Raw genomic sequence first — 70,829 nt, 5'->3', positions numbered from 1 at the left:
GGGTCCTTCTGCCCAGGGAGCGCCAGAGTCCTGTGCTCTGACCTGTGGTCGAGTCATTATGAAGTTTCTCCTCACAGGATGGTGGCAGGGAACCCTGCCAGGCAGGATCGGGCTGGCAGCTGGTGTCCTGCCCCTGTCATGACCCGCCCTGCCTGCGCCCCCGCAGGGCCCTGGCCAGCACAGCTGTGGATGTGACAGGAGGCTTGGCTCTGATTCACCCCGGCACATTCCTGGCTCAGCCACTGTTTTGGTTTTGTATGTGTGTGTGACTTTTTCTCCCACACCCCTCCCACCCCTTTCCTCAAAAATGCTGTGTCTTTCCCTAGAGGGCTCCTCTGGGCGGCGCCTCCAGGAGGGAAACTCAGTCTGAATTTCCTGGAACAAGTGGAGCTTATGGGAGGAGGGATGCTTCTGACAGCCAGGCCAACCCCACCCCAACATGACTGGGTCTCCTTGCAGAAAAAGGGACAGACAGGTGGATCCTAGATGTTCCTGGTTAGTGTATAGATTCTCCTGGTCTCAGAGCCCAGCCTTCTTTCTCTGAGCTTTGGTGAGAGTTAAGTAATATAATTACCAACTGCGCGTGAGAGGGTGTACTACCCTACCATGCAAAGGGCAGAGGAATGCCATCACTGATGGAGTGGGCTCCTTCCATGAAACAAATACTCGTCAAGTAGCCACCATTGTACCTTTGGAAGCTCCTAGACAGTCTGTGCTGGCCTCCGGTGCAGCTAGGCGGAGAGCAGAGTGTGGGAAAAAATAAAGCAGCTCTGGGCTTAGAGCTTCTGTAGGAGCTGCAGTCCCCAGCTCTGAACAACAGGGAAGGGATATGGGAAGGACAGGTCTATTTAGAACAGTGGTTCTCAACCTTCCTATCACTGTGGCCCTTTAATACAGTTCCTCATGTTGTGGTGACACCCCACCCCCCACCCCAATTACTGCTACTTCAAAACTGTACTTTTGCTACTGTTATGAGTCGAAATATAAATATCTGTGTTTTCTTTTTTTTTTTTTTTGGTTCTTTTTTTCGGAGCTGGGGAAAACCCAGGGCCTTGCGCTTCCTAGGCAAGCGCTCTACCACTGAGCTAAATCCCCAACCCCTGTGTTTTCTTTTCTGATGGTCATAGGTGAGCCCTGGGAAAGGGTCATTTGAGCCTCCCAAAGGGGTTGAGACCCACAGGTTGAGAACTGCTGATATAGAGAGGCAGGTACGGTGAAAAAGTCTGGGGGCCTTTTCTGGTGGGGGGAGGTGGATCAGAGAAGGACTCTGGCTCCTTTCATGGGACCCCGCCATAGAAAAGGCTCTGAGTCTGCAGATTAAAATGGCTGGTAATGGGGTGGGAAAGGGTTGGTATAGGGTATTCTATAAGAGACAGGTCCCATGGGTGGAGCAGGGACTTTGGGAACAGTCAGCAGGGAGCACAGTTGCAGCTCCTCCTGGTCTAGAAGTGACATGGAGGCACCGTATGGAAACGATTTTGTTTGTTTGTTTGGTTTATTGTTGGTTTGTTTTTCGAGGGTTTCTCTGTGTAACCTTGGCTGTTATGGAACTCACTTTGTAGACCAGGCTATCCCCAAACCCAGAGATCCACCTGCTACTCCCTACTGGGTGCTGGGATTAAAGACCTGCATCACCGCCACCCTGACCTTTTTTATTTCTTTTTCTTTTTTTAGCTCAGACTGGCCTCGAACTCACTGCATAGACAAGGACGCCCTTGGATAACTGATCCTGTCTCTACCTCCCAAACCCGAGACTACTCCACTTCGGTTTATGGGATCGAACTCAGGGCTTCCTGCACACCAAGCAAACACTTTACCAACTGAACTACATCCCTGCCCTGAGAGCTGCTCTAAGAGCCTTGGACAAGTGGAGCTATTCACTCAGGGGTGGCTTGTGTTGTGGAGAGAAGGGCAAAACAAGTCCCTATCCTGCCAGGGATGGAGTGGTACATCATTCACGATGTGTCCGAGTGGTCTTCTTCTTCCAGGGGTCAGCTGAAGGCCAGCACGGTCATGACCAGAACTTTTGATCTCTTTCCTTTGCTCTCAGATAAAGGGGGGGAGTTCTGTGGGGTGGAAGGTGATGGGGTAAATCGGAGAGGGTGGGGGTACATTTGGCAGGCCCGTCCCATGCCAAGGTGTGGAGCTAAGAAATTACACCATGAACAACAGATCTACAGCTAGTGTAAGAGGTTTGTTGAGAGAGTGGGGACATGAGGGAGAGATAGATACGGGCACACAGAGAAAGAAAAGTGAGAGAGGAGAGGCTGGGGGGGGGAGAGTTCGAGCACTGAAATGGCTCAGGGACCTTTTAAGCGTCACACCTGGCACACCTGGGGGCAGGTGATATAAACTGTTGCTAGGTCCCTGAGGGCAGACCAGTGAAAATGGCTGATTGCTAACAGAGGGTAAGGGACCCTCACAATTCTAACGGCTTGCACATTAGTTCATAGGTCACCTTGTCTTCCTCATTCATGACACTGACTTTGCTGTGGCCTCTGAGCCTTTGTATTGTGTGACCTTTCTCCTAGGCCTAGGAAACTCTCCCCGACCTGCACACACGGCCCTGACTCTTCTGAAATGATTTGCTACTTTGGTTCTTAGCAAAGTTTCCCGCAGTGCCCCACAGCAGGCTGCTGACTCACAATACCTCAGGACTAGGTGTCCCATGAGGTTGGGGACATTCCCCAGCATCCAGCACAGCGTCTGTCTGTAGCACATGCTTGATACAAGCCTGTTTGATGCAGGAATCTTCTTGGCAATCAATGGCTTCAACTTCAAGACCCTTCTGCCCTTCCCTTCCAAGTGCTGGGATTAAGGCACAAACCACGAACACCAGTCCAGCCGAGCCATAGAATCCCCTTTTGCAGATTAGGAACCGAAGGTACAGAGGTCTCTGCTCCAAGGTCAAATGGCAGAACACCATCAGAATCAGATGATCTTTGCCTGGGGAAATCTGGCAATTCTGGGTTCAGAGGTGGGCGGCTGGTGTTATTCAGGGAGGAGAGAGGAGCATCTGTGTATGTGGTGGTGGGGGGTGCCCCACCAGCCCTGTTTTCTCCAAGAAGGCTGTTTGCCGCTGTTTTTCTCAAGGGCGTCTCAGGTGACCTTCAGGTTGCGGCCTAAAGGGTCCCAGGGGCTAGCTGGGTGGAGGGCCTGGGCTGGCCCGTGGCTTCCATTGCCCCTTTGCCCGCCCGCTGGCTTCGGACACAGATTACAACTTCCCCTTCTCCTCAGTCTTACGCAGGCTACCTCCGGCCCGCCATTGTCTCATTGTTTGCCGAGGGAAGCTCCTGGAGGAAATTAACCTGCCGCTCACCCGGAGCTGGGAGTTTCTGTACCAATCCCCACTGGGAATGCCTGGGGCGGGGCGGGCAGGAGTACGTAGCAGACAATACAACAGGACTCGGAGACATAGCAAGTGTGCAAAACAGGGGCAAAGCAGGTGACAGAAATCTGAAGTCTGTGAGCTCCTTTCCAAGAGAGTCTCATGGTATAGCCCGGGCAGGCCTTGAAATCCTCCTCCTCCTGCCTCAGCCTCCCAAACACTGGGATTACAGGGCAAGTACCTGCTTCGGTATTTCTCAAGATGCACTACCATATCAGGCTTTCTGCATGTCCTTGACCCCTTGGGATCCGCTGGGAAGAGCCATGCTCATGTTTATACATTTTAAATTATATTTTATACATTCGATGTGTATGTACCGGCAATGTGTGTGCCCGGGCTATGGTGGGAATGGAGGACAGACTACAACTCCCAAGAGTCAATCCTTTCTATCATGTGGGTCCCAGGGATGGAGCTCAGGTCATCAGGCTTGGCAGCCAGTCCTTTTACCTGTTGTGCCTTTTCACTGCCACCCCCCCTTTTTTTTTTGCCCTCGTTCTAGCATGGAGCCTTGTGCATGCTAAGCTAGTGTTCTGCCACTGAGCTATATACCCTTAACCCTCATGCTGGTACTCTAAGTTTTTTTTTTATTTTGTGTGTATGGGTGTTTCCCCTGCCTGAGTGTTTGTGCACCACACGTGAGTAGAGTCCAGAGAGGGCATCAGATCTCCTAGGACTAGAGTTATAGATAGTTGCAAGCCACCATGTAGATGCTGGGGGAATTGAACTCCTGTCCTCTGGAAGAGCAACCTCTTAGCAGCCAAGCCATTTCTCCAGCCTCTTCATGATGTCACTTTGGCCTTGCTCCCCTGTAGTAAGTCATTTTACTCTCCTGAGAAAAGAGTTTAACTCTTGTTTTAGTTCAAGTCATGGGACCCTTAGATGAGTTCGTCATCCAGTTAAATGTTTTTATGAATACCTACTGTGTGCCTGCACTGGGCCATGCAGCAAGGATACAGAGATGAAGGACGAATGAGGGCCATGTCCTTTTGTTGTTTGTATGATGTTTAGAGGTTCATGACTTTTATATTGTGCTGTCTCTTATGGGCAGACAGAGTCTCTAAGGAGTTGTTTAAATGAAGCTGAAGGGCAGGAGGTGGCACCGGAGTCTTAGTTCTGTCCATGGTTGTTGGACATTTTGAAACTCCGAAGGCACCTACCACCTGTGTTTTTTCTTTCCCTTTCCCCTGCTGGTTAATCATCTGGCTTCTTTTTATTTGCTTGGAGGTAGGGTCTAGTGGTGCAATCCTGGCCAACCACGCCAATTAATGGCAGTCTGCCTCCTTGCCTCCCAAATGCTGGGATTTCAAGCTTATGCCACCACACCGGCTTCGAAGGCCAGTCTTTTGTTTTGTTTTGTTTTGTTTTGTTTTTCAAGAGCTATGGAGGTTTCATCAAAACTCTGAGAAATCGGAGGATATATGCTTTCTGCTATAAATGACTATGAATAGCTAGGGAGGCTGGAGATAGCCTGTAATCATACGCTTGGGAGATGAAGGCAAGAGGGTCAATTCTATGTTAGCCTTGAGGTAATATAGCTCAGGCCCAAGGTTCAATTCCTGGTATAACTACCCTCTAACACACACACACACACACACACACACACACACACACACACACACACACCAGCCTTACTTACATAGAGCATTCAAGATTAGCATGGGCTAGCCTCAAAAAACAGAATAAAAAGAAAGGGTGTGTGTGTGTGTGTGTGTGTGTGTGTGTGTGTGTGTAGAGATGGCTCATGGCTCAGAGATTAAGAGCACTATCTGTTCTTTCAGAGGACCCAAGTTTGATTCCCAGCAGTCACATGGTGGCTCATAGCCATCTGCAACTCCAGTCCCAGGGGACCTAGCACCATCTTCCGACTTCCTCGGGCATGCAGACATACGTGCAAGACAAAACATTCATACTTGTAAAATAAAAATAAAGAAAAGGACAGGCTGCTTAAGACTGTATAAAAGACCACACTGTCTCGAGGAAGTGGGAACAAGGTCAAAAGTCACCAAGTCCATTGCATGGCGGGTCTCGGTAAGTGTCAGATGTCTGGATGTGGACGAAGATGGGGAAGGAAGCTAAGAAGTCTCTAAAAGGGGAGAGAAAGATTCGTGAAGGCCTGGGAACATAGGGGATTCTTGGAAGAGGCCACCTGTGAGTAATCCTGGGTGTGCAGAAGAGCTAGCCCAGGGATGAGGGACCACACATCACAAGGGGGAAACAAACACCCAGACAAGGGGTATCATGATGGTTTGAGTAGTTTGACCTTTTTAGGTTCCTGTGTTTGAATGCTTGGCCCACAGGGACTGGAACTAATGGGGAGGGTGGCCTTGTTGGGGGTGGTGGGCTTTAAGGTCTCAGATGCTCAGGCCTGGCCAGCATGTCTAAGTTCTCTTCTTGCTGCCTGCTGATCCAGATGCAGAACTCTCAGCTCCTCTAGCACCAGGCTTGCCTGTACACTGCCACGCTTCCTACCTTCACTAAAAAGGACTAAACCTCCGAACTGCAAGCCAGCCCTCAATTAAAGTGTTTTCCTTTTGTAAGTGTTGCCGTGGTCATGGTGTCTCTTCACAGCAATAAAAACCCTAAGGCATGAGGCAAGCTTGGTAACATCATTCCTACTTGAGCCGTGTTTTCACTGTTCATGAAATGGGCATAGAAGTCTCTATGGCAACAGGCTCTTTCACCTGCTGAGCTACCCATCGCTGTGCTGCAAAGTCAAGCCTCCAGGACAGTTCCTGGTCAGGGCAGGCACCTCCAATAGCAGCCTTATTTCCCCTCCTCAGGAGATAGCACTCACAAAATATGAGAGCTGTAATGCCCCTGAAAGACTGTGATGGCATACATATCTATTCATGTACTGCTAAGACGTCATCCATCAGTCTTTAACTGGCATTTATCCATTTTCTCATACGTTGACAAGCGTCAACAATTCGTTCATCAGCAGTCTAGTCCAAAGCCCATTCACCCCTCGTGTCCCATCAGCCCTTGCTCAGCATCATGTGCACAGCATCTGTCTACCTGCCACCCGCACCCATCTGTCTCTCATCCGTAAACCCATTCAGACAAATCCCTAATCAGCTGTCAGCCTTCCATCTGTCTATCTGTCGTCCTCCGTTCATCACCCGTCTAGCTGCCACTCGCTAGCCCCCAATCTGCATCTCCCATGCAAACAATTGTACCTCATCCATCCACTCTTCATGTACCTACTGTCCATCCATCTCCCAACCATCCGTTTGTCCGTCATTCCATCCATTTGTCCATTCACTGTTTACATGTGTTTATATTTTACACTATCTGCTCTTTGTATCGTCTCTTTTAAAACAAGAATTTGAATTACATTTGTTTTATTTATTTATCATCTATTTATTCATTTACTCATTTACGTGTGTGTGTGTATGACGAATGCTAGCATGACTTGTGCTGAGGCTGAGGCCTGGCTCTCTCCTAGGTGGGGCCACTGCTGTGGATTTGGGTTAACTATCCCGGCTCTACTGAGCTGGGCTGCTGATTTATCTGTGAAGTGTTTGCCAGTGGATCGAGCCGCTGACTCCTGTGAACTGAACTGCTGATTTCCTGACAACACAGATGGGAGTTGCTCCAAAGAACCTTTCTAAACAAATCCACTTCCCCGTTTCCTTTCTTTTCCTCTACCTCTGGTAGGTGGTGGGCTAGAAGGGAAGTTAAGGCATTTTTTAAAAGATGTATGCATTTATTATATATAAGTACACTGTAGCTGTCTTATATCAAACCTCATTACAGATGGTTGTGAGCCACCACACGGTTGTTGGGATTTGAACCCAGGACTTCTGGAAGAACAGTCAGTGCTCTTAACCACTGAGCCATCTCTCCAGCCCAAGGTTAAAAGCATTTAAGAAACATCAGTAAAAGTAGGCCTTGAAAAAATTGAAGTTGCATATAGGAGTTGGTTCTCACCTTCCATCATCTGGGTTTCAGGAACTGAACTCAGGTCTTCAGCTTGGCAGCAATCACCTTCATCCACTAAGCCATCTTACCAGCCCTGAAAACAGACAGTTAACACCTCCTCGCTACCATCTCTCAGGTATTTACAGTGATGCTGCTGTTACAGTGGCAGCTCCATGTTACTGCTGAGCACAGGCTGTGCTGAACACAGCTTCAAATGCTCTGAGTCTAATCCCATTTCATGCTCCACCCTCAGAAATCCTAGGAAATCGTTATCTCTCTTATCCTCTGCCACGAATGAGGAAACTGTCCCTGAGAGGGGAAGCTGGGGTTCAAAGGTAGATCACGTGTGGATATGTGGCAGCTTCTCCTCGCTCTCTTTCACTGCCTCTAGGATAGAACCTGAACATGTTCTGATCATCGCTGACTGAGGACAAGCAGGGAAGCAGAGGGGGAGTGGAGGAAGGAGGCACAAGTGATTCAGCCACACTGTGCTCTTACTAAAATCCATGTTGTCTATTAGAGACATCTCCTGATACACAGCAAGGAGTGCATTGCTTTTGCTGAATTCTATTGCAAAGAAAATGACCATTTAGAAGACAGAGGATGCTGGGTTGTGTTTGGACACCACATAAGGCCATGCACTCCAAGGCGTTAGCATGTAAAGAAGATGGAATTTATTTCCTTCTTTTCTTTTCTGTTTCTCTCTCTCTCTCTCTCTCTCTCTCTCTCTCTCTCTCTCTCTGTGTGTGTGTGTGTGTGTGTGTGTGAATGTGTGTCTCTGTCTCTGTCTCTGTCTCTCTCTCTGTGTCTGTCTGTCTGTCTGTCTGTCTGTCTGTCTGTCTGTCTCTCTCTCTCTCTCTCTCTCTCTCGTCTGGGTAACTCCCATCTTGTAACCAATTTAGTCCCTAGGCTGTGTACACTTCTCTCTCTACCGTATCTACACCACAGCCACTGGCCAAGTGAGACACAAGAGGCAGCCTTGAGTTAGAGTGTACATACCATGGGTCAGGATTTAGTCATCCATGGGTAGTTTACTTACATGCTCTATCTGGCCACACAGGGGAGGCTGGGAAATGTGCTCTTCATTTTGTGTGCCCAAGTGTCCTAGATGGGGAAGGGAGGCTGGATATGAACTATAGGTAGGCCCTCTGACATGGCTGATAAGTAGCCATATGGGCACCTGTGTTCTCCACAGTGTGAAGACCCTTAGGCACATGGGCCATGTCTTCCAATCGACCGCAACTCCCTGAGAGAAAACTGGAGGATATTTTTACCACCCTCACGTCTTTGGCATAATAGATGGTGAGTTGACTAGGGTTTTGTTGTTGTTGTTGTGGTTTTTTTGTTTTTTTTTTTTTTAGTATATGTGTGTTGTCAGCTAACACAAGCTAGAATTATCTGGGAAGAGGAATCCTCAACTGGGAGAATGTCTCCATCACATCAGCCTGTAGGTGATGCCATCCCTGGGCAGGTGACCTTGGGTTGGATAAGAAAGCCGGCCGAGCAAGTCATCAGAAGCAAGCCAGTAAGCAGCGTTCCTCTGTGGTCTTTGCTTTAGTTCCTGCCTCCAGGATTCTGCCTTAAGTTCCTGATCTGATGAACCTGTAAGATAAATACCACCCCACCCCGCCCCCACCCAGGATGTTTTTAATCCTGGAGTTTATTACAGCAATAGAAATTGAACTAAGATAGATGAGGAACTGTTATCAGTGGCCAGGGTTTGGTCACGAGTAACCCAGTCTACCACTGGACTCCCTGTGTAGCAGAAGATGATGACCCTGGGCTGCCCCTCTGCCTCTATTTCCCAAGCGTGGAGCACCACCACACACCATTGCCTGGTTTATACATTGCTGGGGATTGAGGCTATGGCTTTATGCACGCTAGGCAAGAATTCAGCCATGGCTAGCCTGGAACTCACTCTGTAGACCAAGCTGGCGTAAAACTCAGAGCTCTGCCTGCTTCTGCTTCTGCTTCCTGAGTGCTGGGAATAAAATCATGGGTCACCCACCATGCCTGGTGTCCCAGCCTCCCTTTAAGAAAAAGGATTTCTGGGGTTGGGGATTTAGCTCAGCGGTAGAGCGCTTGCCTAGGAAGCGCAAGGCCCTGGGTTCGGTCCCCAGCTCCGGAAAAAAAAAAAAAGGATTTATTATTTAAGCACAGAGAGCGCTTGTAAGGGCTGAACCATCTCTCCAGTTCTTTCCCAGCATTCCTTTCGTATCCACCTCATTACAATTTCCATAAGTACACAGCCGCTCACAGAGGGCATCAGCCGCTGTACACTGTGGAATGGTGCAGAAAAATGCGTGAGGCTCCTTGGGACATCCTAGCATCCGGCAATCTTTGTAGAGATTCTACCTCTCCCACTCACTTTCTTAGTCTTTTGCAGTTTTCCCAAGATGAGTCAGGCCTCTGCGCTGAGCCCTGATCATAGAGCTGCAAACCGCACAGCCGCCATTTCGCCCCTGAGAGGAGGGAGCAAGGTTCATTCATGTCCTACCAGTGGGTGGAGCAAGGTTCATTCATGTCCTACCAGTGGGTGGAGAGCCAAGAGCAGGCAATTCTGGTTAACAAAGCTAAGGCCTTGCCATTTTTAGCTTATGGATTATGAAAGTACTTTGTATCAAAAAAGAAAAAGGCTACCTTGTGTAATTCTAACTCCTCTTCTAACAGAGAAGTGTTAAGCCTGCTATCCTCACTGACTCCCAATACATCCCTAATGGGATGCAATTGCTTCTTTCAGGCAGAGTCATCTCTTGGTGATTTTCTCCTTCTTTCTTTCTTTTAAATGTTTATTTAAAAATTTTTTAATTATTGATTTTTTAAATTTTATGTATGTTGAGTGTTTTGCTCGCATGTGTATGTGTACCCCGTGAGTGCCTGGTGACCTGGTGTCAGGCCCTCTATAACTGGAATTAGTGATGGCTGTGAGCCACCCTGTGGGTGATAGGAACTGAACCCGTGTCCTCTGTAAGAGTAACGAATGCTCTTAAACACTGAGCTATCTCTCCAGCCCCATCTTTCTTTTCGAGACAGGACCTCATCCGGTTCAGGCTGGCCTGAAATGCAATACAGTCAGGATGGCTTTGCATTTCTGCTTCTCCTGACTCAATCCTCCACAGGTTGGGATTCCAGGATCCTCCCGAGCCCTGTCTATGTGGAACTAGGGATGGATCGTACCAATTTGTGCATGCAGTGGTGAGCACCCAAATGGAGCCACATCCCCAGCCCCTGATCGCTTCCAGCAGTAGTAAGTCCTTGACAACCGTGATTCGCTCCTTCCTGTTTGCTTGATGCCCCGCTTGCTTTTGTGAAACAGGTAGTAGCCAAGGCTAGCCTCAAATGCAGCAGAGCCTGACCTGGAGCTAGTGATTTGAAGTTTCTGTCTCACCTTCTCAAGAAGTGGAATTTCGGGTGTGTGACACTGCACCTAGCTACCAGATACTCTTCCAACTCACGAACATAGGATGCTATTCTACCCACTCCTGTCCTCTTCCTTCTTTGTTACTATAGTCACTGTTGTCTTTCCTACCCCTCACCCCCTCTGCAGTGCTGGGAAACTGAACCCAGATGTGTCAGACAAGGTCTCCATCACGGAGCCTCTAAGCTTCTTTCTTTTAACTTTGTGGGTTTTTTTTTTCTAGGATACAAGTCTTTCACCTTCATGGTAAAGTTTATTTCTACCTATTTTGTCCTTTTAACGCTTTTGCAAATGGAACTAACTTCCTTTTTCTCTTGATGCCTCTTGTTAATGTACAGATCCGCAAGCTGAGTGTGGTGATGCACGCCTGTCCTCCTAGAATTCGGGGAGCTGAGCCAAAAGAAGCACAAGCTTACATAGTGAGACCTGTGTCAAAAATAAACAGAGAGGGGCGGAGAGGTGGCTCAGTGGTTAAGAGCACTGACTGCGCTTCCAGAGGTCCTGAGTTCAAATCCCAGCAACCACATGGTGGCTCACAACCATCTGTCCATCTGTAATGGGATCCGATGCCCTCTTCTGGTGTGTCTGAAGACAACGACAGCATACTCACATAAATAAGATAGATAGATGGATAGATAGATAGATAGATAATAGGGGAGAGACAGAGAGAGAGAGAGAGAGAGAGAGAGAGAGAGAGAGAGAGAGAGAGAGAGAGATCTAGGATATCTTAGGATAACTTAGAACCAGGAGACTTCTTCTTATTGGTAACTTTCACACATCACTTGCCCCATTGCTTTTGGGTCTGTAGAGAGGCAGAGCATCGAGGTGAGGAGGGAACAGTGGAACAAACTCACTTTATGGTGTCTAAGGGGTAAGGGGAGAAAAGGGACCAGAGTCTTACTATCTGTTCTGAGGGCATCCCCAAATGGCCCAACTCCCAATAATCCTAGAATGGGACCAGTCCATTAATGCATGGCCCGTGAAGGACCGTGAATGTCCCAACTGCCGTGGTCAGAATTCTGACAGGGCACACGGCTGCACACCTGACTGACTGGAGCCCTCGGCTCAGCCTGAGCTGACCTCTGGCCTGCCCAGTGTGCAAGAGAGGCCCAGCCTTCCACAGGAAGGGAGAACAGAACCACCGGCTCCTGAGAGGGCGGGGCATAGCAGGACACACCTGGGCCTGCTGGGAGCCACACGAATCAAAAAGCAGCAGCGGACCCAGAGGGGAGCTTTTTTCCCTCTGCAGTTCCCTTCAGTTTGTTACTACGGAGACTGTCTCCCTGACTGCTGGCGTGCTTTCCACGCTCTCTGAACACTTCCTGTTTCAATAGAGAAAAGGCCCCCAGAGCCCTGTGCCGGCCACCAGATCCGGCTGGAGTTTAGTGACATTGTTTTGTTTTCACTATGCTTATTTTTAAGATAACTTTCTATTTATGGCACGAGAGGCTGGCTTTCCATTTATGGGGGAATCCAGGGTGTCCTTTTGAAATAATAAATTTATGTTTTTTTGCCTTTTATTGAAAATAGATTTTTTTCACACATGATATATCCTGATTATGGTTTCCCCTCCCCGTACTCCTCCCAGTTCCTCCCTACTTCCCCTCCCATCCTGATCCCTTTCTGTCTCTCATTAGAAAACAAGCAGGCTTCTAAGGGATGATAATAAAACAAAACAAAATAAAATGTAAAAGGATAAAACAACAACAACAACAAAAACCTGTCACTTCAGAGTTGGGGAAGAAAAACAAACAGGAAAAGAGCCCAAGAGAAGGCATAAGAATCAGAGACCCACTTGTTTACACACTCAGAAATCCCATGAAAACACTAGACAGGAAGCCATAATGTATATGGAGACCCATGCAGGCCCTGTGTCTGCTGCCCCAGTCTCTGCGGCTTCACCCGACCTTTGCTCTGTTGATTCAGAGGGCCTTGTTTTCTTGGTGTCCTCCATCCCTTCTGGCTTATATACTCAGCCTGCATCTTCTGCAGGGTTCCCTCAGCCCTAAGAGGAGGGATTTGAGGGAGACATTCCCTTTAGAGCTCACTGTTCCAAGGTCTCTGTATAATTTTGGGCTGTGGGCCTCTTTGTTCCCATCTGCTGCAGGAGGAAGCTTCTCTGATACTGATTGATCAGGGCACTGATCTAGGACAACGTCGTTAGGAGTAATATTTTGTTACTACATTAAAGCAAAGTTCTATCTGCACTCCCTAGTTCCTTACTCTATACCTACGGCTGTGGCTCATATAGTATAGCTTGCTTATCACAGACTCCACTAATACCCACATATAAGTGAGCGTGTGCCATATTTATCTTTCTAGGTCTGGAGTAATTCTCACCCAGTTCCAGCCATATTCTAGTTCCATCCATTTACCTTCAAATTCCATGATTTTTTTCCCCCTCTGAGACAGGGTTTCTCTGTGTAGCCCTGGCTGTCCCAGAACCCACTCTGTAGACCAGGCTGGCCTTGAACTCAGAGATCCACCTGGCTCTGCCTCCCAAGTGCTGGGATTAAAGTTGAGCCATCACTGCCTGGCTATGATGTCATTCTTTTAAATGGTTGGGTCGTCCTCCATTGTATAAATGAACACTTTCTTTATCCATTTGTCTGTTGAGGGACACCTAGGTCGTTTTTAATTTCTAACTATTATGAATAGAGCAGCAATGAGCATGGTCGAGCAAGGTCTCTGTGGTGGGATGAAGCATTCTATTCTTTGAGTGGATGCCCAAGAGTGGTACAGCTGGCTCTTGAGGTAGATGGATTCCCATCCTCCTAAGGAACGGCCACACTGTTTTCCAGAGTGGTTATACCAAGTTTGCACTCCCACCAGCAATGGACGTGATTCTCTTACTCCATACCCTCGCCAGCAGGAGTGGTCATTTGTTTTGCTGGTCTGACAGGGGTAAGATGAAATCTCAAAGTCGTTTTGACTTGCATTTCCCTGATGGCTAAGGCTGTTGAGCATTTCTTTAAGCGTTTCTCACCCATTTGAGTTTCCTCTTTTGAGAGTTCTCTGTTTAATTGGTTTATTCTCTTGAGTTCTTTTTTATTGTTTGTTGGTTGGTTGGTTGTTTTGTGTTGTGTTGTGTTGTGTTGTGTTGTGCTGTTGTGGCAGGGTTTCTCTGAGTAGCCCTGGCTGTCCTGGAACTCACTCAATATAACAGGCTGGCCTCAAACTCAGAGATCCTCCTACCTCTGCCCCTGAGTGCAGGGCTTGAAGGTGTGCATCACCACTATCCGCCTCCTTATCTGTTTTGGATATTAGCCTTCTATTGGATGTATAGTTGGTGAAATAACTTCCCATTCTGAGGGTTGCCACTTTATCCAAGTGATGGTGTCCTTGGCCATGCAGAAGCCTAGGGTCAGTTTCATGAGGTCCCATTTATTGATTGTTGTTCTTAGTGCTTCCACTCCTGATACTCTGTTCAGAAAGTCTTCTCATGTGCCAGTGAGTTCAAGGGTGTTATCTATTTTCTCTTCTATCAGATTCAGTGTATCTGGTTTTATGCTGAGGTCTCTGATCCATTTGGAGTTGAGTTTTGTGCAGGGACCTAAGTATGGATCTACTTGGATTCTTCTTCATGCAGCCATCCAGTTAAACCAGCACCATTTGTTGAAGATGCTGTCTTTTTTTTTTCCCAGCGTGTATTTCTGGCTTCTTAATAAAAAACCAGGTGTCTATAGAGGTATGGAATAATTTCTAGGTCTTCAGTTAGACTCCACTGATTAATGTGTGTCTGTTTTTGTGCTGATACCATGCTGTTTTTATTACCATTGCTTTGTAGTATAGTTTAAGATTGGGGATAGGGCATAGTGGTATCTCCTACTGTTCTTTTTTTGTTCAGTATTGTTTTAGCGTGCGCACACGTGTGTGTGTGTGTGTGTGTGTGTGTGCGCGCGCGCGCGCGGTGTATGTGTGTGTTTTCATATGAAGCTGAACATTGTTCTTTCAAGATCTGTGAAGAATTGTATTAGAATTTTGATGGGGTATCAATTGAATTTGGAGACTGCTTTTGGTAAGATGGCCATTTTTATTATATTAATCCTACCAATCCATGAACATGAGATTTCCATCTTCTGATCTCTTCTTCAATTTCTTTCTTCAGAGGCTTGAAGTTTTAATAATATAAGGCCTGGCTTGCTTGGTTAGAGTTACTCTAAGATATCTTATATCACTTGAAGCTATCGTGAAAGTTGTTTTTCCCTCATTTCTTTCTGAGTCCAATTGTCATTTGTATATAGGAGGGTTACTGATTTTTGTGAGTTAGTTTTATATCACTACTTTGCTGAAAGTGTTTATCAGCTGTAGGAGATTTTTAGGGTTACTTATGTATTCTATCATATCATCTGCAAATAAAGATACTTTGATGTCTTCCTTTCCAATTTGTATTCACTTGATCTCTTTGAGTTGTCTTATAGGTCTAGCTAAGTCTTCAAGTGCTATATGGAATAGTTACTGAGAGAGCGAACAACCTTGTCTTGTTGCTGAATTTAGTGGAATTGCTTTGAGTTTCTTTCCATTTAAGTAGATGTTAGCTATGGGCCTGATGTTAACTGCCTTTACTATGTTGAGGTTTGTCCCTGGTATCCCTAATATCTCCAGGTTTTATCATGAATGGATGTTGGATTTTGTCAAAGGCCTTATCTGCTTCAAATCAGATGATCTTGTGGTTTTTGTCTTTTAGTTTATGTGGTAGATTATATTTATTGATTTATGTATGTTAAACTATCCTTGCAACTCTGGAATGAAGCCTGCTAGATCATGGTGGATGATTTTTCTTATGTGTTCTTGAGTTCAGTTTGCAAGTATTTTCTTGAGAATTTTTGTATCTATGTCCATAAAAGAAATTGATCTATAATTCTTTCTTTGTTGAATTTGTATGTTGTTTGGGCATTGCGATAATTGTGGCCTCATAAAATGAATTTGGCAATGTTCTCTCTAATTCTGTTTTATGAAATAATTTGAGGAGTAATGGAGTTAATTCTTCTTTGAGAGTCTGGTAGAATTCTGTTCTAAAATCGTCTGGCCCTAGGTTTGGTTGGTAGTCATTTAATGACTTTAATGCTTCTATTTCACTAGGGGTTATAGGCTATAGGTCTGTTTAAATTCTATATCTAATCTTGATTTAACTTTGGCAAGTGGTACGTATTGAGAAAATTATCCATTTCTTTTAGATTTTCCCATTTGAAGGAGTACAGTCTTTAAAAATATGTTCTTATGACTCTCAGGATTTATTCCAGGGTCTGTTGTTAGACAATGTTCTGTTCATTTCTAATTTTGTTAATTTGGACATTTTCTCTCGGCCTTTAGTTAATTTGTGTAAGTGTTTGTCAATCTTACTGGTTTTCTCAAAGAACAACTCTTTGTTTCATCGATTCTTTGTAATTTTGTTTGTTTTGTTTTATTCAAACGAGTTTGATTATTTCTTGCCATCTACTCCTTTTGGGTGTGCTTCTTCTTCTTCTTCTTCTTTTTTTCTTTTTGTTCTAGAGCTTTCCGTTGTGATTTTAGTTATCAGTATGAGATATCTCTCTGTCTCCTCCCCCCCCATCAAATGTAGGAACTTAATGCTATGAACTTGCCTCTTAGAAGCAGCTTCATTGTGCCCCGTAAGTTTGGGTATGTTGTGTATTTTGTGTATTTCTTTTCATCCAATACTAAGGGGACTTTCTTTTCTTTTCTTTTTCTTTTTTCTTTTTTTTCTTTTTTTTTTTCTGGAGCTGGGGACCGAACCCAGGGCCTCGCACTTGCTAGGCAAGCGCTCTACCACTGAGCTAAATCCCCAACCCCCGGAACTTTCTTTTCTGGTGCAGTTTGTGTGTGTGTGTGTGTGTGTGTGTGTGTGTGTGTGTGTGTGTGTGTTCTGTATGCTTTTTGTACCTTTATAGGCACCTTCTTCTTTAGGTTAGGAAAATTTTCTTCCATGACTTTGTTGAAAATATTCTCTGAGCCTTTGACCTGGGTTTCTTCTCCTTCCTCTATTCCCGTTATTCTTAGCTTTGGTCTTTTCATAGTGTCCCGGACCTCCTGGATGTATTGTGGCAGGAATTTTCTTAGATTTAACATTTTTTTTTACAGCTGTATCTGTTTCTTCTTGAACCCCTCCCATTCCCCTCCTACCCCAAAAAAGAAAAAGAAAAGTAGGTAGAGGTATATTTGATGAAATATAAAGAAGTTTATGGGGATTGAGGTTGTAACTTTGTTGGTAAAGTCCTTGCCCGGCATGCATGGCTGTCTGGATTCAACCTACCACACAGTGTAAACCAGGTTTGATATTATAAGATTAGTTCAAGGTCATTTTAAATACATAGTGAATTCAAGGTCAACCTGGGCTGCATAATTCCCTGTCTCCCGGGGCCTCAACCACAAAGTACTAAATTCAAGGATTGCTGAGAACAAGAAAAATAATCTTCCCCAGGAAAGAGTCCCAGATTGAGTATCCAATATCAAGCAGTCAGCCGTGAAATCTGACAACTGATATTATATGGGCTAAACAGATTGAATGCATATATTTAGGGAAAATATGTATGTGTGTGTGTATGTATGTATGTATGTTTGTATGCATGTATGCAACAACTGAAGGACTAGAGGCCTTGAATTTGAGAGTGAGCAAGGTGGGGGTGTTTGGGAAGGGCTGGAGGGAGGAAAGAGATTGGGGTTCCTCCTTATACCTTCACATAATATGCTGGTTTAAATGAAAATGGCCCCCATAGGCTCATAAATTTGAATCTTAGTTATCAGGAACTGCTTCGAAAGAATTAGGAGGTGTGGCCTTGTGGAGGAGGTGTGGCCTTGTGGAGGAGGTGTGGCTTTGTTGAGATCTGTCTCTAGGAGTGGGCTTTGAAGTTTCTAAAGCCCTACCTGCTGCCTTTGGATCAGGATGTAAAGGGAAGGGGGAAAAGATGGAATTATATTCTAGTTTTTAAAAGTGTTTTAAAAAGATTTGTGATGAGAGAGCACAGGCAGCTGAGAGTGCATTGGTCTGGGATTCACTGTGAAGACTTGGCTACCTGGCCCATGAGTGTTAGGGATCTGCAGGTCTCTACTTGCCCAAAGGTGGGATTATAAGTGCATGCCATGGTGCTCAGTTTCCTTTACAGGGCTTCTGGAGGAACCAAGCTCAGGTTCTCATGTATGCAAGGCAGGTGAGTTACTGGCTGAGCTCTCACTTCCGGCCTAGGTCACCAGCTTTTGCAAGGTTGATAAAAATGGCCTCCACCTAGCCTCCCTGCTTCCTGCTGAGGCAGCCTCTACTTTAGTCACCAGATTTTTGTTTTGGTTTCCCATCTGTCACTATGACTGGCTATTGCTTTGGTGAAGCCTAAGTGTCCTATGTCTCAGCCTATTCCTGTCCAGCTCTCCAGTCCCTTCCCTCCCCTCAAGATTCCCACCCTTGGCAGCTCTCACAGGAATCCCTGTTGTCTGCAGCCATCTTCCTCCTCATGGTAGATTCTGTTTTGTTTGGATTCCCTTTCCCACCCTCCCTGGTTCCCCCAGCATCACTCCCATGCAAAGCCTTCCCTGACCATGCTCATGCCAAGCTAGCTTAATTCTCTATTCTTATCCTACCTCAGCCCCTCTTGTGCTTTCCCTGCTGGGACCACACCAGGCTGTGGTTTGCTTCTTCACAAGCATCTCCCTCTCTCAGACCCTCTGATTCCCTACTTTTCTGCAAGTGATATTTTCACTACATTCATCAAAGAAACGAGTCAGTTCAAGGCTGGGGATATGGCTCAGTCAGTAAAGTGTTAAAAGCATGAGATATCTGAGTTTGAACCTTCACATCCACATAAAAAAGTGTGGTGTGGTCACATGCTTAGAATCCTAGAGCCGAGGAGGCAGTCTACAAGATTCCTGGGGTTTGGTGGCTAGACAAGCTTCATGTAGCTGGTCTGTTCCAGGCCAGTGAGAGATCCTGCTTCAAAAAATAAGGTGAGTAGTACTTAACAAACAAAATCTAGAATGACTTCCAGATGCATAGCCAGGAGTTGGGGAGAGTGCTCCCAGATCTTAAAGTCCTAGTCTGCTGCAACTTTATGGGAGGAAGCACGGGCATCACTTTCTCCTGTGTGCCTGTGCACCTGCTGGAAACCGGACAGAGGGATTTATGTGCACTCAGCCACTTACTCCAAGCGCCAAAAGCTAGCAATCTCCTTTCTCTTCTTCCTTTCTTTTCTTTTGTTTGTTCTTTTGTTCTTTCATTCTCTCTCACACCCTTTCTTTTAAAATAAGAAACAATGGGCTGGAGGTACGGTTAGGAGCAGTTCAGAGAATCTGCTGTTCTCACAGAGGACCAGGTTCCCTGCATCCACATGGCAGCTCACAGCCATCCATAACTCCAGTCCCAGGGTTTCCAGTGCTCTCTTCTGACCTCTGTGGGTAAAAGGCACCTATGTGTCCCACAGATACACATAAGGGCAAAACACTCATTCACACAAAATAAAACAAATAATAACACTGCTGTGTTTGCCTGCATATGTTATCTCTCCAGCACGTGCACACGCTCACACACACACATATATACATACATAACTATAATATATAATATATAACTATAATAAAAGACAAGGTCTCATTTTGTTTCCCAGACTGTTCCTGAACTCCTGGCTCAAGAGAACCTTGTACCTCAATTAGAATATCTGGCATAACCACGCCCTAAAGATCTGTCTGTCTGTCTGTTTGTATGTTTATTTTTAGAGACAGGGTTTCTCTGTGTAACAGCTCTGGTTGTCCTGGAACTTACTCTGTACACAAAAGTGGCCTTCAACTCACAGAGAACAGCCTGCTTCTGCCTCCCCAGTGCTGGCATTTAAGGGTGTGCACCACCACTTCCCCAGCTAAGTCTGTTATTTTTATGAGTCTGGTGGGTTCTCTTTTCTAAAGAAATTTACTTATTCTTTTACAATTCCACACACATACATACTCTGATCACATTCTACCTCATTATCTTCTCACGCCCTTCATCTTGTCTGTGAACATACTAACCATGGATACCTCCATGCATCAATATACCATCTACATACATACACACACATATACACGCACATGCACACGCATATGCATACATACATGTGGGTATTTCCTCCTCTCCAATATAGGGTTTCTCTGTGTAGTTCTGGCTGTCCTGGAACTCATTCTGTAGACCAATGTGGCCTCAAACTCAGAGATTCTCCTGCATCTGCCTCCCGAGGGCTGAGATTAGAGGTGTGTACAACTACAGCCCGGCTCCAAGATATTTCTAAGTAAACAGAGCCAAATCAGAGCAGAGCAAGCCGCAACACTCTATCTGTGGCTTTATAAAAGGAGGGGGAGCCAGGGAAGCCATTAGTACAAGCACTTAGGCTCAGGAGGGAGGATTGCCGTCAGATACAGAGACCACACCTCAACTCCTTCCCCTCAATAGGAAGGGGAGACTGTGGGCGCGGCTGTATCTTCCGCAATGTTTACAAGGTCATGGCCACTGGAAACCCTTGCTCATAAAGTTTTATGATACTTTTGGGCAGAGGGCAGGCACACAGCAAGCACTACAGATGATTTTACTGATGAAAAGAAACGGGGACTCCACTAGAGGTGGGGATGAGTGACTCGGGAGCACTAACTTTCACTCTATCTCATTAGGGATTTTTGAGTTTGTACATGGGTGAACATTAGTAATTTTTTTTTTTTTGAGGTTTCTGTCGAGCGAATCGAGATAGACAAAAGCTAACCAGGGACAGATAGGGCTTGGAGGGCTTGGAGGGTGATCCCACTGGATTCCCGGGAAATAGCTGTGTGTTCGGAAGGCTGCCCGGTGCCGTGTGAGAAACCAGAACTGTGAGGACAAACGGGAGGGGATTGAATCGCCCACACCCCAGGGCCCACTATATAAAGCACATTTAAAAACACCAGACTGGAAAAGTTTTTTTAGTATTATTATTATTTTTTAAATAGCAGAAGCATCCCCCCAGGAGGCGGGCTGCAGCTGCAGAGGCAGTGGTTCCCAGGTGATGTCAGCCCTGGCCCGGAGCCAGCCCCAGCCCCTTGGAGACGGTCTTGGGTTCAGCTTGACTGTTTTTCCTTCCTGAGACTTGAGGACACCTTCCTGTCTCAAAGAAAGCTGCCTTTCCAAGGGCTTTCTGGGAGCAGGGGCTAGGGGAGTAGTGGGCCTGGGCAGAGAGAGAGAAAAGCGGGGCGGGGCGGAGGGGGGTGTGCGGGGAGGGGAGGAGTAAGGAGAGAGGGAAAGTAGGAGAGGAAATTGGAGGGGTGCAGAAGGGGGGAGGGCGAAAGGGAGGGAGAAGGGGCGAGAGGGCTGGGAAGGAGATAGGAGGAGGGAAGAGAGAAAGAGAAGAGAGGACTCCTCAAGTGCGAGTGAGGGAGGAGGGGCAGGAGGGGACTTGAGGGTGCTCCTGGCCTGATTCCTGCCTCCCTCTCCACATCCTTCCTGCATCCTTTCTCTTCTGGGTTGGGCTAGGGAGACCCTGGGGCTCTGGGCTTGGGTGATAAGAGGTTTTCTTATCCCTTCTCCCCTTCGCCAAAGCCCGGGCCTACTGCTATTGGCTACAAGCCCGTCAACATCTTCCGGTCTTGGTTTCTAGCAGAGATAAGCATGGAGCTCCCTTTGAGGGTCTTACTAGGCACTCCTGCCTGTGGGACCTCAGGATTGTCCCTAAGCCTTTTGGTTTGGGTAAAGTCTGCCTGGCTGCACGTCTATACCGATAGCATGAGGTGACTCTGTGTCACCCACAGGTATCGGCCAAGCCAGTTGGGAGGAAAGTTCTGGAGGTTTCAGCAATGGTGGCTGTCAGGTATGGCCTCTGCACTTAACATGAAGATGGTAGAGTCAGGAGGTGAAAGGCCTAGGCCCTGGGTTCAGAGGACCTGACCATAGTCTGCTTCTGTTACTTGGTGGCTTGGCCTTGGAGACCCACGGCAGTGCCTGGGAGAGAGCCAGTGAGTTATTAGTCTGACATTTAGAGTCAGGCAGGGTGTGTGTGTTGGTGATTACCACCTCCTGTCTAGCAGGGTACCTGGTTTTCTTGCCCTCCACAGTGAAAAGTAGGGGTGAAAGGACACAAATCCCAAGACCCAGATTCTGTTTAGGGGATGCCAGGAGCCCTGTGGTGCATTCTCTTGCCTTGGTAGTGCCGTGCCAGATGATGACTCTGGTCTCCTGGGCACAAGGTCCCACATGCCTCATTTTGTGTGTGGTGGGGATGCTGGGAATTTGAACTAGGGCTCTGTGATGCAGGCAAGCACTCTGCCACTGGTAACACTCCTAGCCCCAGAGTTTTATTCTTCGCTAAGTGTATCTTTTCCCTATAAGCTATGACAACCAAGGTCAGGTGACACATCTGCTCTAGTCTCATCATCCCTACTTCCTACAGTGACCCAGGCTGCAGGAGTCAGACTCCTTAGGTTTGAACGTTGCCTTTGGAATCGTCTAGCTGAATAATCCTGGGCGTGGCTGGCAACAATACCTACCCGTGAATGTTTCAAGGGCAAGTGAAGCTCTCTGTGTAAGGCATTCAAAGCAGGGCCTTGGTCTAGTGAGCCTTGTATCTAGAGATGCTAAGGCCGGTGGGAGGTGAGAGCTGACAGGTCTATGCCGCCAGAACACCTGGCTCAGGCTCACTTAGGCAAACGTTTCAACCTCCTGGTGTCTCAGTTCCTCATCTATAAAATGAGGTAACAATATATGCCATGCAAGCTTGTTAAACCTACAGTATGTATTGTTTAATGGTGAGTGCATAGACTGAGGGCAGAGACAGTCGTCCCTAAAGTACAGTACAGTACAATGAAAGAGAAAAACCAACCAACCAAACAAAAACAAAACAACAAATAAGACAGGTAATGCGACTGTTCAAAACAAAGGGAACTCTTAGGGGATGTAGTTTAGTTGGTAGAAGGCATGCGTGAAGCCCGGGGTTCGATTCCCAGCACTATGTGAACATTTGGGAAGTAGAAGCAAAAGGAACCCTGTATTGCCAGCTCAAACTCAGAGGCGTAGTCAGTTCTGAGCCAGCATGGGCTATATGAACTATTTAACCTTGACATAAGAGAAAAACGAATATTTTACCACTCTAAGGTAGATCTATCCCAGTTGATAAAGCCCTTCTATTTCACTGTGTGCAGGCTGGGCTAGTGAGGCATAGTTAGGATCAGAGAGGGCAGACACCCACTCTGGATCACACAGAAGTGGTAAGCAACCACAATCAGACCAGGGCTCTTGCTTCTAGCTTGTGACTCCTAGTTTCCAGGCCCTGCTGGCCTATCCTCTGACCCTGGCCCCCTGGGAGCCTGACCCCAGACCCATGGGGTCTGTAAGTCTGGTCTGGATTAGATACGCTGAGAAGCAAAAACTGCTCCCCCCAGGCCGGCTGCCCTGTGGGACCTGAGCTCACAGCTGCTGAAGCTCACAGGGACATAAATCACAGTGGCAGGAGGCCCCAAGGGCCAGGACCACCTCAACATCCTGAGGGCATGGGGGCCTGAGAGTCGTTGGCAGGGACACCTGAGTCCACTGGGGGGTTCTGTCCTCCATTGGCCTATCTGGAACGGAGTGAATTAGAGGGGCTAAGAAACCACTGGGTCAGCGTGGGAGCCGCTGTCTCTCCTTCAGTTTTGTAATTGTTACACACATATGGATGAGATAAGGGATGCAGAAGTGATGCAAAGGACCCCATGCCTTTACTCACTTTATGACAAAATGCTTTACTGCAAGACCCTGTGCTTTATCATGAGACCCCATGCTTTTACCACCCAGGCAGTATCAACCTCGATTTTCTGCCCTGTGATTTACTGATTCACCCTTGCTTTACCCTGCTCTTTCACCGGCATCTATCTTCCTTCCTTCTTTCCTTCCTTCCTTCCTTCCTTCCTTTTTCTTTCTTTTCCTTCTTTCCTTTTTTCTTTCTTTCCTTTCTTCCTCTCTTTCTTCCTTCCTTCCTTCCTTTCCTTTTTTTATTGATGCATTTGAGGATACAGTGTTGCCTGTACCCTGCTCCTTGAACCCAGAGGAACACTTGTTTATTTTTGGTTGTGAGCCTGGCCTTTAACAGCTGAGCCATCTCTCCAGCCCGGAACACTTGTTTATTGTTTTTTAATTAGATGATTTGTTTCTTCGGTTAAGTGCACACTTATAGGCCATGGTTACTTTTAGTTTATTTTAGTTCTTGCTTTTTCTTTTCAGATACATTTATTTTACATGTATGTGTGTTTGTGTACCATGTATGTGCCTAGTGCTCAGAGAGGTCCAGAGAGGGCATCAGATTCCCTGATCCTGGAGTTACAGAAGGTTGTAAGCCATCAGGTGGGTGCTGGGAATTGAACCCAGGTCCTCTGGAAGAGCAGCTAGTGCTCTAAACCACTGAGTCATCTGTCCAGCCCCCTAGAAGACTTAGTACTTAACCAGAAGGATGTTCTCTTACATAACTAGCAAACTCAAATTACCTTTAAATTTCTTTTCTTTTCTGTCTTTCTCTCTTTTTTAAAAAACTTGAATCATGCACTGCCTATCCATGCTGGTCTTAATTTGTAACCTTCCTCCTTGTGACTGTTGGGAACTCTTTTGCAAGGTTGGTTTTTCTTTTTTATTAATTTTGGGGTGCTGGAGATTAAACCCAGGGCCACGTGCATGGGAAGCATGTGCTTTACCACTGAGCTTTACTTTCAGATCTATTTTTACTTAATCTACTAAGAGCTGATCGAAGAACCATATATGGGCAAGCGTTCTAAGCCTTGCTCCGTCTCAAATGCTGTGTGATCCTGGCCCATCACCGTTCCTGTCTAGGCTTTAGTTTCCTATGACTTTGGGTGTTTTTGAGTTTTTCCAGAAACAACTTGTGGCATGGCAGGGAGAGAGTCCTGGGCTACTAGGGACAGGTCTCTCTGGGGCTTCTGGGAAAACTTGGGCTAGTTACTTGTCTGTCTTCTGTTTTCCTCTTTGTGAACTCCTAGAGCATTCTCACGCTAATGTGTCTAGGAAGGTTGGGGTGGGGTGCGTGGTGCTCACTGCCTGCCTGAGGGTCTAGGTGTTAGCTGTTGGGGTAGCCCATCCTGGAGTCAGAAAGGGCAAATTTGCGTGGAGGTGTCAGCCCCAGTAAGAAAATGACCCTCACAGGTCTTGGCCCACACCTACGCTTTGCCTGAGTCGTGCACTGAGCTAGCCTTGCAGTTTACAATGACACAAAGTCCATTGCCCAGAAAAAACAAGCCACAAGTGGCACAAGAGTTTGCAGCTGCAAAAGGTCTGACAGCTCCTAGAACATCAAGGGTTGTGAAGAATCATAAGGACTATACTGTGAGGAGAAAAACCCAGAATGTGCAAAATGATGTCACTGCTATGTAAAATAAGGCAAGTCACAGGCACACACACACAACTCCTCCCCCCCACATACACACAAGCCCATCCCCATCCCCCCACACACACTTGTGCATAACTTGGTAACTTGCCTTCTATACTCATACATCCCTTTGGTGGGAATTCCTAAGACCTAGCTTAGCAGTCACTGAGTTGGAACCAGCTTCCGGGAGGGAAGGTTCTAGATCGTCAGGTTTTGGAGCCATGTTGTTTGAACTGTGTGCTCTGAAGTTGGTTATCTCTCTGTCTCCAGCACTTGCTGTGCCCACGGGTGCAGGTGGGTGGTGGGAATCCACTGAGTTGACTGTAAGGCGCTTCACGTTTGGATGAAGAGGTTGAACTTAGTGGTTGTGGGTAACTGTACACGCTGTGTCCGGACTGTCTGGGACTGCAGGGTCTGTGTGCTTGCCATAGTCTTTGGAATAGCTGCTGTTGCTAGAGCTATGAAGAACTTGAACTCTTACGATAAAGACACAAGCAGAGGAACCAATACACACTGGTTTTTGCAGAGAGAGAAACCAGGACAGGGCCTTTCAGGAAGAACCCGCAGGGAGATTCCTAGGCATGGCCTTGTGGGGATTCAGGGCTGAGAGAGGTGTGTGCCTTTCCTTGCTAACCATTGACTACACTGTGGAGATAATTTCTCATTGCTCAGAACTCTTTTAAAAACCATTTCACCAAGGAAAACACTCTTCTTCCTGTTCTTGCTGCTCTGGTCTGTTAGAGACTGGGCTGGGAAGGTCCAGATGGGTCAAGAAATGTTTCCCAGGTCACCCTGCAAATCTGGTGGCAGAAGTGGGCTTCCAGCCCAGAGCACCCAAGTGTCTGCTCTGCCCCCCTCCTAGGTTTCCTGCCATTGACAAGGTCACAGTCCTCTTCCTGTGACTTTGCCAGAGGCTATGGTACCTGGAGCAGGGTAGGCGCAGGGAGAGCAATGTGCTTTCCTAATTAGCTCCCGGAGGGGAAGTGTGGGCGCTCTGGGACATAGGACAGGCAAGACCAGTGTCCCTGGACACCGGGAATTGAGGGAGAGGGCGGGAGTGGAGGGGTGGGTCTCCTAGGCAGTGTGGCCTCTGGGGACCCTTCTTTGTGTCCCACGCTAATGGGCTGTGGGCTATACCACTGGCTCCAGCCTAGGTGACAAGGGAGACAGACATTTCTGGTCTTCCTTCTGTTTTGTCTGTTGAGAGGACTAACACAGTTGACATTAGGCAACTGTCTACTCATATGCAAAATAGGCAGCCTCACAGAGCCTCTGCCAGAGGGTGGGATGCTCCCTGGGAGCACCGGGCATGGGAACCAGCAGCAGTCAGTAAATAAGAAAGGAAAGGGCTTGCTAACAATGGTGTGTGAACGTTCCTTGCTGAGATTAGGGCAGCCGCCTTCCTCCTAGCTTTCTGAACTTTCTCTGAGCATCTCTGATCCTGGCCTCACCGGCACCTAGGCTGAGTCAGAGAACCCAGGTCCTCCTGCTTCTCTAAGCTCTAGGCTGTGCCCTGTTCTCAGATGAATCTGCACAGTGGAAACATGGGTGCTGACTCTCAAGGCTTCCGATACACCACCCAGACCAAGGGAAGGACTGCTCTGTCACTCCCTTTGGTCACATTTTACTTTTGTGTGTGCATGTGGGGACCCATGTGGGAGTTAGAGGACAATTTGCGAGCATCTCTTCTCTCCTTCCTGTATGTGCCAACGGCTGAGCCATCTCAAGGGCTCCTGCTTTGAGTTTCAAAGGTAGACAGACTCAGGGTCAATCACCTGTCATATATCAGTCTCCCAAAACTAAGCTAAGGTGGATGCAAACTTCTGGCTTCATCACCTGAGGTAAATCATGCAGGCTAGGTGGCGATGTTATGGTGAGAGAGAGGTCAAAGACAGACACATTCACAGAAGGCGGCATGAGCAGCTAAGGGAAGAATGGGGCTGTTTCCAGACGGACTCCGGACAGCAGCAGGCGCCACTGATGGGCAAGAAGGTACCATAAAAACCCGTGATAGGTAACCTGAATGAAGAATTGCTGTGGGGATGTGGTGGAAGCGGACTCCATGCCACATGCCCTCTAGGAGCTTTTGAATTTGAACCATGGGTCTCTTCCTTATCCAAAAATAAATATAATGTGGATTTCATTGGCCACCACCCAATGCTGTTCATAACACTTGAGCCAAAAGAGAGCCCGCCTAGAGCTCCAATGCGATGTGCAGAGCCTTTGCCACAGCTATGACAATCCAAGTCCTAAAGAGGAGTCTGTCTGCAACTGTCATTATCCACTGTCCCCTCTTACTTAGCTGGGATACACACCATTTATTTAAAAATACCTTTATTTCGATCCCACTGATTCGCTCACATATCACATTCACACAGACACATACAGACACACACACACACACACACACACACACACACACACACACACACACACACAGCTTTCAAAAACAGTCTTTGGTTTTCTAAAATTTCTGCCTTGTCCTTGGCCACCTTGGCCTAGATGGCTAGATTGGTCCTTGTGGCTCTCGAGGGTGAGCCCTGTATCCAGGCCATTGTCCTCTGGTCCCTACACGAAGCAGGAGTGGTTTGGGCTTCTGGAATCTTCTCCCCTCTCCAGCTAGGGACTGGCTCGAGGTCTCTTTCTCTGGAGTCCTTCTTGGAGAAAACACTGTGGGGACCCCAGGTTCATCTCCGAGGCCCTCGGAGGGGGGCTACACCCCTCACTTTCAAGCAGCTGCCCCCCAGGTCACGACGGCTGCCCTGCAGGAGAGAAAGAGGTGTCAGGAGGGTGAGTCAGGAAGTTTGTGCGGAGCAACAGAGGTTTAGTGAGTTCAGCCACACAGCAAACTTTCTGTTGAAAAGGCAGAGGAGACTCTGGACTAACAGGGAGCAGCATGGAGTGACACTGTTTAGGGACAACAGCAAGGTCAGAGGGGAGCAAATGCCACTTGGGGAGGAAGTGTGTGTACGCATGTGAGCCATTGCTATGGGTACCTCTCTCCAGAGGGGATGTCAGGGGCACCTTCCTTTGCAACAGTTTACACTGCTCGCTCCTTCCCCACCTGACAGGCTGTTCCTTAAGGAATCTAATGCATGCCGGGTGTGCTGGCACCCTCCCGGAAGCCTAGAATCTCAGAGACAGGTTTATCCATGAGTTTGAGGCCAGTCTCGTCCACATAGTGAGTTCCAAACTAGACAGAGCTACACAAAGAGACATTGTCTCACAAAACAAAACAAAACAAATTCTACATATTTAATATGCATATTTTGGGCAGCAGGTGCTGGGGATTGAACTCAGAACCTCCTTGGACATGCTAAATACATGTTCTACCACTGATCTATATCCCAAGGCCACACAATTTTCAAAATACACCAGAAAGTGTATTTATAGCAAAGGGCAAGTTCCTAGCACTTCCAGCGGCTGCTTGGGAAGTGTTTGTGTGTGCGTGCATCTGTGTGTGCAGATGCACGCACACACACACACACACACACACACAGACGCGCATGCACATTCACACATGCACCCATACGTGCACGCGTTCATAGCCTCTGCCTAGGCTACCCAGAAAGCAGGTTTCTGGCTGCCTTGCCTTCACTCAGGGTCTCTCCGGTGCAGGAAGAGTATACCCTCAGCTCCGGTCTGCAGAGGAAGATTTCTGTATGAATGATACTACCTCCACTTGTTAGGGACATCCCTGGAGTAAACCAAGGAGGAAGGCATCCCTGTCAGACTGGGAGCCCAGGCAGTGTCTGGGAAGGGCTTTCTTCCAGCCTGCGGCCAGAGCCCTGCAGGTGCCAGTCAGTGAGGTTTCAAGCTAATGGTAGCAATCCCTGAAGCTACCTATCCTTCAGCCTTGCCCCTCTCACCAATATGCTTAGATTGGACATAGACCTTCACTGAGTGCCAGAGAGCTCCCAGCCCTGCCACTGTCTTCTTCCTTTCCTTCTGACAGTACATAGCTATGTAGCCTAGGTTGACTTTGAACTCCATATCCTCTGGCTTCAGCCTTCCTTTGTCTCAGGGCTGGGTTACAAGCCTATGCCCCATGCCCGGCTTGGTACTTCCCCTTTTGAGGACTCCAGTGTTGAGTAACTGACAATAGCTGTTTAGTAAGAGTTGGGGAGAACCCCACGGCCTGTCAAGCCACCCCACTTTCAGGCCCCATATAGAATGAAATAGCACAGTAAGTGCTCAGTCTACTGGGAGTGGCTGATCTGGTGGTGACCTCAGTGGACTATCTGGGAGCCCGGCCTCTGCTGCCTCCTGCCTCTGCCCCAGCCCAGGTTGGGGCAGATCCATCCAGATGTGATCCCAGCCTCCCTGGGGGCTCTCTGGGCCCAGGGACAGTCTGTTCATTCACAGGCAGGGCTATTTTGAGGGCCGAGGCCATGGTCCCAGCAGAGCCTGGGGCTTGGGCTTCTCAGACAGACTCTGGCAGGAGTAGCTAAGAAGGGTGGATGGGGCGGGGAGAGGGGGGATAGGGGACAGAATACTACTTCCCGACTTCACTCTTAGGTTCTCAGAGGCAAGAACATCACCTTCTAACCTAAGTCTGGAGGTCTTTCAGGGAATTGGCTTCTGTGGGAAATGCTGGGGCAGTTTATTTTCATGAGCCTCAGTTTCTTCATCTATGGAATGGACACCCTCTCGGGTGCGCAGTGGAATGTGAATACAGCTATGCCCACTGCCAAGAACCCTGAAAAGAGGTTCTAACCAGGTCCAGCGTGAGACACTCCTGCTCTAAGGGAGCTGGCTCCCTGCTGGACGGAGCCTCAGTTTCCCCACCTGTTAACATGGTAGGTATTACTTTACAGGCTAAAGAAGCTAACACGGGTGGCACACACTAACAGTAAAACTCTTCCTGGGTGCTACTGGGAACAGAAGCCACAACCTCATTTGTGGTGCCAAGTGTCCTACTGCTGACCTATAGGTCCTGCCCTCATTTTACTTTTCAAGACAGGATTTCACGAAGTTGCCCCGCAGGCCTTACTCGTGGGATCCTTCTGCCTCAGCCTTCTGGCTCGTTAGGATTTCAGGCCTGAGCCACCATACTCTCCAAGATGAGCTTAGTCAATAAACTTTCATAGTACGATTTCCAACATCCTCCAATGGCACCCTGTCAGCTCCCTTCTGTTGAGCTGGGCACACCAATAGCGAAGAGCTTCACAAAAGGGTCCTGTTCAGCTCTACTCCCAGGTAACAGAGGAAAAACAGGCAGAGACAAGAGTCCACGTTCCTCTCAGTACTGCTACCAAAGAGGTAACCTTATCTCATCCCTGAGCTGTAGGAAGGAGCTGTAGGGGACGCGTCCGCCCATGGCAACCCCAACCCCAGATCATTAAGGATCAGAGGGAAGGCATGGCCTGGGACACATGGAGTGGGGTCTGGGACCTTGGAACTTCTTGACCTCAGAGCTCAGAAGTGTGTAGGGGCTCCCCAAAACATCTGGCATCTTCCAGATAAGTCCTGGAGGGGCCAGCACTGGCGAGGATCACCCCCCTGGCCTATTCCCAGAGGAGCCTGTGTGACTGAGCATGGCTTCTATAACCAAATTTGGTTGGGTTCTTAATCCCACAGACAGATTCCAAGGCAGCAGTCAGCCTCAGGCCAGGCCCTATGAACTATGGGACGGTCCCCCGGCCCACAAAGGAGCCCCCATTCTGACTGCTGAGGTGGAGGGCACAGATGCACTTGTCTGCAGGCGCAGGGCCCTCCTTATGCCGCCTTTCCCACTTTCCAGTTAGCCAGGCCAGAGTACCAAAGTCTTCTCTGTCCAATCAGGTTGGGGGTGGCGGGGCACAGGGCTTCTTCTCGGACTGCTAAGGGGCCTTAACGAAGAGTGAGAGCTCAGATCAGTACTTGGAAGACTCCTGTCACTCCGGTGGTCTACCTCTGTCTCTAAGATCTTCCTGCTTCTTTGTCTAGACCAGCAGCTCTCAACCCGAGTCTCTCGACCCACCCCTTTGAGGGTGGAACAACCCTTTCACAGGGGTCACATATCAAATATCGACATTAGGATTCATAACTAACAAAATTACAGTTATGAAGTAGCAAGGGAACAATTCTATGCTTGGAGGTCACCACAGCATGAGGAACTGTATTAAAGGGTGGCAGCATTAGGACAGTTAAGAGCCACTGCTCCAGACCAAGACTGCAATCCCCAGGTCCTCCTACCATGCATGTTCTAAATCACCCTTTCCCACCCCTTCCCACATGCCTGCCTCTGTTTCCACATCTTTTAGGAATTTAATACACAAGCTTCTCAGTCTCAAATCTGGGACTGGGCTTTGCCTGGGCTCTCAAAGTCCTATCGAACCACGGTATCTTTTTCTTCATCCTCCTGGCTCTGATGCTATACTGGGGGCGCCTGACTGGCTTGTGAGTAGGGCCATACCTGCTTATCTGGGCACATTCTCAGAGCCAACAAAAGCCAGGGGCTGGGTGGTTAGGGACAGATAATCTGGATGAACGCTAACAGGCCTTAAAGTAGTACTGTGATCTGCCCAGTGAGCCTTTGTGTCCCAGATGTAGACCTGAAGGCCCACCTCTGACATCCTGCCCCAGTCTGGGGCATTGACAGGGACCCTCAAATGCATACCAGTCATGAGGTTAGAAGACTAACTCAGAGAAATTGAGGCGATGGAGGGCTGGAAGATAGCCTGGGTGTTTGAGCCAGAGGACTGGTCTGAGGCCAAGCCACTGAGGCCTTCCCAGGATGGAGCTATGGGAACCAGTGAGCAGAGCTGAAGGGGACTGGATACAGTCCCCATGATCTTTCCCTCGCTGGCTATGGAAAGCAAGTCTAGATTCTCTGAGCTTCAGTTTCTCCAGGTGTAAACATTAGCTGCTGATTTAACTCAGGCAGGCTTCCTTAATGCAAGGCAAGCTCAGGTTGGAAAGGGTGAGAGCCTCGGGCCAAGCAGGCCTATGTGAAGTTTTGTCTAAGAGGGCCCCAGAGACTTCTGCTGCTCCCTAGTGCCCAGCCAGCCTCTTAACTTAGACACAAGCAGACAATGGTGTCCCCTCCTAACCCCTGGGGGCTGGGCACTCTTCAGGAACCCCTTTTTGCACATAGGTAGGGTACCCAGGCTCTAGAGTACAGGTATTTGTACTGATGCTCTTGGTCAGGTCTTAGGACCTGGAACAATTTATTAAAGATGTTAGCTCAGAGTGATACCTACCTAGTAACCCCAGACCCTGCTTCCTGTAAATGTGGACAGTGCTTTACCTGAAGTGCCACAGGGATAATTGAGGGGACAACAGAATACCTGCCCAGAGGGCGAGCATCAGGCATCGAGGAAGGTCCCAGAGTTTAGACACCTCTTAAAACGCAATTAAGTCAGACCGGAGCTTCTAGGCTCCCCTCTACCCTTTCTGTTTGGGAGTTAAGCAAGAGATTCTGCTCCACTTTAATCCTAGGGTAGGAGACACTGTCCCCGCGAGGTCTCTTCCCTTAGCTTCCACGGGGGTCCCTGACTCCCAGGAGGCCGGCTCTGAAAGACGGTTTGCCGGGTTGCAGCAAGCGCCGTGCACTCACCCCCTTGCGCTGGTTGCTGAGACAGAAGGTGCAGATGGAGCGCGGCTGACGGCCGTCGGCGGCAGGGACCGCGCTCTTGCCACCGCCCGCCGCGCGGAAACACGGCTGCCCATCGTCTGCCGCGTCGCCCAGCAGCAGCACGTTGGCCAGGTGGGCGATGTAGCTGGACGCCAGACGCAGCGTCTCGATCTTGGACAGCTTTCGGTCCACGGGCTCGGTGGGGATGAGCGTGCGCAGGGCGGTGAAGGCCGTGTTCACGCTCTGCGTGCGGTCTCGCTCGCGCGCGTTGGCCGCCTGTCGCTGCCGCACTACCACCACGGGGCCCGCGCCGCCGCTCGCCCGCCGCCCGCTCCCGGGACCCGGACCACGCCGTGCCGCCTCCAGCCCTTCGCAGCAGCCGAACGACTGGTCCGACGCGTCGCTCTCGCTGCGATTCTCCTCGTCCTCGCTCAGCAGCCGCACGTCCGGGTACAGCACGTGCGCGCCGACCGGGCGCAGCAGCGCGAACGCCATGGGCGCCCGGCCGCGGGCCTCCGCTCGCCTGGTCCCCGAGCCGCCGCCCCCGGTGTGCGCTCCCGCGCGCTCCCACGGCCGCGCTGGTCGTCGCCTTATAGCCCGGGGAGGAGCCAATCACGAGACGGCCCCGGCGGGACCAATAGAACTCCCCCCTGCTCCGCCCCGCCCTGGCTGATAACTATGCTCCTGCCTCTGGGTCCCCCAAATTGAGAGTGGCCCCCGGAGCTCCTGGCCCTCACCTAAAGTTCTGAATTTGAGCTGTCCAGGCGTGCAGATCTGGATTCCTAAGAGACCGCTTGCAGGTCCCTGTTAGCATGGCCTGTTTCCTCCGTCCCATTGTGAGCATATCCCCGCGATCAAAAGTCTAATCCAGTGTCCCGGTAGCTTCGGTGTAGCGTCAGAACCGCGGCCAGTGCTTTGGACTAAGAGTTTCTCAGACTAGACTGCCCAAGTTCCATTCTGCAATTCTGAGTGTGGCGTTTTGTACGAGTTCACCATGATGCTGGAGTGTCCGAGGGGAGCGAAGACAATCTTTTTTTCTTTTCTCTCCTCTTTCCTAGCAAAACAAAACTCAAGTCCCATTCAGTCACTTAATGACTATTTGACAGGGCTCTCTCTACTATATAGTTTTCGTTGATGGGCCGGAGGGATGGCAGATAAAAATCAAAACAAAATGAACTTTTCCTTCTCAGACCCTGGAGCCTGGTGGTGCCAACGGGACAGTTTTGTGTCGGTTGAGGTTGTAAGGCAGTGCCACGATATGCAGATCTACACCACTCTGGGAATCCCCACAGGCTTCCTTCACCTCCTGTCGCCCCACCCCACCCAACGGCCACTGACACAGTTTTTTCAAAAATTTCAGACTGAGGTCTGGGTGTTCTTTGTAAAAGACCTGGGAAAAATAGCTGAGCAGATGGTGGCCACTGGGGTCCTCCAGTCACAAATACCTGATTCTCAGGGTCATCCCACAACGGATCAAAGCAGCATCCACTTGGCCTTGAAAATAACATGGTGTGAGTTGTTTGTTTGTGTGTGTGTGTTTTCAATCTCAAATGGTAGCCAGAAGTGCATAGAGCTGAAAGCTTGTAGGAACTTATTGGTTTTTCTGGAAGACATCTTCCAGCTCCAAGGACTGTGTTTCCCCAGCCCCCAATCTAGTCCAGAAACGGGCCTAGGACAGAGCCAATGGGAGAGGAAACCCTAAAGTCTTCAGAGTCCGAGGTCTGTAGGGACAGCCTGTCCCCACACCTGGATCCCCCACCCCCATACCATTTGACCGTGACCCAGCCAGGCAGGGCTTTAGTGAGTAGCCTCCTCAGGCCCCTCCCCACAGGGCCAGCCGTGTACACAGCTCCTGCGCTCCAGCCGGGGCTGCTTCCTGAACCCATGAATTATTACTGACCGGGAGATTTCCTTCCCTGTCTGCGCCTCCTCACAGGGGCTCCCAGCTCCCTTCACTTTCGCTTTCTCCCGGTTTCCCCCTCCCCTCTGCTCCTGACCCTCTGGAGGCTTGGAATTCCTGTCCAGCCCCCTCCCAATCCCACATCCAAATGAGATGCCTGGGAGGCTGAAGGGCCCTCCCCCGAAGGTTCATTCATTCAGCTGCTCTTTGGGCAGGTTTGGACACAAGGGACCTTGGAAGTAAAATAAAACCATGAATGAGACCCAGTGGCTGGCTGCAGCAGAGGAAAGGGAGCTGTAAACAAAGAATTTTAGGACAATGTGGTCAGAGCCAGCCAGGGTCTGGCATCAAAGAGATCTGGCTCCAGTTCAAGGCCAGAGGCTTATTGGGGGGTCTCATTTTTGCTGCTCTGGAAAATGGGGTTAAGAATATCTCCCATTCTTAGAGCCAGTGACAGTCCCTAGATTCTCTGCCAAGAAATGGGGGCCTGGCATACAGCAAGAGTTCAATACCAGAAGTGGAGTTTGTATTATTTTGTCCACAGCTTGGGGAAGGACCAAGTAGTCTCTTCCAAGACTTGTCACAAGGAGTGGACCAGAGCTTCTGAAGTGTTCTTGGCCCATCCATGTGACAAGCTCAATTCCTTTCAGTTCATGCCCCTTACTCTCCAGCTACACTGGACTCTCTATCCCCAGAGCCCACGTCTTCGAATACCACCGTTCCCAGACATACCTATAGTGGATTCCATCACTTCTTCCACATCTCATCTCTGTCAGGGCCTTTCCTGACAGCTGGGGCTAGAGCAGTGACTGTTCCTCTTACCTGGCAGTACCCCAACTCTTCCTACCTATCTTAGTTTCGGGTGCTAGGAATGCAGTTGTAAACCCATTCTCCCCCTCTCCCCACACCATCTATCTCCACTGGAATAAAAACTCCATAGGAGGTTTTGCTCATTTTATCCTTCCCGCCCATGGCTGCCTCAGTAGTACCACTCTTCCTATTTTGTAGATAGAGACACTGAGGTTCATTAGGGAGGAAAACCAGCCAGCTAGAGTAGGAGCTCAGATTGCCCTGACTCCAGAGCCCTCCTTCCTCATCAGCTGGCATCTGAGGTGGTCCAGCGGATGTGAGAGCTGGTTGGAGACCACTCAGCTAGTGAAGGAAGGTTCCAGGCCAGGGGAGCAGCAGCTGGCTCGTTTCCCTGCATAGCCTGGCTTTCTGTGCTACGGAAGCTTCCACATTCAATCAGAGGCATCCACGATGGAGCCTCTAGGCCTTTCTCCGTCATCCTTCTGGTTAGAGGGTCTGTCCCTTTGGATAGGACCAGCTTGAGCTTGTGCCTGCATTTCCTGTGGTTTCTCACTATAGTCTGGTCTGTGGCTCCATCCCCCGGCCCTTGGTGTAGCATCTTCTGGTCCCTCATGAGTTCTCTTTCTTCATCCTGATCCTCACCTAGACGGCCACTTGACTATATTTATTAAATCAATTTTATATTATTTAAGACTTTCATACATGCATCCAATGTTTTCTGAGACTAAGTACTCTCCAGTCTAAACACAGTTCCTCCCAGACCCACACCAACCCAATCCAAGCTGTTTCTCCCTCCTCTCCCTCTCCCTCCCTCCCTCTCCTCTCCCTCTCCCCCTCCCCTGCCCCCCTTCTCTCCCTCTCCCTCTCTCTCTCCCTCTCTCCCTCCCTCTCATAAGCCACTGAGTCCCACAGTGATATTTTTGAATCGTACTCTGGATGCACATGTGTCCTTATTAATTACCTGTGGTGCTGCTTTGTGTGAGTGGGTCAAACTGCAGATGGTACTTTCCATAGACCAGCTTCTTGGAGGATTTCCTTTTGTTTAGTTTTGTTTCCTTGCCACTATTATGTGTGCGGAATCTCACACATGTTCGCTGCTGCTTGGCACGTGTGGTAAGCATTCATCACCCGGCCTCCATCCTTGGTAGTGGACCCTGATGGCTTCCTCTGGCTTCTCGTGAAGCAAATGGAATTGAACTTCTGGCACATGACTCAGCGACTCCTCTGTGTGTGTGTGTGTGTGTGTGTGTGTGTGTGTGTGTGTACGTGTATACATATGTGCTTGCACGCATGTATTTGTTCATGCAGATGTTTGACTGTGTTCATGTGTGTGACTCTATGATGCTCACACCGTGTAAGCTTAGAGATCTGCATTTCAATCTGTCCATTTGCAGAAGCTCAGCAAAGCCAGCTCATGGGTGTGAGGGTTTTGTGAGGTTAGAGATGCACTGCAATGGCTGGGCACCCAGCAACCTCCTGAGCATTCGTTGTTCTATTCCCACCAAGGGTTTCCTGAAAACCAGAAAGTTGTCAAGTGCAGAATCTGGACAGACAGCAATGTTCTCTTACTTTGTCCCGTTGAGATCCAAGAGAACAAAGTCGAGGCCCACGTCAGCACTCTGCACGTTGTGAGCCCGTGAGCTGGGGGAGTGTGCTGAGTAAACTGTCCTCATGGGGATGTGGGCTTCGCCTTGCTGTTTTGTGTCATAGGGACAAGGCTTCTCCTTCCACTAGTAGCACATGATTTTCCCACCATGGATGACACCTGTGATTTCACCAATAGAATTCCGTTCTCCACACCACTTTTGAGGGTGAATTTCTGGAATCAGTTGCTCTGGAAGATACTTAGGGCTCCAAGCTGAAAGGAAAAGTTGCCGGTTCTAGAGAGCTGCAACATATCAAAGGCTCTGAAAAGTCTTGCAGCAAATGAACTCCCAGGGCTCCTGTTTTCACCCTGTGGCTTTTGATTTGTCTGCCTTTTTATTTTCTTCCTTTGGCTTCATTATTTTTCTTCCCTTTTGTTCTTTCTTCCTTGAGAGATGGTCTTCTTGTCATCCAGTATAACTTAGAACTTGTTGTGTAGCCCAGGCTGGCCTGATCCTCCTGCCTCAGCCTTCTGAGTGGCTGGGATTATATATAAGCCTGCAGATCAGGCTTGGCTTCTCTTTCCTGAGAGCACAGTGTGATCAGAGCAAGGCAGGAGTAGGTAGGTAAGCGAGGGCTAACCAGGAGGCAGAAGAAGGTTAACATGGACAGACTGACACGGCCAGAGCTCTACTCTTTAAGGGACACTAAAATGTAAAATGTTGGAGAAAAATGTGCTTCCTGGCACTTTCCTCACTGAACACCCAGTGTGTATTAGATTAACATATATACTCCACACAGGGTCATATAACCAAAGCTGGCCTCAAACTTTCTATGTAGGCAAGGTGACCTTGAAGTTCTGATCCTCTATCACACCTTAGAGCCAAGATTCAGGCATGTGGTGCCCCATTTTATATGGTGGTGCGGAGCATTCATTCCAGGCAAGTATACTACAAACTGAGCCCCATCCTCAGTCCTTAAATAATGCCGTGAGGAGCTTGCTACATGCTGAGTCCTTTCCTTAACACTGATGTTCCCTCCTTCAACCCTCAGAGCAGCCTTGGGAGCTAAATACTAACATGCTACCTTGCAAATGGGTAGACTAGAGAACCAGGAGGCCGTGTAACTTGCTGGAGTCATATATCTAACAGTGACTAGAGTAATCATCTGCATGTTGTTCGCACAGGGGATTCAAACTCAGATGCTCACATGCCCCAGGGGAGTGTGCTTCACGGTGGTCTGCAATGATTTGATTTTGTCTGGCAGAAGATGCACGGCTAGGGACAGAATGAAACTTTTCAGGAATAGAGAGGAAGCTGGTGCCCCCATGCGTGCCCGTCTGCAGACCAAGCCTCTAAGGGCATGCCAGGCTGTTGCTAAAGGCTATCCAGGAAACGCATGCACCCAATGGTTCAGTGCCCCCACCCCCCAGATGCCTACCTGGCCAGGGTTGGCCTTGACACCAGTTCCAAATGAGAAGGAGCCAGATGATGTGGAAGTCAAGGGGATGGTAAAGGATGGTAAATGGTGTGGCTTGGTGGTAGAGCCAGGGTGTGCCCAGCGTGGACAGGAGGATTTCATCGAGGGTTACAGTTTCGATGTCCCCTGAAAGTTCCTATATAAAGACTTTTTTTTTTCTTGCCAGCCAGTAGGCTTTGGGGGACTGGTTAGTTCGTGAGGACCCTGACCCCGTGACAGATCTGTAACTTGATGGCATTGGTGGAAACTAACAGGTGGGGCCAGGTTGGAGGAAGCGGCTGACTTCACACATGCCTTTGAAGGGTACCTGATGGCCATGTCCCTTTCTGCTCTTAGTTTCTTGGCTGTCACGAAGTGAGTGATTCTGAGTCCCCACGATAGTCCACCCTCATCCCAGGTCCAAAGAAATGATAGATCCAGGGGACACAGACAGAAAATGAGGGTCCAGATAAATCCTTTATCCTTCCCGGTTGTCTATTTCAGGCATTTTGTCCTAGTAACATGGGTGAGATGTGAGACCAGGGAAAACGGGGAAGACTTCCTGAGAGAAGTGTCTCATCACCGTTTAGAAATTTATATTAAGTAACAGTGCGTAGTAATGATAGAAGAGTGTTTCAGCCCACCCCATGTGGTCCATGGTGGTCCTGTCGTAAGAGATACGTCTGTGGGCTGTGGTCAGGTTGGACACAGTGGTGCTGTTCTCTGTCACACCTTAGCCACACCTCCTCGACAGAATCCCAGGGTGCCCTGGGTGACAGTCAGCCTAGCTGAAAATACTCCCCTCTCAGCCTATCTCAAAGCTAGAGTTGACTGTGTGGTTCAGTGCGACCGATGAGGAGAGGATTGAGATTCCTAGGGAGGGCCACTTACCCAAATGAAATGACAGAGACTCCAGAGATGGCCTCTGGCATTTACCCTTACTGGAATGGAAATGAATTCCTGGAGACACACAGCCAACTTGATCCTGGGAGGACAGAAGTCCCATGCCCAGGATGGCAGAATGGAAAGATGGGACGGTTGGGTCTCTGATGACTCTTTAAAGAGCCACAGTAGCCTCTGTACAAAGTCTTCTAAGCCTGATGTGGCCACTACACTCCTAAATCCACAGCAGCTGTGATCGCTTGAATAAACACAACACATACAAGATTGGGCCAGCCGACAGTCTATCATGGAGTGGGGAGGGGCTCATGAGACCTCATCCGTCCGGGCAACTAATGGTTGTTGGGGAAGGGAGAGACGTTTCCCCTCTGTGGTGTAGTTGCTCATAGTTGCTGTGCTTGGGTAGATAGCCTCTTACATAAGCTCCTGTAAGCAATCTGATGAAACCATTGCATGTACATCCAAGTGTACATACACACACACACACACACACACACACACTGTTATGTGACAAAACTTCCTGGGGAAATGCAGCACAAGTCTATTCATCCCAGATAGGGAAGCCATGACAGACCAAAGTACAGACACAACCAAAGTTCAACTTGGTGAGCCAATGAGTTTTATTGGGGTTACTTACACAAATATGGGTGAGGGGTTACTTGCAGGAACAGAAACAACCCAAAGACTGCTTCATCAGAAAAGCCCACCCCAGCACTGGTGACAGATGACAGAGCTGGGAACTTGGAGCACACTACACAGCCTGCAGACAACAGACTGGACAGTGTCCTTGCCAAGTGACTCTGGTATAAACCTCTTTCAGACAGCTTGGCTAGTTTTTCACCTCGGCTTGTAGCTCAGCCCAGCAACATTGAGAGGGACTCTCAGCTTTTATTGCTTGCTCTAGCAGGGGTGGGGTAGGGGTCTAGGCCTAGTGAATCTGGTCAGTTTCAGGGACTTCCTGAAGCTATTTTGAGTTGCTTAGCTTCCTGCTTAAGGAGCTTTCCTGCAGGATGGAAGCTGTGTTTAGAAGGACTAGTTGGGAAGGGAAAGGGCAGTGGGAGTGGGACAAGAGAAGGGAACGGATGACTATAATAAAATTATAGACATAAGTGAAAATAATGAAAACCATTATGTGGGCAGGCAAAGGGACAGCTCTGGTCACTTGGTGCAGGCAATCTTCTGTGACCTTAGACACTGGGTTGAGGTGCTGTAGCATCTGTAGTCTTCTCTTGCTTTTGAGACTCAAAGTTGCTGCTGAAAAAATGTCGGTGCCCTGAGGCCACTGTGCTGAAAGCAAAGGCTGCAGGAGTCCAGATGAAGTTCTTCTGATTGGTCTCTTCTCACTGTTGGCCAGGTCCAGGGAGCAGAAGTCTCAGACGAGTCCTCCAACTGGAACACTGCCTGACACATTAAGCTTCCCAAGTGAAACTGTAGGCATCACAGAACAAGCCCTCGCTGTGGCGTCCATGATGTACAGCACCAGCTTGTGGTGGGCAGACCAGCTGGTGACACTGATTGTACTTTGGCTCATGGCAATGCCCGCAGATCCCCCGAGCCTGTCAGTACGATGAGCTTCACTATGCTCTGTGACTCTAGGATAATGGTTGCAGCATGTGCATCTCCTTGGTAGAAATCATGTTGGTCTTTCCAGTTCATCACTTAATCCCATGAGTCCTCTAATCACATTTTCATCGATAATCAATTCCTTGGTGATGGGGGCCTCTGCTGAGGGACCCCTTTTGTGATGTGCATCCTTGAGTCACCTGCTTTGAATTCACTTTTACATTGTGCCTCAGACTTGAACGAAACTGATTTAAAACACACATATCTATCTTCTTGTGGTTAGGGACATTAGACCTGGTTCCATGATACACACAGGGACATTTTAAACAGTGAAGTCACCACCCAAAAGCACAAGAGGTAGGGAAATGTGGCCTGAAATGGACATTGTGATAAGCTGAAAGCTGATTGGGAGGCAGCGTGAGTGCTGATCTGTCTGCCCTTAGCTGGGACTCAACTCAGGTGACACATTCACACCAGTGCCACCCCTCACCTGTCCGCTCCATCTATAGGCCTGTTGATTTGAAATTCTGATACACTTCACTTGCACAGAACCTGACAGGGCGGACTGGAATTTAATATGCTCAGTGCTCCAAAACCTGGTTGATATGCCGGGAAAGTGGAGCCCGGGGCAGGTAAGGGAGCTTGCACCATTTATGAAATACGGGTGCTGAGGTGTCTTGCCAGGTTTGAGGAAGGACGTCTGAGAGACAGCAATCAAGCAATGGCTGTTATGTGTTGAGTGCCAGCAGCGTGCACGCCTGGCAGCCTTCCCTGCTCCGTCTACCAATGGCACACATTCTCTCAGGAAGCCAGTTTCAGAGAGGGAGCTCTCTCTGCAAAGCCAGGATTAAGATCGTTCCAACCAGACAGGCCCAGCTGGATCTCCAGCTCCTTCTGTGGAGCGCAAACCTGTGCCAACCCACGGTACTGACTGTCCTATTTCCTACACTGGCCCTGGACTCAGTCTCATAGAACACTTGGCTGCCTGTTTGGCACACTGAACTTCCGGTAAGTAGATGTGCTGTGATCGTCCATAGGCAACTGGGGCCTTTAATGCTTGTTTGTTTGTTTGTTTGTTTGTTTGTTATGTTATGGGGGTTGATGTATGCCTGCCACCATGCCTGTGTGGAGGTCAGAAGGCAACTTACAAGAAGAGTCAGTTCTCGCCTTCCTGCACGTACATTCCAAGGATCGAACTCAGGCTATCAGGCTCCGCGGCAGACTTCCTCATCCTCCGAGCCATCTCACTCACCGGCCTGGGATCTGAGACCTTTGAAACAGCTTTGTTGAAAGTTTGGGGGAACACTGAGCTTTGGGAAAGACGAGTGTCAATTCAGGACGAGACGGAGAGTCTTGAATCCATCTCCTGAGGTCACCTCCCACACAGGGTTAAAACAGCCCAGCATCCTTCCGGCTGAGCGGAAGTTAAGTTCTGAGAGGCGAGTGGGCTCCGGGGGGATGTTTTTCTTCTCCATTTGTCTGCTTGTGGCTGGCCCATAAAAATCCACCGGAACTCCATGCTGGACTGAGGAATTCCCACTGAAGCGGCTGTGGAGAGCCCAGGCTGGGGGGTGGGGTAGAGCTGGTAAGGGCATCTATCATAGTGTTTTTGAGGTTCCAACTCCTGGCCAGTGATCTCTTCCTGAGACCACCTAGAATTCTGGGGGAGACAAAGCAAGGAAGAAGTAACCCTTCCTCAACTTCCTAAAGTGAGCTGGCACCTAAGGGACAGGAAAGAGTTGTCACTGGTTACTGGCCTGTGGCTCAGGTCCTGTCTCTGTCCCCACATCCACCTTTGTTCAGAGCCAGCAGTAGCACTCCTTTCTAGCAGAAAAACAATGCAAATGTTACCCTATGGCAGCCCACCTTACACTACACCCTCTCCTATTTCCCAGGGTGTGCTGTCCTAGTTTCCATTCAAGATGTGGCTTTTACTCACCTCCCCCAGGAAGCCTGCCTTGACTCACCAGCTGAGCTGCCTACCTGAAATGCGGCTGACTGGTTTGACCACTGGGCTCTGAACCCCCGTGAGCAGAACCAGTTCTAAGTCAATGCCATCCTGCCAGCAACATCCCACACAGCTGCCTTCAGTTTGTCTCAAAAACGTCGTCAAGTGTTTGGGATACGTTTCCCCCCAAAAAAAAAAAAAAAAAAAAAAAAAAAAAAAAAAAAAAAAAAAAAAAGAAGGTGGTCTCCCTTAAGGAAGGGAGCAGGTCTGAGTCCACTCCCCTTGAATCTGTGGACTTTATTACCTTTGACCAAATGCAAAGAGGCAGAGGTACTCTTCGACTCCCAAGGCGGTTGGTGCCCTGGCTGTCCTGTCCTCGGTGTACAGAGTTGTACAAAGGACCAGTGCTGTGAGGGTACCCAAGCCACTGGCATGGCTGCATGGGAAACCCATCTTGTTTGCTAAATCGTCTGGTACAATTGTAACTGTCAGCAGTAGATTCCGCCTAGTCTTTGAGGTCTCAGATCCTATAAGGTTTCCACAGCTCTGTCCCCTGCTGTGCCCGGCCTGAACTCATGAGCTAATGAAATTGATCTCCTATTGAGATGCTGAGGTTTGGGATAGCTTTTTATGTAGTCACTGCTACCATGGGAACAGGATCCCTCCATCTGCCCTGAGGGGTAGCCCAGTCAGCCCATGCTCCCCCATTGCACTCCCTCACCTGCAGTCTGTTGCTGACATGGGGGCCACAGAAGTGGTCTGGAAGCAGAGATCAGGCTATGACCTGACCCTTCACAAAACTCTCCTTTGGTTCCCAGATCACTGTAGCAACAATCTGATCCTGGCCCTTCATGGTAGCCCCCTTTTCTGACCTACCACACTGCTGTGGGCAATGCTGCAAGGCATATTCTATTGCAAGGCAAGTTCTATTCGTGTGCTTGCTGGCCCAGTCCCTCATCTTTCAAATATCCAACTTGCCTTCAGTTCCTTGTATTTAACACCATGACTGTTTACTGCCTAAGATACCACATGCTTTACTTACATATCCATTCTTTCTTCTCTCTGCTCTGCCTCATCCTCTCCATCCCAGAAAGCCAGTCGTACATGGTGGGAATCTTCACCTATTCATATCTTACTCTCCCGCGAGTAAAAAATGAACTCCAGGATGCTTATGTCTTTTCTGCTATCTGTTTGGGGAGGTGGACGGGGCTTTGAAAAGGGCAGGACAGGGATGCTGGTTTTGGCTGACATAGCCAAAGTTAAAGTACACTCCATGGAAGGGACAGCGTTGAGGGTGGAGAGAATGGGAGAAACTGGCGAGCCTTTGAAGTTGCATAACCAGGCGTCTCTGAAGCTGCCCTCCTTCCTGCTCTGTCTCCTTCAATCTTGTCCATAAACAGGATCTCGGGCAACTGCCCCAGAGCCCTGTCCAGTGCCCCATAGGCCTGGACTGGCTTCTTCCTGTGTTATAAGTTGAATTTCTTATAACTGCAACATCCTGAAGTTGCTGAGGGTTTGAGGCAAGCAGATCTGCGGGAGAGAGCTATGCCTGGCCTGGACCAGAGCATCATGTCTCTGTTACCTTCTGGAGAAATGGAGCTGATAGAAGCATAGGCTGCAAGGTAGGCTGCGAAGTCTGAGCCTCAAGGTCTTGTTAAACAGCCAGGCTTTGAGGATCTGAGCAGGCAGAGAGAGGCACAAGGAACTAAGCCCAGATAGGGAGCTTCACGCAGGCCACATTACCCGCTAACAGTGAGGGCTGCTGAGGGTATAGGAACCACAGAGGAAATTCTCGGTGCCCAGAGAGCAAACAGCAGATGCCAATTAATTAACAGCAAGCATCTCAGGGTGGGGGTGAATTGAATGTTTATGAGAGACTGCTGCAGACGGGGGGGCTGGAAGCCTCAGTTTATATGCTCTGGAGGGAACAAGGACATTTGTATATATTTCAGTGTTGCCATAGAAACATACTCCCATGCCTCCAGCAAGCCCATATCTGGTGCATGAGTGAAGTGCAGTGTTGAGGAAGCCATACACATTCATTGATACCCTGCACATACACGTGCACCTATGCCCACATGAACATGAGCATACACACACACGTTATAAACATCGAAAGCAATAATACACACAGTAGGGTGTTGTATACCACTAGAGCGTACCCTAAGAACTCATACAGCTTCCAGCAGAATAGGTCTCTAGAGGCCCCCAAAATGGGAAGGGAGATAGGTTAGTAAGGAATATTATGGAACTGAAGATATGGCTTAGTGGTTAAGAGCACTTGCTGCTCTTGCAGAGGACCTGGGTTCAGGTCCCAGCACCCACAAGACAGCTAACTCCTATTCGCTGGGATCTGACTCCCTCTTCTGAACTCTATGGGCCCAAGGCATACATATGATATACATACATACATACATACACATACATACACACATACATACAGTCAAAACACTCATACCCATAAAATAAATACATTTTTAAAAATTATAATAAAAGAAGCAATACAGTCAGCTTTGTTAATGTGTGGATCCATTCTACTGCAAATAGGAAATATTCTAAAAAAATTTATTTTTTGCTTCTTCCTTAGCATGTGCAAACTTGTTTCTTTGTGGTTGTTTCCTACGCCATGCAGTACGGTGAGTGTTTACATAGATAGTTCTGTAACAGTAGATGCTCGGAGTCACAAAGGGGTGATGTAGCCAAACGGAGCACCTGTCCAGCAGGTGGCAGGTGGGAGGCGTGGATACTGTTTCCAGCAGATGGGACCCTGTGCCCAGGTTCTATGCAAACACTAAGTCACTTTACATAACTTTAACAGCCGTGGACTTTGTTTCTCTTGGTTATTTTCCTGTTGCTGTGAAAAAACACCGCCACAAAGGCAACTCACAGAAGAAAGCTCGCATTCGGGATTTACGATCCCAAAGGGTTAGAATCCGTGATGGTAGAGCGGGAAGCAGTTGGAGCAACAACTGAGAGCTCACATTTCGAGCCACAGGCAGGAAGCAGACAGCACATCAGCAATGGCTCTCTCCGAAACCCCAAAGCCCATATCAGTGACATATTTCTTCCAGCAAGGACACACATCCCAATCATCACCCAGACAGTCACCAACAAGCAACCAAGTATTCAAATGCCTGAGACTTACGGGGCATATAATTTAAGCCACCTCAAAGTCTCTGAAAATTCTCTGTTAGAGAAACCCAGGAGCAACTGATAATAGAGAGATAAACGGAAGAAATGGAGATACGCAGGATTCAAAAGTGGTCGTCATGAACTGCATTTCTTCTTAAAGCTCGAGTTCTACATTTTGTTTTGTTTCTCTTTTAAAGATTTGTTTTAGCTGGACCTAGTGGCCCACACCTTTAATCCCAGCACTCAGGAGGCAGAAGCAGAGGGTCTCTGTAAGCCTGGTCTACACAGTGAGTGCCAGGATAGCATGGCTACATAGTGAGACGCTGAATCAAATAAAAGAGATTTATTTTATTTTTAATTATGTGCACATGTGTTGTGAGAGATGCGTGTGAGTTTAAGTGTTAGCAGAGACCAGTGGGATGTCAGGCCCACTGCGGCTGGAGTTACAGGCCCTTGGAAGTCACACATCATGGTGCTAGAAACCAAACTTCAGGCCTCTGTAAAATCAATGTGAATCCTCAACCTCTGAGCCATCTCTTCTGGCCTATCTTTGATAAGTTTGTTTTTATTTTATGTATATGAGTGTTGTGCGCACGCGCGCGCGCGCGCGCGCGCGTGTGTGTGTGTGTGTGTGTGTGTGTGTGTGTGTACGTGTGTACTACCTGCACGCAGCACTCAAAGACATTGTATAATCCTAGGCCTACAGTTACAGACAGTTGTGAGCTGCCATGTGGGTGCTGGGAACCAAACCCAGGTCATCTGGAAGATCAGAAAGTGCTCTTAGCCTCCGGGAGCCATCTCACAGCCCTCCCCCACACATTTACATTTTTTTTTTTCTTTCTTTTTTTTTTTTTTTTTTTTTTCGGAGCTGGGGACCGAACCCAGGGCCTTGCGCCATAGGCAAGCGCTCTACCACTGAGCTAAATCCCCAACCCCCATATTTACATTTTTAAAGAAATAATAAAAGGATACAAAATAAATTCCCACAGATAGCAGGCAGGTTAGATCAACATCAGCACAAATATACAATAGGAGAGTTATGGAGCCATAATCAATATGGTGGGAGTGTTATGCAGCTGTAACCATGGATGAGGGATTCAGGAGAATCTCAGTGAGTTGCACTTGCTGCAAAAGTGTGAGTACCTGAATCTGGGTCACCCTGCACCCATGTAGTAAGAAGCTGGCAGTGGCCACACATGCCTATAACCCCAGTGCTAGGGTGGAACAGGGACAGGAGAGTCACTGGCTGCTAGCCGAGCATAAAAGGTCAGGCCCCAGGTTCATGAGAAAATCTGTCTCAAGGTGAAAAGGCAAAGAGTGGAGATCACAGAGGAAGACATCTGCCCTGCACATATGCATGTGCACATAAGTGTACTACTCTCTCTCTCTCCATATATATATATATATGCATATATGTATTATGTATAGTATATAATATATTCTTATAGCTATTATAATATTACTATTTTTTTTTTTTTGGAGCTGAGGACCGAACCCAGGGCCTGTCTACCACTGAGCTAAATCCCCAACCCCAATATTACTATTTCTTATACAAATAATATATTTTATTCTTGTATTTCTATTATATTTAAAATTTTATCGTATTATTTTAATACATATAATATATCATTATAATACATATTTATATGCTATATAATAGAAACATATTATGAACTGGTAATATATTATGTAATACTATAATTATACATATAAGTGAAGAAAGGAGCTGAGTGTGGTGGCTCACACTTGTCACTGCAGCACAGGAGCCAGGACATCAGGACTCCAAGGCAGCCTGGGCTACATAGTGAGACCTTGTCAAAGAAACAAAAAAACCCCAATGTATCAACACTACACAAAGAACTACAGGCAACCAAGGAATGCTGAGAGAGGGAGACTAAGCACACCAACTGGATACACACACACACACACACACACACACACACACACACACACACACACACGTATATATATATTCATGTTATAACAGTTAGTGAAAAAAAGGCCATGAATCTGAAGGAGAGCAAGGTACATGGGAGTGTTTGGAGGGAGGAAAAGGAAGGGGGAAATTATATTATTTCAAAAATCAGGGGAAGTAAGTTTTTAAATGAGAGAGGTCAGATGTGGTGGTATACATCTTTAATTCCAGCATTTGGGAGGCCGAGGTAGATGGAGCTCTCTGCATCCATCTATCTATCTATCTATCTATCTATCTATCTATCTATCTATCTATCTATCTACCTATCTATCTGTGTGTGTGTGCTACGGATCAGTTGATTCTTCTGTTATTTGTCTGTGATTTAGGTTCAGATCAGGTACTGAAAGCAGGAAGGCCACAGGGAGAAGCAGATGGGTTGATTTGTCCTATTCCTGATCTATCCAGTTTGATCAGTGGAAAGCAGAATCTGCCTGGCAGCTCTCACAATGATATCAGACGTCATTGAGATCTGAGTAGGGAAGGCGCCAGCAGGGAGCAAGGTTTCAGTAGCAGTGCAGTCGGCAGCCCCCTCTCCTTCCCTGCCAGGCCCCTTGTGACACCCTCCACCCATCACTTCCCACCCCGTCTCTGGTTGCTGTGCTTCAGATGCATATTTTAGACCTAAAATATTGATAAGTCTGCTCGGAGGGCTAACTGAATGGAGCATAGTCCTGTACCTTGCTTTATTTTGCTCACATTTTGGAGACTTTTCTTTTTTTTTTTTTTTTTTTTTTTTTTTTTTTTTTGGTTCTTTTTTTTTTTTTTTTTTCGAGCTGGGGAAACCCAGGGCCTTTATTTAGGCAAGCGCCTACCACTGAGCTAAATCCCCAACCCCGACTTTTCTTTTCTTGTACCTAAAAAGACACCTCTTATTTGGCATACGCCTTCAGGATCCCCCTGTGGCACCATACCAAAGAGTGCAACCTCCTCCCTGGCCCTTCTTACTGGGATGAAGCCCTCACACAGCAAACCAGTACTCTACCCGCTAAGCTATAGCCACAGCCTGTCACCACCAAGCATAAAGAAGCTGAGGTTCAGGGAGAGTAAGGGACAGGTCTTCAAGGTCATAGACAACAGGAACCTGGAAATCAGCCTGCTTTACCCCTTCCCACCCCCCACACATAAGGAGCCCACAGGCCCTAGCACCGAGAGCCGGCCGGGCATTCCAGGGACTCCCTTACCACCATGCTGGTTGCAGCCTGGAGCCCAGCCTTACCCTGGCTGTTCTCTTGTGCCTAGCTGTGCCTGCCAGGTCCCCTTTTTGGCTTTCATTAGGGACTCCCCTCCAGCGCCCTGCTGTGCTGGCCTTGGGAGTCCTATTGATCCTCTGACAGTCCAAGACAGATTGGCCCGCCTGTGTACTCAGGTGCAGCGTGAGCACATGGAGGCCAGATGAGGAGTCACTGCGGGGTCCCGGGGCCCACTGGGGTCGGAGATGGAGCACCGAGGAGGGTAGGACGGAGCACCCTGGACACCTGCCCGATCTCCCCACAGTTCCCGTTCTCTCTGAGGTTCCTGGTTCCCCCTCTCACCAGAGCAGCACAATGCAGCACAAAGTGGACTCTCTCTTTCTCTATTGCCCTGGAAGGCCTGGGTATATGACTGAAAGTAGCTGAGACGTGGGGTAAACCTAGGTTCCAAACCAGTGTAGATTTTTCTGCAAGACTCTGGTAGATCGAAGTTTCTCATCAGCCTCAGTTTCCCCAGGGCAATAAAGAGGAAAAAAGCCCATACTGGGCCCATCAGGCAGAGGGGTGTGGTCAGCAAATGTCCCCTCCTCCCTTCTCTGGCCTCTTAGGACTCCTCTTGCAGTTTCCTGTCCAGCTGTGGAAGTCCCCAGCCGCAGTGAACCCATATGAAGTTCTCCTTCACTTTGCAGACATTTACTCCCATGGCTTCAACAAGGCAGTGTGGACCCCAGAATGAGGGTCTGCCCAGATGTCCCATGACTCTCCAAGAAGACGTTTGAGGGCACCATGGGACCCCTGAATCCAGAGGGGACACTGAGCAGGGGTTGCCTGAAGATAGGAACCTCAGTGGGAGAGGAAGGCTCAATCAGACAGTGTGGGCAGGAAAGGGGACACAGGCTTCAATGAATCATGCAGGAACTCCTGTAGGCTCCAAGAAGGGCTGTGAAACAGGATGGGTCAGCAGGAGTAACTGGTGGGGACACTCCCAGAAAGCACACTGGGAACAGAGAGGATGACAGCCATAGTAGGGGAAGACTCAAAGCGGGAAAGGACCAGGGGAAATGTCATTTTGGGAAGGAGGAAAGCCCCTCTGGCCTTGTAGTTCAGGCAGAGGAAGGCTGTATGTAGCGGGCTGGAATGGGTGAATATGGAGAAGCCCCGGGGCAGCCTGAGCCTTCTTCCCGGCTAGACCTTTAGTGCGCTGGTGTCAGTGAGCAGCGGGGCCCAGCTTCCTGAAGTTTGCATTTGATGCCACTATGGCAGGCAGCAGTGCCAGCCTTCCAGGGCAGCCTGCTGGGGTGGGAGGACAGAGATGAAACCCATGTTTCGTGTGGCTCTGCTTTCCCTGCAGATGAGAGGTGGATCGGAGGACAGTCTTGACCTCAGGCAGAGCACTAGCATCCCTAACCTATACAAGGCCTGGGGTGAGGGGCCTGGGGAGGGCTCAGGGGCTCGGTCTTGGTGGACCTTCCGTGATGTGCAGGCTGTGTCTGCAGAGATGAAATGGGACACAGAACTGTGGAACTGGACAACAGCCTTGCTGATCGTGGTCATGCTGGGCTCTGTCCACCATGCTATGCTAGCTCTGCCTTTCTAAGCCCACAGGCTGGCCTCGATCGTGAAGTAAGGTACAGCAGCTGCATGGCAGGGACACCCAAGCTGGGCATGAGTCTGCCCTGCCTCTTCCAGCAGGGTTTGACAGTCCCTGTCCCCTTAGCCCCTCTCTGCAGGGATACTGGTATGTTTGGTGCCCCCAGCAGGGTTGAAGGGTGAGACTTAAGTATAAATAAATAAACAGGGAACAGATGGTGTTGGGGGAGTGGGCAGGCCAGGGCCTCCCACTTCTCCCTGGGAAAACACTGATGACCTGGCAAATGGATTCCAGACTCTGGCTAGGAGCCTCTCCCCAGGCTTCCTCTTGCCCACAGCTCCAGGACTTACCTGGCACTTGGAAGAAATGGTGGGTTTGGGTCCCGAGTCCTGGGTTCTGTTCAGCCCTTGTTTCTCTCTTCCTCCTGTGTGACCTTGCACACGTTTCATTACCACTCTGTGCTTCCATTTCTCTATCCAGTAAGTAGAAGGAGAATGCACTCCATCAAATCCCTGCTCAGAGGCCCCCTCCTCTGGAAAGCCTTCCTTGATTAACCCAAGTAAATTGCTAGAGCAACAGCTCATGATCTTGCAGGGGACGTATGGGTTTTTGCATCTTGTGTGTGTCTGCATGTATGTGTGTATGTGTGTCGGTGGGTATCATGCCCATGTGTGTGCATGTTCATGTGGAGGTCTGAGGTAAACCTGGGTTGTTATGCCTTAGGAACCATCACCCTTATTTTTTGGAGACAGTTTCTCATTGGCTTGGGGCTTGCCAATTTGGCTGGACTGGGTGGCCAGCAAGCTCCAGGAATCTGTTTGTCGCTTCCTTCTCAGCACTGTGATTGCACATGTGTGCCACCCAGCCTTCTTAAGTGGACCCCAGGGGCTCAAGGTATACGGTGTGCTTTTCACCAGTAGGGCTCCAGGCTTCTCTTTTCCGTTTCTACAGCTCCCCACTCAGTAGATCAGAGTTGGGGGGCTGCTGTGTGCCTGTCACCAGGACACTTAGGTCATCAGGCTTGTGCAGGAGGAGGTGACCTAGTGGCCATTTCCCCTACGGCCACCCTCACCCCCACCCCGTGTTGTCTGCCTAAGGCTTGTAGTCCTGAGGCTCTTGTGCTCTCTCATCTCAGCTCTCAGCTTCCGCAGACATCATCCTGTTAGGATCTGATCCCTGTGCATCTTGCTTCTGCTTTGTTCCTGTGTTGTTACATTTTGGATGACAGAGGTGATCAGGATTCTGGCTTCCACTTCCATTGGCAGAGCTTTCCAGCTGAACTTTGACTCTGGTACTTTTTAAATTAGTAGTGCTGGGGACTGAATGCTGAACCTCACATATGCTGGGCAAGTGCTCTACCACTGAGCCACACCCTTCCACATATTCTGGCGAAGGGATTTAGAGGTCTTCACTACAGACTTACGGAGTAACCTCTATGCTCTGCATTTGACTGCACGGTGGTCCTATGGCTGTGTAAATCTGTCAGAATGTTTGGAACTTGAGAGATGGCTCAGCAGTTAAGAGCACTGGCTTTTTCCCAGAGGACACAGGTTCAATTCCCAGCATCCCCATGGTGGCTAACAATCATTGTAACTCCAGTTCCAGGGACTCTGTCACCTCCTTCTGATCTCCTATGTGGCGCACCAGGCATGCATACACATATGCCACGCATGGTGCATGCATAAACTAACTAAATAAATAGAAATGAAAATGTTTTCTAATACTTAAAAGGGGCACATTTTGTTACATGTAAATTGTACTTCAAAAGTGACTTTAGCTGTGGGCTGGTGGTGCACACCTTTAATCCCAGCACTGGGGAGGCAGAGGCAGGCAGATCTCTGTGAGTTCAAGCCAGCCTGGTCTGCAGAATGAGTTCCAGGACAGCCAGAGCTACAAAGACAAGTCCTGTCTCTAAACAAACAAACCAAGCAACCAACCAACCAAACATGCAGAAGTGACTTTAAAATATATGCATTTAAATGTAGAAGTCTGGGTGCTGGAGAGACAAATCAGAAGTTAAGAGCACTGGCTGCTCTTCCAGAGGACCAGGGTCCAACTCTTAGCACCCACATGGCAGCTCTCAACTGTCTGTAACTCCAGTTCCAAGGGATCTGATGTCTCTTCTGTTCTTCAGATTCTGCATGCATGTGGGGAACATAAACTAATTCTCTCTCTCTCTCTCTCTCTCTCTCTCTCTCTCTCTCTCTCACATTAAAAAATAGATAAATAATTTAAAAATAAATTTAGAAGTCAGATTCCTGTTACAATGTTAAACAGCAGTATAGATATCCTGAGGGAACAGCCTAAGTCCCAAAGAATATCCACCACCCAGAGAAGTTTGGAGTTAATGAGTAAGTGAATAGACAGAAAATAAAACATTTAAAACAAAATCAAGACACAGAAAACCTATGATTTTTAGACGGTCGCAGTAACAGAAACATAAATTGATCCCATGCCTACATAGAGGAGTGCTCCGTGCTAACACTGTGTGGCTGGGGTTTGTTTGTTTGTTTGTTTGTTTGTTATTTTTTTAAAACAGGGTTTCACTGTGTAGCCCTAGCTGTCCTGGCACTTGCTCTGGAGACTACGCTAGCCTGGAACTCTCAGAAATCCACCTGCCCCTGCCTCCTGGAAGGTGTGTGCCACCACTGCCTGCCTGTATGTGTGTGTTTTTAAAATGTTTTTTTTTTTTTTTTGTTCTTTTTTTTGGATGGGGACCTAACCCAGGGTCTTGCACTTCCCAGGTGCTCTTTTAAAAACCCCTTAAAATGTTTTTTTTAAAATTGCATTTATCTTCTCTCTCTCTCTCTCTCTCTCTCTCTCTCTCTCTCTCTCTCTGTGTGTGTGAGAGAGAGAGAGAGTGATAACCACGAGTGACTGCCTGTGACAGCTTGCTCATGGATATGCTTTGGCACACATGTGGAAGTCAGAAAACCGTTTGTGAGAGTTGGTTTTCCCCTCCACTCTGCCCAGGATCTAACTTAAGCCATCTGACTTGGTGACAAAGCACCTTTACCTGCCCTTGGGCCTTTGTTCTAGTTTGCTTTCTGTTTTTATGTTAAGCACCATGACCAAAAGCAACTTAGGGAAGAAGGTTATTTCACCTTCAGGTTACAGTCCACCAAGGAAGCCAAGGCAAAAGCTTGAAGCAGAAACCCTAGAGAAAAAAAAAAGAAATCCTAGAGAGCACTGCATACATGCTTGTTTCTGGCTCATGTGCTGTGACCTTTGTTATATAGCCCAGGCCTACCTGCTTGGGGATGGAATCGCCCACAGTGAGCAGGGTCACTCTACATCAGCCAACAATCAGAGAATTCCTCACAGTATGCTCACAGGCTTATCTCACAGAGGCAAGTCCTCAACTGAACCTTCTACCTAGAAGCAGCCTGAACGAATGCCCACACTCTTACCTGCTCTTCTCTAGGCTCTTTAGCCCAGGTACTTTACCTCAGGTCCTTCACTGCAGCTGCTCGCCTCAGGTGCTTTACTCCAGGTGCTCATCTCAGGTGCTTTACCCCAGGTGCTCACCTCAGGTACTTTACCCCAGGTGCTCATCTCAGCTGCTTCATCCCCAGGTGCTCACCTCAGGTTCTTTACCCCAGGTGCTCACCTCAGGAGCTTTATGTCAGGTGCTCATCTCAGCTGCTTCATCCCCAGGTGCTCATCTCAGGTATTTGCTATTCTGCCCAGCAGGCTCTGACTGAACAGAGCTTACATCCTGGAGAGACAGCAAGAAAGAGATCAAGGATAGATGCTTAGGAATATAGCTACGTATGAAATAGAAAGGAAAAGAATTGAGTGGCTAGTGGGGAGGGAAAGAGAGGAGAGAGAGGGGGGGTAAGGGAAACTTCTCCAGGAAGGAGAATTATCAGCTGAGAACTAAAAGATTCAGGTAAGTTGGGCTACCCAAGGGAGGGCATTCTAAGGAAAGGGAGGGGAGGGGAGGGAAGGGGGGAAGGGAGAGGAGAGGAGAGAAAACGTTCAAAGGCTCTGAGGTCTGAAAGCCTATGAGGCAACCAGCTTGTCTGGAACGGATGAACTGGAAGGGCTGTCATAGAGTGTTTGTTGTGAGGAGCCTAGAATGGTTTTCTAAGTGTGATCCTCAAACACTTTCAGTCTAGAGGCCATATGAAATTACTAAAATTTTAGTAGATACTCCATGCATACTGGATTAAATGTAAGATCCCTCTACGTCTTAATTGTTGGGCATTTCCTAGAGCAAGAGACCTACAAGAGACTCAAGCCTATGGTTGAATCAGGTCAGCTTCCAAGGGACTTCTCCCAAGACAGAATCTTGGACATCACCTGGATGAGCCTTGGGTTTTCGTCTGCAAGGTTGAGGTGGTGGTTGCACCTGCTTCGTGGTGTCCTTGTGAGGAGCATAAGGTCCCATTTGGAGAACAACCCCAGGAAACTGTGTTGAAGTACAGAAAAACATGAAAAGGCGCACAACAAGGGGACAGAGAATCCCTTTGCAACACTGCTGTTGGAAAGGCCCTGGGTCCGGTGAGATACTTAGTAGCAAAAGGAGAGCAGTCACTCACAGCTGGATCTGAAGGAGGGCGGGGCCACGCAATACCCACCCACCCACAGCCCAACACAGGCCAGCCAGACATTCCTCCTGCTCTTTTATTTCCCAGTTCCTTTTATCTAAGACAAAGCAAACATTCAGAAATTCAAGAGCATCCCCAAAGGCACCAGCAAGCCCTCCAAATCCCTGTGATGTTATCACAAAGGTAGTACTTGATGGTTTTTATTGTTCGTGTGGTTGATTGGTTGGTTGGGTTTTTTAGATAAGGTGTTTCTGTGTAGCTTCTGCTGGCCTCTCAATCTCCTGCCTCAGCATCCTTAGTACTAGGATTACAGGCATGGACTAACCAATACCCGTTTCTTCTTGGGTTGTTAGAACTTTCTTTCTTTCCTTTCCCATTCTTTGGGCTCCTGGGAACTGTGCCCCATGCTTGATTGAGTGTTTCAGGGCACTAGCTACTGAATGGGGCTAAGCCGTATTCCCTAGATCTAGTCCCAGCTTCCGGAAAGACCTTGTTTCCACCTAGATCCCGATCATACTTCTTCATCTGCTGGCGTCATCTGGATGGTCATGATGGCCCTTCGTCTGGGTTAAACCTTGGCCTCTCTTCCGGTTCCTTTCAGTGGCCTCGGGCAGGCCACGCCCTTCCACTGCTTAGTCCCACGGAAAGGCTGTACACATGTGACTTTAGGGAGGATTTTGGGTCAGGGCGGAACCTCTGGATTTTCTATAATCCCAACGGCTGCTGTATCCTTCACTAAGAGTCCTAAATATCAGGGTTTCTGGGATAGATCCATTCAGACCAGGCACCTGCTTCCAGCTATGTGTTTCTCCGACAGTGGTAGGACAGCTTCTTGTGGAGCGGGGAACATCCTATACTACAGCCTCCCTTGATCGACTAGGAAACGGATTCTGGCAGCTGGAAATTGGGTTTTCTCCTCTGTTAAATGGAGGTTAAAAACTAAACCTGCCAAGATGACTATGACATTTAAAGGCACCTTAGCACCCGACACTGCCACTGACACATAGTAAGCACTTAGTGGTTCTTACTTTTCTGAAAGGGATGGTGCTCACAAAAGCTGGTGGCTAGTTAGTGACACAGACACTGGAACCCAGAACTGTGAATCTAAAGTAACTAGCCACAAAGCACACAGCGGCCATAGTGATGCCGCCAGTAGTTTCAGTGTTTCCTACCCAAAAGTGGTAACCCGAAGGTGGTGCACGGAGTTATCAGGTGGCCACACCTGCCTGGTATCCAGGGCCAGTATTCAGCATAGAGACGGCTCAGGGACTGGGAGCAGCCCGGAGGCGGCCCCGTGGCTGTGCGCAGAGCCAGCGCCTGGAAGACATTACACGGCTGTCGGCCCGGGGGCGTCGCCGGGAGTTCCGGAGGGGGTCCCGGAGGCGGCCGCGCCGGGCGAGGGGACAGCCGGCCACAAAGCGTGCTTTGTTCTTCCCTCCCCCCGGAGCTGGAACCAATGGATTGGCGGCAGCTGAGGTCATCTGTCAGGCAAAGCCGGGGGTCAGGCTCAGGATGGGGCCCCAGGGCGGGAGCCTCCATGGGCCCCCTTAAGGGGCGGAGCCAGCTGAAGCACCCAGGCAGGTGACTGCTTATTTTGGGACTCAGTTTCCGGATCTGTGCAACAGGGAAGGTCGTTTCTGTCCTGTCCATAGCTAGGGCCGTTGGTCTGGGGATGTAGGCAGCATCCTTTACTCTATGGAAGGGCCAACCAGGAAGCAGGTGTGATTGGTATGCCCACCATGAAGTTTGGATGTCTTTCAGGCCCCTTCCAGGCCAGGGTAGTCATAGCCTCTCCTAGGGTCTCCTCTGACCCTGACCTAGTCTGCTGTCTCCAGCACTGGCACCAAGGGCCAGTTGAAGCCTGGTGCTCTGGGATCCGGGGTAGCAGTGCCGGGACCACCCAGAGAGGGTATTCTCTCTGCAGGCAGGTCGGGCTCTGAGCATCCTCACCGACTGAGCAGTTGGCAACAGAGTCCATTCAGTCCCTTGCCCTACATCTGCACCGGCTTGTAGCTCTCTCTGAGACGTTCTGTTAGTGCTGGGTACAGATCGCCTGAAAGTTGTGTGTCAAGCTTAGGAAGCCACAGAAAGTAGCCAAAATGTGTGCATCTTTCTTTTTAAAAAGGTGTACTTTATTTTTAATTATATGTATGCTTGTTTTTGAGTATGTGTATGGGAGTACAGGCGACTGGAGGCCAGAAGAGGACATTACAGGTTGTCTTAAGCTGCCTAGCTAGTGGGAAGGGCTTATAGCTTTCTTTTGTTCTTAACCACGGTCATGGTCCAAAAGCAGGGCTGGAGTTTAGAAGAAGAGTCCCCAGGCTCTGTCTTGGCAGCATTTAGAGCAGCCCCTCTGGAGAGGTCACCAATAAGGACAAACTGAGCAGGACTGCTAGACTGTTCCATTTCTAGGTGCCTTGCTGATCGAACACAACTTGGGGTGTGGGGCTCACACACTGCACAGGCAGCCAATGGACTCCCAAGTGTCCCCTAGCAGGAGAACGGCTGCTGCACGGTTAGTCATACCCAGGAATACCAGGCAGCAATAAAAAAGAATGGGCTTCCTCGTGTGGGATGTATTGCTCACCTGCTGTCTGATGAGCACCTACTAAGTGCTACACAAGCCTCTCGATGCAGGCTTCCAGTGATAATCAGGGAAGACCGCCAAGATTTGCATTTTAGTGGGCAAGGCAGATGTCGTGGAGACCACAGAGACCAGTGAAGAAAATAAAACAGAAAGAGAACGGCAGATGGGGATGGGGGAAGTCTTTAGAAAAAGAGGCCATGGAGTAGACACCAGCCTGAGAGTGCTGCCACCACAGAAATAGTGTTTTAAAAAGGGCTGGGGCGCTGAGAGATGGTTCGGGGGCGGGGGGGAGGGGAGGGGACTAAGAGCATGCACTGTTCTTCCCGGACGACTGCAGCTCAATCCCCTGCATCCACTGCTGTCACCAACACTCCTCAAGCTCTGCAGGCACCAGCACTCATGGGCATGCACAGATACACACACACACACACACACACACACACACACACACAGTGTTCTAGGCGTGCATGAATACATACTCATGTGATTCATCATGCAGACTTCTGGAAGAGCAATATGCCAAAACTCATGACTCTAAAAAGACCAAAGAGGCGGCCAGGTCTAGGACCCACCATGAACTTTAGCCTGCTCCTAGTGGTTTTTGTTTGTTTGTTTTTTAAGATTTATTTATTTACTGTATATGAGTATACCATAGCTGCCTTAGACGCACCAGAAGAGGGCATCAGATCTCATTACAGATGGCTGTGAGCCACCATGTGGTTTGCTGGGATTTGAACTCAGGACCTCTGGAAGAGCAGTCAGTGCTCTTAACCACTGAGCCATCTCTCCAGCCCTGCTCCTAGTGTTTTAACTGAAAATATTTATTTGAGATTTTAATATCTTTTAGGGTTTTTTATTGAGGGTGGGGGGCAGGGGAGACAGTCTCACAATATAGCCCAGGCTTACCTTAAAATTGCAATACTCATACCTCAGCCTCTGAGGTGTTGGGATTATAGGCATTTACTGACTCATCTTAATAAACTCAGAAATTAAAATCTAACTTTACCATGGAGGGGTTGGTTCCAGGGCCTCACAGAGCCTCAGGGACCCCTAACACACTGCCTTTCTTGAGGCAGGGGAAGGGACACATGAGAACCCAGAAAATTTTTTGGAGGGACTTCTTGTAGATGAACCCAGCATCCCTAAGGTACAAGTATAGGGCAGGCAGGATGAGGATGAGTATCTGAGGGCCTGACTCCAGTTAAATCTCCTCAGACCTGAAACCACGATCTCTCCCTCAGCCATGCCCTACAGCTCCGGCAGGGCCTTCCTCAAGCCGCAGCTCTGCTCGAGGAGCAGGAAAGCAGCACCACCTGCTGGTATAAGAAGGAAATGCAGCTTAGTCCTAATTGACCCCATTCCCCTTTCCTCTTGTCCCCGCCCTTTCTGAAAACTGAACGCAACGCGCCAGTCAGCGCTCTACAGCTAAACTACAACCCATGCCCTTTTCTATTTTTATGGAGAGACAGGATTATACTAAGTTCTCCAGGACGGCCTGGAACTTGCTATGCACTCATGAGGATCTTTTTTTTTTTTTTGGTTTTTTTTTTCGGAGCTGGGGACCAAACCCAGGGCCTTGCGCTTCCTAGGTAAGCGCTCTACCCCTGAGCTAAATCCCCAGCCCCCCACTCATGAGGATCTTGATCCTGAATTTGTCATCTGGTCTCAGCCTCTCCAGGGCTGGGTACAGGTATGGGCCGTACTTTGCTCCCAGCTGCCTTTCTTAAAAGACCTCCACCGCATCCTCTTGAGGACTGCTGGTTGCGGTTCTCTAAATGGAGTCATCCTACTAGGTGGGATACATAGCCTGCAGTTACCTTGGCCCAGCATTTTCCAAGAAAATCCTCTGCTCTCCTGACCCTGGCCACAAAGTTAGGGCTTTAGAGCCCATCTGAGTGCTTGGAGAACCATGCCCTCTTCCACTCTCCTGCCAGGGTGGTCCAGAGCTCAAGTACCCTGGACAAGTCCAGGGCCCAGCACAAAAAGACAAGCCGTGCTATCTGACTAGAGTCCTAGCTGTTTTCCTTGAGTAGCAGCTGTTCCAGAGAACGGTCTAAAAATGTTTCTGGGCTCCCAGCTGTTTCTGAGAACTTTCTAGAAATGCATGTTCCCAGGCCTCAGACCTGAAGCTTTGACAGCAAGGCCCATCAAACACAACCAAACATGCTAGGTTAAAGCCATTGCATTGTGTGTGTGTGTTTTAATTAAATAAACTTTTATTTTAGAATGACTTTAGATTCACAGAAAAGTTGCAGAGACTAAAGGGTTCCCATATATTCTTCATCCAGCCCACCCCAGAGATATGATTACAAACTGGAAGGGAACTAAGACCCAGACAGTATGAGTCCTGGTTGACCTGCTAAAGTGCTTTCTCTCCCTGGTCTCTGTTTGGTCCTGAGAATCAATCCAGCACCACAATACACTTTATTCCTTTCAATCTCATTCTCTGGGACACTCAGTGGGTGGGGAAGCTGGTGTCCTCACTATTGAGCTGGGAAGACAGAGGCTTGAAAATGACAAGCGACTAAGGTCTCTGGGTGGCGTAGCAAGTGTCACCTCACCCTGCTGCTTCCATTGCCTCGTGGACTCTGGGTTTACGGAAGCCCCTCTGAATGCCTCGTTATCCACCTCATTCTGCTTGTGAGTCATCCTTGGAGTGGGGTACCCAGCTCTAGAAGACACCGTGCCATGACTTCTTCTAGGTTTTAAGAACCTTACTTAAAGGCTGACTTGGCCCTCTGTGTGCTTATCGATAAACTTGTGAACGGGAGTGCTTATGTGTGGGAGTGAGAAAGTCTGTCTCTTGCCCACCGAGATTCATCTGTTATGAAAGATGGCCCCACGTTCTTTATAGTTCCTCCCACTGAGAGCTGGGTCCACTTGCACCCCTGAAATCTGAGGAATGAACTGACCAGCGGAGACACAGTCCTAGCACCAGGGCTGAAGAAACCTTGTCACCTTTAAAAAAAAAAAAAAAGTCAGGGGTTGGGGATTTAGCTCAGTGGTAGAGCGGTTGCCTAGGAAGCGCAAGGCCCTGGATTCGGTCCCCAGCTCTGAAAAAAAAATGTCTCTGGGTAACGGTAGTACACCCGCACTCAGGAGGTGGTAGAAGCAGATCTCTGAGTTCAAGGCTAGCCTGGTTCTGTAGAGTGAGTTCCAGGATAGCCAGAGCTACACAGAAAAACCCAGTGTCTCAAAAAGAAAAAGAAAAAAAAAAGGTGCTTTTCTCACATGTGTAATGTCTGTGTCCACAGAGGCTAGAAGAGGGTATCGGGTCATCTGGAACAGGGATGACTGTGTTATGAATCACCACGTAAGTGCTCTTAACAGCCGAGCCACCGCCCCAGGTCCTGCTCAGTCACTACTACTCTCCCTTGGAACCCTGGGGCCATCATGAGAATAAGCCTGCTCTGACCTGCTAGAAGGGGCAACAAGGTTAACCAAGCCGATGCAACCAACACTTGCTACAATGGCTGGGTGACCCCAGCCTAACCAGCCCCAGCTGAAGTGAGAAGTGACTGGGCTCATGAGCAGGACCAGGCCACACTAGGAGAGCTGCTCAAAGGAGCTTAGCTAACCCACAGAATCATGGGTACATGAATACTTGACTAGCTGTTGAGTCTGGGGATGGCTTGTTTTGTAGCAAAGGCTACCTCCCTCTCCTGCCAATGGGATCCCCAACTGTGTTGCAGGGAGCAAAGGGCCTGTCCCAGGATTCCAGGGAATGAACAAGGCAGTCACGCTCAGCTGTGACAGCGTTTCCTAATGTCTGCTTTCTTTGCAGCTGTGAGTGGCAATGGTCGCTAGCTCAGACCAAGGCGACTGTGTCCAAACCTCAGAACGAGGTTTTCCTTTCTGACAGAAGTTGGTCCATCGGGTTTCTTTCTCAACAGACATGATTTCTAGAAACACAGCAGCCATCTTGTGACTACGAAGCAAGGAGCAATGAGATTACTGAGAGGAAGCCCCGCCCTCACCGAGCGTTGACAAGAGACTCTGTTAGATATAATACTGTGTTAGTCACCTGCTCCAGGATTCAGGCTATGCGGATAACAAGCGTCTCTCACGTAAGCCACGGTGACCTAGGTTTTCCTTTACTTCCTAGTACCTAGTTTATGTAGTGATAAGATATCATAAAGATTAAAATGGAGAGTCCTTGTCTCCGAGTCCATCTTTCTTACTTCCTCCTCTTGGTACTCCTTCAGGGTCAAGGCCGTGATATCTTTTCATAGACTGAAGAACGGAACCCCCTCATTCTTGGGAGCTAGTCCCTGGGGGCTAGTGCAGAGGCACCAAGAGGCAGACACCCCTCCTTAAATATGAAAAGAACATATTCCTTCTATAACGTCTGCCCACGGGGGCCTGCAGGTGTCTTCTGAGCACCAGGAAGTGGTGCTGGTGTGGAGAAGGCGGGAGTGGGGTATCAGGAGGTTGCTACTGCAAGTCTGGTGTGGATGCACCCAGGTACATCCTCAGGTCTGAAAGGGTAGACCTCACGAGCTTGGCAGGAATGGTCTCTCTCTGTAGCTGCTGGTAGGCTGCATAGCGGTGGCAGCCCCCGAAGGAGTAGTAGTAGTCACCACCTTGGGCCCCTTTGATCCAGAGGACGTCGATGGGGGGCACACTGTCAGGGTCCTCCTAGAAAGAAGGGTCACAGGGTGAGAGCAGGGCACTGTGCTTGAGAACCGGCAAGACGTTTTGTTAAGCCAAGTGGAGCTCCTAGAGAGAGAGGGCTAGGGCTGACATGAGCAGCAGGCTCTCAGCCACCTAGGGGTTGGTTCTGAAAGCTGGTGGGTGGTACCCTGGCAGCTTGAAAATCAGCCCCAAGAGTATTTCAGGCAGAGAAATGGCAGATGCTGGAATGGCAGTGATGGGCTTCCCCCAAGAAAACTTGTGGAGCATTTATCTAGAGCCGTGTTAATGATACATCCTGTGCCCACTGCCCACACTTGGGGGGACCACAGCACAGCCAAGAGGTAAGAACATTCTCGCCCTGACAGGGTTTCGGTCCCAGAAGCAGGTTGAAGGAAGAAATGACAATGCTGTGAAGATGGACTCATAGGAGACAAGCCAGGAAGGAGACCCATGTGTCTCTCTGAAGTGACAAGGGGCACAGAAGGACTTGGGAAGCTACAGATACGGACTAGTTTAGATTAAAAGCCCAAGTGCCGGGGTTGGGGATTTAGCTCAGTGGTAGAGCGCTTGCCTAGCAAGCGCAAGGCCCTGGGTTGGGTCCTCAGCTCAAAAAAAAAAAAAAAGAAAGCCCAAGTGCCTGAACCATGGCTCCTTTGCAGAGCAAGGAGGGAATTGTGTTGTGCAGATGGCCTCCCAAGTTCAAACCAGCAGGGTGGTGGTGGAAGTCAGGGAGGTGATGCATAAAAAGAGTGGCCCTAGGCAGCTGCACCTGGCAGGCCTTGTGGTGGAGGCAGGGCAGAGGGTGGGCTCAAGAATGATCCCCCAGGATGCCCACTTCCTCATCTTTAGGACTTGTGAAACCCACCAAACATAGTGGAAGTCTGCTGAAGGAAGTGGGTTTTAAGGCTCCCAAAATTGAGATTGCCCTGCTTTGCCAAGGCTGATTGAATGTAATCACCAAGTTCCCTGAAAGCAGAAGGCTGTGACAAAAGAGGACACAGTGACCCGAGGTGGGAAGGACTCCACCAGATGCTTCTGCTTTGAAGATGGGAGAGAGGCCCTTAGCTAAGGGGTTCAGTTGTCAACTTGATGAAACCCAGAATGATTTTGGAGGTGGGCCTCTCTGAGCATGCCTGTGGGGGATTATCTTGGTTAGGTGAATTGAGCTGAGAAGATCTGCCCACTGTAGGTGGCGTCATGCCTTAAGCTAGAATCCTGAACTGTATAAAGAAAGAGAGCTGTGTACAAGTGGTTTCTCATCATTCTGACTGGAGATACATGACCAATGGCCTCAAGCTCCTGCCTTCGGGAATCCTCTGACATAATGGATTGTCAGTCAAAAGAAGACTTTTACCCTTAAGCTGCATTCCTCAGGATGTTTTGTCACACAAAAGGAAAAGTAACTAAGACTCGGGGAAGTGAATTTTTCCCTTCAGGCCTCAAGAGAACAGTCCGGCTGGTTTCTTATTTTAACTCAACAAAAGAGCTGGGCCTGGTGGAGCTCACCTGTAACCCCAGCACTCGGGAGACTGAAACAGAAGGACGATGAGTTTCAAGCGGCCTAGGCTATATTGAGACACACCCAGTCTTAAAAACCTCAGGACAACACAGCTTTGGACTTGGGTCTTGTTTCAAGCAGTCCCGTTTGTGGCAACATATTCAGGTGGCCTAGGAAGATGGGTCCTTGTCTCCAGAGCCGGTGGCAGCATAGAAAAGAGGTGTCTAAACTGGTCATTAAAATCCATTGGGATCCCAGATATGCTGGGGGCACCCAGGTGTCTATGAGGTCACAGATGGCCTAACCCAATAGGGTGGTCTGGGAAGACGCTGACATCAAGACAGAATGATTACAGAATTAGATGCTCGAAGGAATAAAAAGGTACGGATGCAGCACAATGGCGGTGCTCCTGCCGAACAGGCCAAAGCCTGCACGCAGGGGAGCGCAATTCTTAGCATCACGTGCACACAAAAGCTAAAATAATGGCCAAAATGGAGGTGATGGGAGCCCTTCCTGCGGTGGAGAAAGTCTGCCCAAAGTGGTGCTGAGAGAGAGCGTTCCGGGCTATATCCCCTTCCCACACAGCTTGAAGGCAACTGCCAAGATGGCAAAATCCCTGCTCTTGGGAAGTTCACACGGGACTAAAACATCCTGAGGTGTCTCAGGGCCCACTGCTCAAGAATCTGGAAGAAGGGATAGGAAGCCATCCTATCCTATCCTTGGCCTAACCTGACACAAACTCTAACGCCTAGTTACTGAGGGGACCTTCCTTCCACGATAGACTGACTTTGTCCTTTCCCACTTCCTGGTAGGACAAGATCCTCCCAACAGACATGACACACCCAGACCATTGCCAAGAACTCCAAAGCCAAAAGAGACATCAGGATATGCAGGTTGTCTGGGTGTAAAGTCTCACTGTACTATCGTGTAAGCACTTGGCACAGAGCAGGTTGCTTTGAAAAACAAAACAAAACAAAACAAAACAAAAAAAACAAACAAACAAACTTCCTGTGCTTCGGTTTCTCCTCTGTACAGACGGCACAGCAGCTACTTCATAGAGTTGCTCTGAGAGGCAAAAATCAGCTCCGGGGTGACCGCAGCACTTTTGAGTATGTGCGTCACGGATCATTAGTTCATGGCCAAGTCCAAGTGAGGTGAGGAACCCGAGGCCCAGGGAGACCCAGCCAGTCCGTCAAGGTCACACAGGCGAAGCCTAACTCCCGCAGATCAATGACCCCGACCCGCGCGCCCTCTCTATCTCCCTCGCGCGGGCCAGTAGGCTCCGCGGGCTCACCAGGATCGTGTCCACGAGGCTCTGCACCTTGACCGGGTCCAGCACCGACGGCAGCGGCCGGATGAGCACGGCGATTGGCACGTTGTGCACAGTGTCGATGCAGCCAGAGTGGATGCTGCCTCCTTGCGCGCCACTGGGTCCCTGACCGTCGGGCGCCCCAGGCCCCGCACTCGCCCTCCGGAGAGCTCCACCCGCGCGTAGCCCCATATTGCTTCCTTAGCGGACAGCGCCGCCCGGCCTCTTTACCCGGCCGGGCTGTACCATCGTGCGGCCGCGGGGGGGCGACGGTTCTGCGCTTGCCCCCACCGAGTGGCTCGGCTCACGCTGTGATGTATCGGTCCCCGCTCCGCTCGACCAGAGCCCCACGTCCCACGCTGTTCTAGCTGCCCGCTGCCCGCTGAGGCGCCCCGCCGCCCCCTCGCGATGCGCTTAATGGACGCGTCGGGTCGCTGACTCAGGGTGAGTTTGCAGGTCCCGGAGCAGAGGCGCGGGTGACGCACAGCGTGGTGACTCAGGCCCTCAGAGGCGAGGACGCGGGCGGGCAGACCTGCCCAGCGAGGATGAGTCGGCTCTCAGTGGGAGCTGGGAACAGTGGCCTCCACGCAGTAGAGCAAGTGTGGTGACCTACTCACATTTCAGAGCGACTCTGCTACCTGAGCGCTATACTAATTCCATTTACAGTGAAGGAAACTGAAGCACAGAAACGTTATGAAACCCCCCCCACCCCCCACCCCCCCCACACACACAGAGACAAGATATGGAGCTAATGAATGGGTGAGCCAAGGCCCAAATCCGGCAACACTGCTCCAAAGATCGCTCTGGATCCCAGCGCAGGCTCATCTAGGCTCAGCGACAGGAATTCACCACAGAGAGTTGTGCTTGAGTTGTGCTGTTTCTGTACAGTTCTGCCCTGAAGTTCCATGTGTCACAAACCCTCAAAACATATCCAGGGGGGCTGGAGAGATGGCTCAGCGGTTAAGAGCACGGTCTGCTCTTCCAGAAGTCCTGAGTTCAATTCCCAGCAACCACATGGTGGCTCACAACCATCTGTAATGGGATCTGATGCCCTCTTCTGGTGTATCTGAGGACAGCTACAGTGTTCTCATAATAATAAATAAATAAATCTTTAAAAAAAAAAAAAACATATCCAGGAAATAGAAGTAGGTGTGATTACTGAAGGTCCTCCCCAAAGTAGGTCCACTTCAGGGAAAGAAAACAAAACAATTAAAACAAAACAAAACAACAAAAACAAAACCCAACAACAACAAAAAAGAAACCCACCACCAAAAAAATCGCTGAAATCCCTTACTACACAGCAAGTATCCAATATGAACAGCTGTGCAGCTCCTCTCCTGTGGCTTGTGCTTCCTCCTAGTATGGCGCATGGTTTCCAACAAGTGTCCCTAGAGAGGACAGGCCACTTCCAAGTCAACCTGGATCCTGTACAGCATTGCCTCTGTAGCATCCCATTCGAGAAGCTGATACTAAAAGGGCAGCATAAACCCCATTTGTCTCCATTTGAAGGACCAGACCTGATTTCAAAATAAGGCTGTAAGGCACCAGCTTCAGGAATAGACTGTAAGTCCCAGAAACTAAGTCATAAGACACAGGCTCTAAGAACAGACCATGAAATGCAGAACAAGATCATAAAACCGCCTCCCAAAAACAGCCTAGGGATAACCACAGAAATGAGAAACTATCTCAGAATGGGTCATCTGCATTGGGCAGCCCCATTTCATCCCATGGTTCAACGCTCCTGACATAGGAATGCAGACCACTGACCACCTGTGACCCCCAACCCCAACTCCCACCAATGAAATTTTAGATTACCTAGTCCCTCTACAGAATTCCTCTGGGTTCCCTGTAGGAAGGCCTGTGTGCCTTTGTCTGGGGTCACCATTTTGGAGAATGGTTGACCTCTGAATGCTGGTTGTTTCTGCAGAATAAACAGTCTTTGTTTCTGCCCTATCTGAGTCTGGGGTCTTCCTTCAACCATTTTTTGGACCCTTACAATACAAGCCTTTCCAGGGCCTAGGGAAGGGAACAGTAAGGTTCTAAGAGAGCCTGGGGATTGGGACCTGTTGTAAACTCTGTCAGGAGACAACTGCAGAAGGAGGTGACCCCTGTAGGTGCTAGAGAAAGGAGATGCCAATGAGGGGGTTGGGGAGACAGTAAAGTCCTGTAGCAGGGTATGTTTCTGCTGAGGACTCAGAATAGCTATCCTGTATCCCTTTGGGGATGGAGACCCAGGCCCTGCCCTTTCCTGGGCAAGGGTGGCTGTAGGTGCTGAGCCTAACTTTCCCTGTTCCCTTTACCCTTAAATGGAACAAGCATTTTAAGGCCCAGAAGCACACAGCTATCTGCCGCTCTCCTGTCCTAGCTGGATGACTGGAGTAGGAGGTGTGACGTAAAGTTCCCAGAAATAAGTTGATCTATAATCAAACATTTTAGGCTGGTAGACTGGTCAAAACTTAACCGTTGTGGAGAGGACGGAATATTGCAGGCCCAGAGCAAAAATCCTACACTCTTCTTAATGGCTACCATAGCTGTTTTACTGCCCCGCCCCCTCCGTGTGACCAAACCTCCTGTCACTATGAAGTGAGACCTTCTGTGATGTAACATTAGACAACTAGCTCCTGCAAACCCACAAGTTCAGATGTCACAGATGGCGTCAGAGACCTTACCTGGCACTTCCAGGGAAGCACATTTTTAAAGCCATTGGCTAGCGTAAAGAAACTTGTTGATTTATTTTATGTGGGTGCCTGTGTGGTACGTGCATGTCTGGTGTCTGTGGAGGCCAGAAGAGAGTATCAGATCTCTAGGGACTGGAGTTATAGGGGGTTGTAAGCCTTTTCTGGGTGCCAGGAATTGAACCCGGGTCCTCTGGAAGAGCAGCCAGTGCTCTCAACCGCTGAGCCATCTCTCCAGTCCCTTGATGAATATATTTTTAATGTGTTGATTCATGTACTTTCTTTGCTCTGTTATGGTTAATTCTTGTTGGGACATGGAATTTGGGGTGACCTAAGTGCTCCAGAGTAAACTCTAATCCCCTTGGGGATGCGAACTGTGCGTCTATTAGGTTGCCAGCCGCTTGTGTTAGAGGCTATAGTTCCCTGATTCCTTCTGCTCCCCCCTCAGCTGATGGATGATGATGCAGACAGAGGATGTGATTTATGAAGCATTTCGATGTTCAGGTGGCTTCCCCTAAGAGCTTGGGAGGTGGAGGGCTTATGAGGTCAGCTTGAAGCCTCTCCCCAACCTGCTTGGCCATTTCTCTATCTTGGACAGCAGGGCTCTGTCCCTTGCCTCCTCTCAATCCTGCCAGCCTCTTGGTTCCTGTTTTATTTTACACCAAAGAGTACCTTATTCTTTGGTGCCTGTAGAGCATTTTGTGGGGGCACAGAGGCAGTGTTGCACTCTGTCTGCTTCTCACAGTCTCAAGATAGCTCTCAGTGTGAACTGGGACTCCACCTTTGTTCACAGTCGAGAGAGAGAGAGAGAGAGAGAGAGAGAGAGAGAGAGAGAGAGAGAGAGAGAGAGGCTCCACACCAGCAGTGGTGACATAAAACGCTTTCTCTAGTCAGTCTGATTGGGCTTGCTTGAGTCACACAGGATGACTGGCATTCTCCAGGGACATGCTGTGTTTAAGCCTGGAGTCTGTTCCCAATGGGGATGGCTGTGGTGATTTTAGAGGGGACAATCAGCCACCCTGCTGGGGTACAGACACCTCTGAGTCACCTGTATGTGGGTTAAGTAGGTGGGTGGATGCTGGCTGAGTATGAGGCTTGTGGGTGAGAGAATGATTTTGACAAGAGAAGGATGCAGCAGGGGACTGGGTGTCGGTGCCCTGTCCCTCTGATTTTAGCTGCAATTGTGCCAGAACGTTCTGCAGCAGCTGACTCACTGCCAGCTCTGAACCCAGGTGCCCTGAGCTCCCACGTCGATCTTCGCCCACACACAGCATACACCAGCAGTGTTTACCATGGGAACAGAACATGCCAATCTTCCACCAGCTCAGGTTGGCGATGCTACAGATGGCTTGGACCTTTCTGGACGCTCTCAGAGATCAGTGGTAACCAGCCTGTTGCTCTAGCAGGGGCTTCACAGATACACCCCTGACAACATTCTTCCTGGTGCTTGCTCTGCCACCTGGGCCCCCACATAGCTTGCAAGGAGCCTGGGGCCTCAACCTTTGAAACTGAAACTTCAGCTAAGAGGACTGTGACACTGCCATAACCTATCATTTATATCCCACCCAGGTTAAAGTTACACAATATGAGATTATGTGGTCTGGGGGCAGCCATCATTTGTGCCTCGGTTTCCTTATCTGCAAAATGGACATAATAGCATCAACCTGTGAAATTACTGGGAGTTAGGTAATATTGCTAGACGTCCTCCAACATCTTGTAAGTGCTCAGTAAATAGTGGCTGTTTGCATTTTAGATTAATAACTTGTCTTGAAGGTCTGTCTAGGTCTGCATTGCCATACTGGTCCCCTTGTAGCCATGGGTTAGCCCAGACTCTCTATTTGGTTCTCAAAACAGTGTCTTCCTGTTAGGTGTCATTATTGAGAACCTCCTGCCTCAGCCTCCTGAGTGGAGGGACTGCAGGTATGCACTACCAGCCCAGGCCTAGTCTGGACTCTTACTAGCAAGTGACAGAAAGTCGGCGTGGATCAGTACAATGAACCCGGGTCTGTGGTCACAGCCCGGACCTTAGGAGTGGCTTCACTCAGTGGAGGGATTAACTGTCTGTGGCAAGAACATGGCTGTCGACACCGATGATGTTTGACTTCTTAAAAGAGATTTAAATGGAGGTCAGTGTCCTTTCTTTAGAAGAAGAGAAGGAAGGAGAAGGAAGAAGGAAGGAAGAGTTGTCATCATCTGGAAGTCGGCAGTCCAGGGCTGTGATAACTGCTCCTTGGTCACGGAGTGGGCGCAGCCCCATCCGTCTGCTCTGACGATTTGTTTTATTTGCTTTTGAGACAAGGTCTAACTGTATAACCCTTGCTCATCTAGAATGTGCTGTATAGCCAAGCTGGCCTTGAACTTGTATGACTTCCCAGCTCTGCTGGGATTATAGCTGTGTGCCACTGTGCCCAGCTCTTTCACTGTTTCAAAGCCAAGTTTTTAATTGTCTAGGACATTTCTTGGTTTAGTCTTGCTGCTGCAGGGCCAGGCATCTCGTGTGAGTTTGAGCCTGGGAGGAGGTGGAGACTGTTAAAAGGACGTGGCTATCTCTGATTTGGATGCTGTTTCAGAAGTTCCATGCAATACCTCCCCTTGGGTGTCCACAACTTGGTTGGCCGCCCTGACTGCCAGGGCAACTGGAATATGTAGTCTCTACTCATAATGGCAGCTTCAACGGGAGTTCTCTGACTACCAAGCAAGGAGGGAATAGATTTCAGTAAGTAGCTGGCAGTCTGAGTTACAGCTTCTAAGCTGCAATTCTCATGGCATAGAGAGAGGGAGAGAGAGGGGACACTTGCCAGGTTCTACTCAGATGCCTACATCTGAAAAAAAAGAAGTCAGCTACTTTTAAAAGCAGAGCCACTGTCATTAATCATGAATGCCTTAAATGTGTGGAGTTCACCCAAAACCAG

At 48.9% G+C, this 70,829-nt stretch overlaps 2 protein-coding genes across 2 annotated transcripts; both read right to left on the bottom strand.

Annotated features, from left to right (window-relative positions):
• Positions 1–27,368: 27,368 nt before the first annotated feature.
• On the bottom strand, positions 27,369–33,161 carry Tcf15 (transcription factor 15). Its single transcript, XM_032902395.1, has 2 exons — positions 32,592–33,161; positions 27,369–27,813 (listed from the first exon to the last, which is right to left on the bottom strand). The coding sequence occupies exons 1-2, from the start codon at positions 33,102–33,104 to the stop codon at positions 27,739–27,741; spliced, it is 588 nt and encodes a 195-aa protein (XP_032758286.1). The 5' UTR covers positions 33,105–33,161; the 3' UTR covers positions 27,369–27,738.
• Positions 33,162–59,988: 26,827 nt separating this feature from the next.
• Positions 59,989–65,674, bottom strand: Srxn1 (sulfiredoxin 1). The gene is made up of 2 exons (XM_032904427.1): positions 65,228–65,674; positions 59,989–62,438 (listed from the first exon to the last, which is right to left on the bottom strand). Exons 1-2 carry the CDS (start codon positions 65,432–65,434, stop codon positions 62,235–62,237), a joined length of 411 nt encoding a protein of 136 aa, XP_032760318.1. The 5' UTR covers positions 65,435–65,674; the 3' UTR covers positions 59,989–62,234.
• Between the last annotated feature and the right edge of the window lie 5,155 nt (positions 65,675–70,829).

This window comes from Rattus rattus, chromosome 5 (assembly GCF_011064425.1).
Source record: "Rattus rattus isolate New Zealand chromosome 5, Rrattus_CSIRO_v1, whole genome shotgun sequence".
Lineage (NCBI taxonomy): Eukaryota > Metazoa > Chordata > Mammalia > Rodentia > Muridae > Rattus > Rattus rattus.
Note: the sequence above shows the minus strand (reverse complement) of the source record. Positions and strands in the feature narration are given on the sequence as shown.

Excerpts from the sequence above, each read along its gene's own strand:
- Tcf15 (XM_032902395.1), bottom strand. The coding sequence starts at position 33,104 with ATGGCGTTCGCGCTGCTGCGCCCGGTCGGCGCGCACGTGCTGTACCCG. Across the intron at positions 27,814-32,591 it reads TCAGCAACCAGCGCAAGGGG|GGCAGCCGTCGTGACCTGGG; the intron begins GTGAGTGCACGG and ends TCTCTCCTGCAG.
- Srxn1 (XM_032904427.1), bottom strand. The coding sequence starts at position 65,434 with ATGGGGCTACGCGCGGGTGGAGCTCTCCGGAGGGCGAGTGCGGGGCCT. Across the intron at positions 62,439-65,227 it reads GCCTCGTGGACACGATCCTG|GAGGACCCTGACAGTGTGCC; the intron begins GTGAGCCCGCGG and ends CCTTCTTTCTAG.